The following is a 71,068-nucleotide window of genomic DNA, read 5'->3' on the forward strand; positions in this document are numbered from 1 at the left end:
GCTCCCACAAGGGCAGCGGAAGCCAAGCAGGGACTCTAAGTCAGCTTCACGCATCACTGACAGAACCAACCCTGTTCCAATTGCTGAAGTCTTAAGAGCATCAATGACCTAGAAATTGACAGTGTGGGGAGAATGGAAGGAAAGGAAACTAACAAACTAGTACACAGAAAACCTGATTTCCAAATACCAGGGGAAAGGGAGAGAAAGGAGGTAGAGGGGAAAGAAATTTGGCCCCTTTGAATCTGCAAACGCGATCTTGGCTCAGAGCCATGGAGGATGCATAGCAGCCCCACTGCGAGGCAAGCCATGTTCCTGACTCCAGCCCTGCAGTTAAGAGGAAGGCGCCAAGCCTCCAACACAACGAGGTGGGGAGGCTGCTCCTTTTTGGGCAGGATCCTACTGTGGACACAGAACAGACAGCAGCTGCCCACAGTGTGGAAACAAACTGTAAAGCAGTCACGTCTCTTAAGGCTGCAGCATCCAATAAAATGTAATTTAAATCAAGCCTCGCATCTGTTCTCAATCCCATTCAGTCTCTGCTTTCCATCAGCCTTCGGACAATCTCTGCAATTATGCTGGTTAACCCTTATAGCCCCAGACACTTTCCAAGCTTCTAGGTATACAACTGTGTCCTCCCCTCACAAATTGCTCTCAGAGGGAATGAATGCTCTAGTAAAGGAGTGTGACGGTGAGACAGTCAGACTCCTGTCTATAGGCTATGCGCTGCTACACACACCAGTGGGTAGTGTTCATTTCAGAGGGCTCTCTCTGTGTGCCCTTCTATCCCATACCACCTGCTGTAGACCAGATCACATTGCAAGGATACAGTGGGCAGCATGAACGAAACAGTGGCCAACAGATCATTTGTACACATATCAAGTTCTCAAACCCAAGCCATGTTGGGAAGGTGGGAGGAGGCAGAAGAGCTCAGGGAGCAGCAGACTTGGTCACTGGCTCTCAGACCATTCATAGCGCACATGGTTTGCATTCCAAGCATTTGCTCGAGTTATAAAAGTACAGCAACCTCCCAAATGAAGCAAACTTGTTTCTCTTTTCCCCTTCTCTCAAAACTACCCCAGCCCTATGCCTGCACTTTCAAGGCAGTCAGTGTTATAATGGTGCCCTCTGGCGTCCCCGTCACAAATTGCCATTTAATGCCACTGGAAACCAAACCCAGAAGAAAGGGGAGACTTGAGTAACCATATGGATGCATTTACCTAGAAGACTGGGAAAATGAGGTGTCATTGAAAATCCAACCCCAAACGAAGGCATCCTGAAACAAGTGGCTTCATCTGAGGGCAGCTAGGACAGTGGACAGTTTGGGGAGGATTTTCACAATTTTCACATTGCCTTCTGAAAGTTTGAGCTCTCCTGAAATGTGACTGCTTAAGAAGACAAAGAATGCAACTTGAAAATAAATATATTCACAGCCTGTAGTCACATTCTCCTTACACCTCCACAAGCTTGGGAGTGCCCAAGACACTCAATGAGTCTTTAACATGTCACAATGTGGGGGCTTCCTGGTGGCACAGTGGTTGAGAGTCCGCCTGCCGATGCAGGGGACACGGGTTCGTGCCCCGGTCCGGGAAGATCCCGCGTGCCGCGGAGCGGCTGGGCTCGTGAGCCATGGCCGCTGAGCCTGCGCGTCCGGAGCCTGTGCTCCGCAACGGGAGAGGCCACAACAGTGAGAGGCCCACGTACCGCAAAAAAAAAAAAAAGTCACAACGTGGAAGTATCTGCAACATGAACACAGTATACTCCAAACAGAAAGACATTCTTTGATCAAAGTGTCCTCCAGATCTCCACGTGGACTTGCTTATTTTCCTGGATCAACCCCTTTTTCATTCTTCTTCCTCTAGCACAAAAATTCTTTAAAATACACCAATGTTTGAGGAAACAGAGATAAATATATAAACTTTCCACAGCCTAAGTCTGTATACTTGCAAGCATGTTGGTTAGAGGCACACTAGAGGTAGAGGCAGTGAATGTAATTAAAAAGGGTCTACTTGGTAGTTTTTAATGCATAAACATAATAAGACCCAAAGATAAATAATTCTGTGCTGATATTCACAAATTTATAGCTTAAATTTTATCAGTTTTAAGTAAAAAAGGTCATGTTTGCTTTCAGACCTAAGTGTATATAAAGTAATAAAATGAAGATTCCATCCCTCTCCAAATGCCAGCCAGATACTTTTAGGCGGAGTATTAGTATAAAAGAAAAGAATTTAAGGCAATCCAGTAGCTAAGATATTTCCAACTAAAGCTCTGTCCTTCAGAGCATGCTCTATTTCCTTCTCTTCAATCTTCAGAGACACCTGCAAAGAGAAAAGCACTTTTCATGGTGGAGAACTCACAAAAGCAGTTTTTATTACACAAACTTCTACCGTATTAAACTTTTCTCACAAGAGGCAAGCAAGTTAAACACTGCTTTTGCAATAGCCCGAAAAAAAAAAAAATCTCATTCATACTACAGCCCTATCTTCACACACCTTAAACCTTACCTAACAAAAAAATTGTTTATCTATTTGTGGTCATTTTTAAATCTTTACTTTAGCAAAAGATAAGCTCGCCAAAGCAGGACAGTTAAAAGCAATGTCACAAAGAAGCAGTTCGTTGTACCTTTGCGAAACGCGTTTCCTTGTTTTTCTTTAATCCGAAAATGCCTCTGGCCTCCAAGAGCCCTGAAAGTGACAAACACTCTGACTGGTCCACAGCTGCCACCTGCTGTTTGCGACAGACGTTACTATAGGCTTCATATAACTGAGAGGAAACAAGGGAGAACAAATGTTGCTTAAAAGTCATGTCTTTTTTTTTGCGGTACGCGGGCCTCTCACTGCTGTGGCCTCTCCGGCCATGGAGCACAGGCTCCGGACGCGCAGGCCCAGAGGCCATGGCTCACGGGCCCAGCCGCTCCGCGGCACGTGGGATCTTCCCGGACCGGGGCACAAACTCGTGTCCCCTGCATCGGCAGGCGGACTCTCAACCACTGTGCCACCAGGGAAGCCCAAAAGTCATATCTCTTGTAACCCTGTAATCTTTAAAAGAATGTGAATCTGGGTTTGCAAAACAGTTATCTGAATACCCTAATTCTCTCCCTTTACAATGAAATCCTTGAAAAGGCATTTTGGAGATACTGCCAAAAACCTATACTGTAATGCAAGAAAGGGGCTTTATATATTTCATAGGGAGAGGCAGAAATAAAGGGGAGAAGATTAATGGTAAAGTCTCAACCACAACCCAAGGGAAATAAAGTCAGCTGCCTTTTACATGATACCAGTACTTATTCTTACTGTTAAAATCCATTTTTAATTCACATCAGCTGGAGCGTGATAGGCCTTTTGGAAAATATCTGCTCTGCAAAGCAGATTCTCATCTCCACCCCAGCTCCATCTGCTGAGATTCCCAACTAACCTTCCCCAGAGTGACCTCTTTGGTTTTCAGCTGCCTGGTCAAGAGCAGCAAAGAGCAGACCAAGATCTTCTGCTGAAGAGGGAAGGAATCTTGTGCTCCTTCTTGGCTCAAAGTCATTCTGTTTCCATCAACTTCCGAAATGACTTGTGATATGTGAATAACACCAACCCGCTTGGGAACCAGTGACTCAGAGGGTGATTTACCTATAAATTAAATAAATCAAGCTTAATTAGATTTTTAAAATATTGTGGGTATTGAGACAGATGATATTAAGTTTTAACAGAAGGAAATTCAAGAGCAAAGCAGAAGTTCCAATTCTGTAACTAGAAGCCAAAGGATGAGACAAAATGTGATCCTTAGAAAGATGCCAAAGTGTGACATGACTTGGAAAGTACAGTTATCCTTCTTCTGGGCAGAACGGTGAGCTATTTTATCCTGTAGAGTGCAATTTAATGTCAGAGACAAAATCCACCTCATGAAAGAATAAGGACCAGACAGAGAACCAATGTACTCAGCCTTGCTTGGAAGATTCCTAATATCTCAAAGGCAAAGGATAGAACCTTGAAACAAAGATGGCTGGGTCTGGTCTTTTTTTTTTTTTAATTCATTTATTTATTTTTGGCTGCGTTGGGTCTTTGTTGCTGCGTGCAGGATTTTTCTCGTTGCAGCGAGCACGGGCTACTCTTTATTGTGGGGCGGGCGTCTCTCATTGCGGTGGCTTCTCTTGTTGCAGAGCACAGGCTCTAGGCACACGGGTTTCCAGAGTTGTGGCTCGTGGGCTCTAGGGTACAGGCTCAGTAGTTGTGGTGCACGGGCTTAGTTGCTCCGTGGCATGTGGGATCCTTCCTGGGCCAGGGCTCAAACCTGTGTCCCCTGCATTGGCAGGCAGATGCTTAACCACTGTGCCACCAGGGAAGTCCCTGGTCATTTTTAAAGGCTCAAAAAATTACCTAATATTTCAAATCAAATGAGTGGCTAGGGGACTGCCCTGGCGGTCCAGTGGTTAAGACTTCACCTTCCAATGCAGGGGGTGCGTGTTCGATCCCTGGTTGGGGAACTAAGATCCCACATGCCTCATGGCCAAAAAACCAAAACATAAAACAGAAGCAATATTGTAACAAATTCCATAAAGACTTTAAAAATGGTCCACATCAAAAAAAGTGTGGCTAAACGTGGACAATCCTACCTAAGTCCTCTAGATAGCCTCCCCAAATGACCTTTGAGGTTGGGTTCATTTGCCCAAGCTGATCTCCAGGAGAGCAACACTTGAGAAAATGTCACTGGATATCTTAGCAGATAGCACCATCTCAGAGTCTGGAGGTTGGGAAACTGCCAACAAGCTTCAGAGGATTGTGGCCTCATTGTTTGGACGCAGGAATTGCAAGACAGAGGAGCGATTTGCTCTGTAACAACCTTTGCCTAAAGTTACTTCCTGAGACCAAGTCAGTTGTCTCACAAGAGTTTGCTTCTATTTCATGATCACAGATGGGATGCTACCGAGGACTAATCATCATGGAGAAACTGGAGATCAGCGATCAAACAAGCAGAATCTTAAAGTTGAGAGGAATTTAGAGGTCTAGTCTCGCTCCCTACCAACAGCTGAGTCTCTTCAAAACAATCCCAAAAAGTGGTCACTGGGCTTCCCTGGTGGCGCAGTGGTTGAGAGTCCGCCTGCTGATGCAGGGGACGCGGGTTCATGCCCCGGTCCAGGAAGATCCCACATGCTGCGGAGCAGCTGGGCCCGTGAGCCATGGCCACTGAGCCTGCGCGTCTGGAGCCCGTGCTCCGCAATGGGAGAGGCCACAGCAGTGAGAGGCCCGCGTACAGCAAAAAAAAAAAAGTGGTCACCTATCCAGCTTGTGTCAGTATCTTCAACACTGGTGTACCCACACTGTGTCAAAGAAGCCCAGTTAGTGCTATTTATTGGAGAGTGTCTTCTTATATTTATTTCAAGTCAGTCTCCCTATAGCTTTCTAGAGCCATTAAAAGCTAACCACACCGGGGCTTCCCTGGTGGCGCAGTGGTTGAGAGTCCGCCTGCCGATGCAGGGGACACAGGTCTAGGAGGATCCCACATGCGTGGAGCACCTGGGCCCATGAGCCATGGCCGCTGGGCCTGTGCGTCCAGAGCCTGTAAAAAGCTAACCACACCTACCAGAGGTCAAAAGACAGGAATTAGATTAATAATTTATGACGGGAATTCACAACCCCTTTTAGTTGTATGTGTGTAGGCGGTGCTCACAGGGTCCACTGATAAGCCTAAATGTTATTGGTAAGGGAAAAAAGGGAATAATGTGAAAAGTTGAAGAGAAACCAGTATCTAGTCTATGCACTGGCAAATATTACCTGCTATCAGTCTAAGCACTAAGTGTGGCTAATTCTGAAATACTTTTATTAATTTTCTTTCAACAAGTTGATGAAAAAAAGAGTTTTCTGTGGAACTATCGTGCTAGAAACAATTTTAGTAACACTCAACCAGTGCAGGAGTGAAGGAAGAAACAATCAAATCAGACTGTCCTGTTTCTAAAGATTAAGAGTGGATATTAAACACAAGATATGTAGTTCATGGACATTTTACCTCTGCCATAGCTAAGAGAACAAGGTTGAAGGAAAGGAAAATTAATTTTGTCATTTTTGTAAACGGCTGCAGTTTACCGTAGCAATACTATCTTTGTACCTCCACCCTCCTAGACTTGTTTAAAGGCTTGTGATATCTCAAGTTGAACTCAATTCTTTCCCGTCTGACTCTCTTACTTCCCAGGCTTTGCTTTCACCTATGTCGAGACCTAAAGTGCACTCAACGTAAGTACCCAGAGAGAAGCTGATCCAACCTTACTGTCTAGTTTTCATTCCTAGAGCTTGGAAAGAAAACTGACTCTGTCCCAACCATTCATGTAACACCCTGGAGAACTCATTTCCAGTAACACATGGATTATAGCACTGGCAGGCAAGATGGAAATAAAGTGGATGAAATTGATGAAAAACACGACATCCGTACACAAATGGGTGAGTGTGGATTTAACTATGCTCATTTCAGCTCTCTATCTCTTTCCTCAGAGAAGTTAAGCTTCAAATTATAAAGGAAGACAAAAAGGAGATAAACTACTCACATTCAGACAGTGGTTTGAGGATAGTCTGGCTTTTGACATCCGACTCTACAATTTCAATAGCCCTCCTGTAAAAAAAAATATTTCTAAAATTAATTTAGGCTGAGCCAAACCAAACACCACACCAAACCACCAAAGCTCAAAAACAGGCACATTAACAAAAAGCAACATGTCTTATAACTTTAAAGCCCCCAGACAAAACTGGGTTATGTCTCAGCTCCAGGGGACTTAATTGCCTTGAAATAATTCATGGACCAGGGAATCTGAGAAACTTCAACACTACATGGTTTCCTATTACAGAGGCCAAGTAACTCATCGTACACTGAGCCAATGATAACATTCTGAACAAGGAAAACCTGTCATGGATGGGAGAGAAGACACGTAGTGTGGGTGCTTGACTAAGAGAGCCAGTACCGCCCATACACACCAGACCTAAGAGGAGGGTCCTCAGTTATCTCCACACAGGATATGTGTAGGCTAGAACCACACTGGCCTACTTGACTCTTGCTCATAGTGGCAGTCTTTACCCAAGTAGTTCGCTGACTAGGGGAAACTTTCAAATCCAGAATGACACCATCTAGCAATAGGAAGAGCTTACTCTCCCACTGCTCTCTCCAAAGTACTTTGCCCACAGGAAGCCATAAGCCAGACCTGGATCTTCTGCATCGCAGTAGGGGGAAGTTGGACCAGCGGGCCAACACAGCAAGTATCATTTTAATGGACCAAGTGTCCCTACTGGGAAGGAAGAAATTTCATCAGTCAGCACAGAGGCTTTCCCCAGCAGGAGGGGCCGGGGGATGGGAAGGGAGAGAGAGGTCTGGAGTACAATTGTGGGGGACCACCAACTGGAGGAAGGGGTGCTCACAAAAGCAAAGGAAGGGGAAAAAAAGTCTAAAGGCAAAGATGGTTCAGGTCCATAAATAAACCTGCTTGAGATCAGCTAATGGAAAAGTAAACTGGAGTCTTTTTTAATACAAATGTAATTAACCAATCTATAATCACCACAGGGAGTGCCAGCAACATCTCATTTGTTTCTCCCTCTGTAGGTAATGGACTGATAATGTTTTAGACATTAACACGGTGGAAATGCAGAGCTCCCCACTGAGAAACAAGTCCTTCTTTCTGAGCATAAAAAGTGGCAGAATGGAGCCTCTTAAGCCACATTCACTTGAGTTACATGAGACAATTAACAGCATTTCTTTTTTTTAATAAAAGCAGCCAACAGTGCCATAACTCACCTGCAAACATCTAGCGCTTTGCGAACATCTCCCGAAACAGCAGAGACTTTGCGGGCACAGAACTGAATGGCAGCATTGTCCAGGACCTGATCTTTAGATGCCTTTGAACAAGACATAGAAGAATGACAGTTTGAACTATAAGACTTCCCCTCTGCAATTTAGGTCCCAGACTTGATTGACCAACCTTTAGGGTCTAAGACGCCTTTTCTGCTTAGAAGTAAATGGGGATTTCATACATTTAAGCATTTTGTAGGAATGTGGTAGAGGTTCACAAAGGGAAAAAAAAGCACTTGAAACTTAAATTAGCAAAACTAAACTAAACTAAAATCTATTTGGTCATTTCCAGTACAGAAAGTGTTTTCATAGGTCCTATTTTATAAATTTATTTATTTATTTAGGGCTGTGTTGGGTCTTCGTTGCTGCTAGCGGGCTTTCTCTAGTTGCGGTGAGCGGGGGCTACTCTTCGTTGCGGTGGGCGGGCTTCTCACTGAGGTGGATTCTCTTGTTGTGGAGCACAGGCTCTAGGCACTCAGGCTTCAGTAGTTGCAGCACGTGGGCTCAGCAGCTGTGGCTCACGGGCTGTAGAGCGCGGGCTCAGTAGTTGTGGCGCTTGGGCTTAGTTGCTCCGCAGCATGTGGGATCTTCCCAGACCAGGGCTCGAACCCGTGTTCCCTGCATTGGCAGGCAGATTCTTAACCACTGCGCCACCAGGGAAGTCCCCATAGGTCCTATTTTAAAAGGCCATTAGAGAAGCATTTGGGTGACTCCTCTAACTCTTTTTATTCCAACACTAAGGCATCTAAAATGGAGCCAAGAGTAGAAATTCATATAAAAATGAATGGGCTATAGGAACTCCCTGTTTAGTAATGCAATCAAAGCAAAATATTTTTGAACCATCTTCACAGGTGATACAAGGAACACTCAGCTTGGTACAATGCTTGGCACTCACCTGATTAAGTCGATCCTGCAGGATAGTGGCTATCTGATTTTTGGTATAAGGTGGGAAGTTCAACAGCCGTGGCTTACATTTTTCTCTAGCTTGAAGCCTTGGCAGAATTCTGTCTGTGAGATCCAGGGTATTAGCAATACCTGAGGAGGAGATAAATGACACTAAGCATCATTGGTCAAATCATCGTAAAAGGAAAACCAAACCCTCTGAAAGCTGAATAAGGGACTTCCCTGGTGGTCCAGTGGTTAAGACTCCACGCTCCCAATGCAGGGGGCCCGGGTTTGATCCCTGGTCAGGGACCTAGATCCTGCACGCTGCAACTAAGACCCAGCGCAGCCAAATAAATAAATATTAAAAAAACAAAAAAACACCCACCAAAAAACTGAATAAAATTTCCAGTTATAATCCAGCATTCCAACAGTTGCTTCGCACTTTCCCTCACCCCCCACCCTCAATACCCATTAGATAAGATGTGTATAATCATCGAAGAATGCTCTTTTTGAGTTAGATTTAGAATTGTTCAATTATAAGCAGGATCAGATACTCCCAAAATCAATTGTCTCTGAAATGCAGCATTATGTCATTTCTATCCAGAGTTAACAAAGTTGACTTGACTTAGATTAAGGTTCCTATTATTTTATAGTAACTTTCTTATTTTGGTAAGAGAGCAGAAAGCTGGTGTAAGATCAAATAATAGTTGATAAGGGAATTCCCTGGTGGTCCAGTGGTTAGGACTCGGCATTTTCACTGCTGGGGCCCAGGTTAAATCCCTGGTCGGGGAACTAAGATCCCGCAAGCTGCATGGCACAGCCAAAAAACAAAACAAAACAAAATATGTGATGAATAAACTGAAGAGATTAGAAAAAGGTCTTTAGAACCACCATGTAACATCAACAACAGAGCACTAACCAATCAGCACCAACCGAGAATTGCTTAGCCATGGCCATTCAAACACTGTGTACAGTACATCCTGCCCTCTGCTGTCCAGCTGATCCATCTCGTCCAACACCAACACACTACAAAAAAAGAGAAACAATTAGTATCCATGTTCACCTTAACTCTCCAATCTGTTTGATCTGGACTGACACTAGGTCACATTCCTACAGCTAAGACCAGTTTGAAGGGCTTCCCTGGTGGCGCAGTGGTTGAGAGTCCGCCTGCTGACGCAGGGGACACAGGTTCGTGCCCCGGTCCGGGAAGATCCCACATGCCGTGGAGCGGCTGGGCCCGTGAGCCATGGCCGCTGAGCCTGCGCTCCGCAACGGGAGAGGCCACAGCAGTGAGAGGCCTGCGTAACGCAAAAAAAAAAAAAAAAAAGACCAGTTTGAAGATCATAATCTGTCCCACCTCCAGTCACTGTTATGATGATACCCCCCATCAACACCAGAAAGTAACATACAGGTTTTTAAGTAATTAGTTTAAAAACATTTTCCCCCAATTTAAAATTAGAAGGCTTTTGTTTTTTCTTTTCTTCTTTCCCTTTAAGCTTATGTAACTACCCCTCAGAGAGAAAATATAGGAAATGTTCTTTTTATGAGCAAACTGATACATTCAAGAGACGAGAATGTGAGTTTGTGGGCAATGGATCCTGCAGATTTTCACAGAGCAACATGCAGCAGAGCAATGCTTACATCATGGGGCCCTTCTCCGCAGTCATATGGTTTTCCAGTTTCCTCATTATGTCCTTCCCAGCTGGCCTGGATACTTCTTCCTGACAAATCTCCTGAGCAATGGCTGGGAATACAGCCTGGGCACTCCTCAAGGACATGCAATTCAGCATGATAGTTTTAAAGCTTTTCAGTTCCTTCTAGAAAAATGCAAACATGCGAGTTATTTTGGCCTCAGATAAAGGTTTGATGGAACGTGAAGTGTCTTTGAAGAGTTAACAGCATACAAGAGAATAAGGTCCACTTTCATTTGGAAAGATTTAGACAGTGAAATTTAAAATGTCTTACTGTGGGGAAAACTGCAGTGCCCTAAGCACTTCTACTTTTTCTTAAGCCTTGATAACCAAGTGTCATTTTGGCAAGAGCATCATAATTCGACTCTCAATGTACCTTGAGGTCCTGCAGAATTCGGCTTAAGCAGGCAGTTTTTCCAGTTCCAGGAGCACCAGAAAGATAAAGACTTCCAGCTTTCTTCCCACAGATGTGCTCCCTCAGGAAATTCCTGATGACATCCATCTCCTTTTCCCTGGCAGGCAGCTGATCTGGGACAGCTGTAGTCAGGACCTGCTTTGCTTGCTGGTAGCAAGTGCCTGTGCCAGACATGAAAGGACAATTAGACACAACAGAGGTGACTGAGAAGACCCACCAGGTTTCACTTGGAATCACCAGCCATGTTTATGAGGCTGCACTAACAGTTGCCATGTAAGAACCAACCTTCTTGCTTGAGAAGTCTCAGACATGCAGATTCTTTCTCCAGTGGACATCTCTGCTCAGAATTTGTTGCGATGTCTTGACCTTTTGGAACTGAGGAACATATTTTGTTTTGGTGAAGTCTGGCTTGTTCTCTTTTGCTAGGAGACTCCGTTGTCAGCTGATTGTCAAATACCAATCTGCGCCCCTTAGATGTACGTGAGCGAGGGGGACCATTTTCTTTCTTGCTTTGCTTTGGTGGAGAACAGGGAGGTAAACGGGGAGTGTTACACAGGTTGTCGTCACCTGAAACATTAAAATCAAAATGTGGTCATTCATAGCAGTGGATAGTAAAAGGACTTGGAAAGATCTCTGCATCCCCCCCAAAAAGGGGGATGAATTTCTATCATGGTCAGAACCACCAAAATAAAATGCCTCTCATCCAGAAGCAAATAGTGGCCACCAGATGGCACCACTGAGTCTTACTATTTGGTAGAGGTTTTAATGGGATGAAATTCTAGGATTGCTCTAAAACAGGGTTTCCCAACCTTGGCACCATTGATATCTTGGACCAAGTAATTTTTCATTGTGGGGGACTGTCCTGTGCACTGTAGAATACTGAGCAGCATTCCCAGCCTTTATTCACTATATCAGTATCACCCCCTCAGTTATGACAACTAAAAATGTCTCCAGATCCTACCAGATCACCCCTCATTAAAAACAGATGATCTAAAACAAGAAAGGAAAAAACAAACAAAAAATAATTTAAAAAAAAAAGGAAAGAAAAATAAAGGATTACCAACCACTGCTCTAAAATAAGAATTGTCACCTGTTTTTCTTAACATCACAACTAACGAGGCAAGTTTCAAAATACTATATAATTAACTGCAAGGTTGTTTAAAACACTGACAGAACCAAGTTCAGTATTAAGGAACTGAAGATCAGACCTATTAAGTAGTTCAGAAAGTGATCTCAATAAGTAGCTTAACTCTGAAGTTCAGTAAGCACTTAGCAACCACTCTGAAAATAACCAAAGGGAACAGAGTGGTCTTAACTGAACTCAGAAAGCTGTTTCAAAGGCATCTTATTATTGAGAAAGAGAGGTCGAGAGCTACCAGTCAAAAAGTTGTACTCAAATAATGGATAGCTTACCCAGACGTTTTCTGGGGCTAAGAGGCAGAATTTTTGCACAAGGAGAACGGGGTATGGCCTGGACATTTGTCAGTTCTAGTTTGGTGTCACTGGAGTTTTTAGCTTTGTCCAATGTCCGAGGCTGTTTCTTTTTTGGAAAACTGATTGTAGCCTGTGACTGGGAGCGGGTTTGAGGCATGACGGCAACACAGCTGCGTACAAAAAAGAGAACAGGACAGCCAGTCAACATGTAAAAGTGAAGCAAAAACAACTAACATGTAACTTATACCGAAGATCGAAATTCATTTCATAAGTAGATTATGTTGTAACAATATTTTAGCATTTGATTTTGCTTCATATCCGAATCTATGCAACAATAGCGAACACCACCTACTACGAGTAAAAGGCTGTCACAAACATTTTAGGTATTAACTCCTTTAAGTTTTACAACCATCTTAGAGGTAGGTACTATTATCCTTGTCTTAATGATAAAAAAACAAAGGCAGAGAAGCCCAACGTCACAGCAAAGCAGGATATAAGACCAGGCATTCTGGCTCCAGAGCCCAAATTTTTAACCACTCGAGACGTACAATAACAAGTTGATCTTAATTGGCGTCCATAGTACTTCTACCCGCCTGGCTCCAGGCACGGGGTACATCGTTAATACCAGCTTAGCCCAGCAGCCTCCCACATTTACAGGCTTCCTCAAGCCCTCACTCCGCACTCAATCCCCGCTCTACCCAACTCTCGGCCCCACAGAGCCCCAGATGTTCGGGGAACGTCTCCTTCCTGCCGCACTCAACACAACTGCCAGAGCACTCCGAGGGCGCACGTCTCCCTTCCCTCCCCCGACCTTCTCACCCTCCCGCGATCTGAGCTCTCCTCCTCTTACGGAACCCGCGGTCCTCGCCCTAGCCCCTCACCCAACTCCGCCGCCCCCCAGGACTCGGGCCTCCTCTCCTTTCCACCTCACAGTGCTGCGTCACCTCAGTGCCGGCGCCTTCTCACGTCTCCCACAGAAAACTAAAGGGACTGTCCACGACAGGATCCTGGACAAACACCGCACCGTCAGCCGGAAAACCCAGACGCGCTCGCGCCAAATCTGCACAGCCGCAGCTTTCCCGCCTCCCGCCAAAGCCCGGCCACGTTTCTGATTGGGTGTCGCCAGAGCGCCGCACGCCTTGGCCCCAGACCCCTCCTTCACAACCAATCAAGCGGGAAGGCGCACAACCAATAACAGAGCCTCAGGTCTCAGCGCCACCATGAGGCCACGCCCACCGAGCCGTAGGGGCAGTCTACATCCGGGGCCTCGGCGGAAAGATGCGCGCTTGCGCCGGGGCCGACTGAGTGAGGCCCGGCGGGAGCTGTAGTCTTTACCGCTCGCGACTGTATTCCCACGCCCTTCCTTCAATACCTTCTCACTGCTGCACATACCCATTTTTTCCTTACCCTAATGGGCTATATTTTCAGAGAGCTACTACATAATACCTGCCATTATTTGGGCGGTTCTGGGTGCGAGGTATGATGCTAGGCGCTTTACATATCTAATGCCCAACACTGCAAGACACAAAGCAAATGTGCCGAGGGTTAGTTAGAGGTCACAGAGTTTTGGTGTCCTCGAAGGGCCTAGGTCCATTTCCTGACACCAAAAGCAATGTTTCTTTGTAAAGTTATACATACATACATAAATACACTGCATTTCATCACAGTATCTCCCTGATTTGTGTTTCAAGGGTGAGAAAAAGGGCCAGGCCTTTGCTTTTATTTTGTTAAAGATAAGAATACGATATTCTGTGCACCTTCCTATCATTAATCCCATTAATCCACACAATGTGGGGAGTGGAGAGAATCATGGCCCCTTAATTTTAAAATATATTTTTATGGCTAAATACAAGGGTTTCAGGGCCAGAGAAGATCACTACAGATGGAGTGGCAATCTGAACTTTTAATGAAAAATATAAATTAAAGCAGTAATTTACAGGCCAGCTTCCAATGCTAACAACCCAGGTTCCACTAAAAACCCAAATCCAATTCTAGGTGATGGTAAGCATGTATCTGTCATCCTTCAATATCAAATGAAATAGAGCAAGCCGAGAAATAGGGAAACAATAATACAATCAACTTAATTGTAGTTCATTCATATAGGAGATAAAAACCAATATTGAGTGCTTGTGTGTGCCAGGGGCTGAGCTCTGGTATTTTACCTATATCACCTTATTAATTCTCACAGGCAACCCCATGAAGTTGGAATTATTTCCATTTCACAAATGAGAAGACTGAAATAGAGAGGTTGAGTAAATCTGCCCAAGGTCACACAACTAGTAAGTGGAAGAACTGGAATTCAAACTCAGGAAGTCTAACAGGAGATCAAACTCCTGACCACTTAAACATACCGAGGGGGAATAGACAGATGCAGGTTTTAGAGGGAGAGATGGCGAAGGAGCACATCTGGGGAAGGCTTTCTAGGAGCTGAAAATTACAAGAGTGAAGAGCGTAGGCTGCCACGAATGGAGAAGGTGTTACCACAGAATGGAGACTTTTTTACCAGCTGGTATTTCTGATCTCTTAACAGGGGAACAGAACCTAGAAAGAAGCAACTTTCATTGTCCATATTTATTTTTATAACCTGGACACCTAAAACTTGTCCTTCATAACCAGAAATGGTAGTAACAAGTGCCCAGCCAGCTTTTAAGGGATGGTGGTGAACAACTACCTCAGTTACAGTGGGACAGAGGGGGCAGAGGAAGCCATGAGTACTTAACGCGCATATTGGAGCCTATGAAAGCATTCACCAGGAAATATAGCACCGGTCCAAGAAAAGCCTACAAGAATAAGTGACTATTGTGGAAGCAGGCAGAGAATCACAGAACGTCCAGATTGAAAGTTCTCTAAAAGGTTACCTAGTTGAAGTTTTCTCTTTTCACTACTCCAGTAACATGATGAGCATACCATCATACTGTTTCTCGCTTCTGTGCCTTGTCCTTGCCGTTTCCTATGTCTGGAATGCCAGTCACCATCCTCCTGCCCTGGCTAATTACCATAAAGCCTTTAATGCCCCGCACAGGTTTCCCTTGGTGGCTGTCCTGAAGTCTCCTGCTAGACTCTGAGCTCCTTGGAGGCAAAGACCATGTCCTATTCGTCTTCATATTGTCAGTGCCTGGCACAGAGTAAAATATGCAATCAACGCTTGCTCAATGAGTGGAAAGGACATTCCTGCCAAGTGGATATCCATCTTTTGCTTGAACATTTTTTTGTAGTCAGACAGCATACAGTCCTTTAAATCTCACACCCCTAAACCTAGGAGTGGAGAATCCATTCAATTATGTGTAAAAACAATCCAGACTGGGCTCCAGTGACGTCAAAGACGAAGCATTTCCCCACAGTTATCCTCTGGGGTGGTTAGGATCCTGAGGTTGACATTTTAGTTCTCTTACCTCTGTCTGCAGAGTAATAGGAAGTCAGAGACAGGTAGCTTCCTTGCAGTAAGTTGCAGTTAGTGGCTGGGCTGGGCCAGAAAATACTTAAAGAGGCACATTCACCATAAGCGGCTATGTCTTGGTAATAATTAAAGTGGGCAAACTAGTGTCCTTATCACTTGCTAATCCATACACAGTGACATGGGGGAAGGGACCAAACGACACAGGAAGAACCTGTCCGGCATCCTTACGTGTGTCTGTGTGCGTGCGCGTGTGCACTGGCGGGCACGTGCACACGTACACAGACTAGCAATACCATCCCAATAGGACGGAGAAAGCTTATAGGGTTAGGAAGTTGAGAGTCATCTAGGCAAACTCTATTTGAGGGCTATTCAAAGTCACAGGAGGAACAATTAAATCAATAAATAGGTAGTTTATTAATCATATTAATAACAATGATGGGTCAAAGAATCAGGAATTCAGCCAACCTGGCAAATATGGATGAAAATGAAAGGAGGCCCTTTTTTCCCCTCGCTCCCGCACCCTCATAGGTTTTTATATCAAACTGTGTGAGAGTGGCTCATACACACACCTATTACGAACCAGTACGGGAAATAATTTCAAGACCTTTGCTAGTGATGAAAGTGTAGATTAAGCTCATTAAATCTTAGTGGTGATTACGTCAGCTGACCACAGTAAGCAGAGAATGTCTGGTTCAATTCTGACACCTATAGTCAAAGTTCAAGAAAGTCAGCTAAGATTTCAACTTAAGCAGTGAAGAAAAAAAGGCAACACCCACATAAAGACAGACACAGTCTGCGTGTTCTGCCCTCACCTTTTCTTCACACTTCAGTGTGAGAATCTACCACACAGACAGGTGGAAAGAAGCATTAGGGATATAAGGAAAGGACACAAGGCCAGGGGGTCTCCTGAGTTCCCTGGAATCATGGGCAAAGGGGAGTTAGGTGGCAAATATAAATAATGACCAACTCTATCAGAATCACCCAGTCAGCCTGGCTAACTGGAACTGTGACTTTCAAAACACAGCGGGAGGGGAGGAGAGAAAACTCCGAGGAAGCTGCAGGTGCTTCTGCCCAAGTTAGTATTTCTACTTCCTCGGAGGATCTGGAGTCAAACCAGTACGCTAACCGGAGGCAACAGATTTTCTCTCTTCTATGCCACCGCTTGTGGTGGTATTCCAGACAAGACTACACAGTTTTCAGGTTTTTTGCTTTTGTTTTTTTAAGCAAGGTTTAATTAAACTGCACGGCATCCAGAAGAAAGAAATGTACCAAAGAATCCAACCTGAGACCGGATTATACACTGTAGAAGGGGGTAAAGAAATCAATGCTAATTGGGAGAGGGAGCCCTGTAATCAGAAACAAATCCAAAATAAATCATACAATAAATTATTTTTTAGAAGAAAAGAAGCCAATCCACATGCAGACAAAGATGGACGCACACATACATACACACACTCTTCATGCACGTCACTCTAGTCTTTTATTCAGTGTTGACGATGCCTCCCATGCTGGTCGCCGTGGAAAAGGACAAGGGTTAGACGTGAGAAGAGAAGGCTCGGCCCCTCTGCCACCAGTGGAATGAGATTTAAGACCATTAGAGAGGGAACCCACTAAGATGTCAGACAAGAGGAGAAAGAAGGAAACAGCAGTTATCAAGGAAGATTTTAATTGCTTCAAAGAGGGAGAGAGGAAGAAAGCACAGAAATCTAACACAAGTAAAGGCACAATGAATGTGGAGTTGAATGGAACCAAACCCTTCCTTTGGTTAAAATTATCCTTTTTTTTTCTGTATGTGTTTTGAAGGTGGTTGTAGTTTTGCTTCACTTTGCTTTTAAGAGACGAGTCTCGAAGGCAGAGTTGTAATGCCTCCCATTCCCTAAAGTAGGGTGGCTCACAGAAAGCCACCTTGACCACGTACAGCCAGGGACTGAGATTCAACAGGGAAAGAAAGACTACAACTGGAATGTGAGGAATCTGATTTACAGTTGATTGTAGGTTGGGTTTCCAGAAGAACAGACAGCTCAGTGTAGTGCCATCAAAGGGCCTCAGATGCCCTCTACTCCACCCCCAGAGCTTTGCAGAAGGGAAGGACCCTGGAGTCACACTTCACCCCCACTCCCATAAGCACTCAGCCTACAGATTATTTCAAGTGATCAGGAGAATTAAAACACACCCCAACCCTGAGTTGCTCTGTAGCAAGTCTATTTACAATTTTATCTCACCTCTCCCTGGAGGTAAATTTAGGTTTCAAGAGGGGAAGCTATGGGGTGAGGGGATGCCCCCAGGGCAATGGTCAGTGGCTAGTCTCCTTGCCTTTGCCAGTTCAGAGGGCTGGGATGAATTTTTGGAGACAGGAGCCTCATGTCTGTTGGGTGGGATAGCCCCTAAGTGCTCTCACTCTGCGGGCCCAGCTGGGAAAACGCTGGGCCTCTGCAGCTGGAGGAAACCCCCACGATAGAGCAAACCACACCTGGAGCACCAGAGTGCTGCGATCCAGGTCTGGGGACCAGAGGAGACGGGGAGAGGGGCATCTAGCGCATTTAAAAACCTGCAGACCACTGGCCTGCTTCCCAGAAAGGGTGGTAAGAAACAACTATGAAGTTTTTCCCACCCGAGAAAAACATCATAAAACCAAACCCACACGAGGGCTTTTAACACAGCTTCTTGATGCCTAGTTGGGCAATGTCTCTTCCTTCTGGGAAGGGATAAGGGGGTTAACGGGACTGGGCAACAGCCTCAACATGAGACCACCCAATCTTCCACTGAAGAGATGACATTCCCACAAGCAGATGAAAAGAGCAGTTTAAAAGGTGAGAAGTTTTAGTGCTCTTGTAGCCAGCCCACCTCAAACCTATATTACAAGCTTTTTACAGCATACAAAATAGATCAATAACTATGAGGCTCACATTCCCATTCATCAATAGTAAATATACATGATAATAAATCTGTTATTAACACAGGGACCAAACAGGGTATAAGGCAAAGACATTTAAATAGGTACTGTGTCGTCAACATGCTCTGAAGAAGAAAATCCATCTGACTAGATCTAGTCCCAGGCCTTTTTCCACGAGGCCAAGAAAATGATAATACAGTCAATGCCCACGTGACACAGTCCAAATGCTGGGGAATGTGAGGGGCAGCAGGTCGTACGGGAGGAAGATAGTAGCCCCAGTGAGAAGCTGGGGTTTGGCTTTTACATGTGATGCTCATTTCGATGCTCTATGTTTGAGGAGTGAGGGGAAAAGAGATACGCTTTGATAACATTGTACAAAAGGCATCAACTCCCATTTCAAAAATAAATGGGAAGACTTCACAGTCCAAGTTCAGTAACTGGGGTCAGCATCTACCCTGGAACTCTGCTGCAGTATCAAGTCTTGTACTTTCTCCTTTCCCCTCCACTAGCATCCTCTCTCTAAGCTCCACTGGCTTCAGGATGCTGGGGGGATACTGCTGGGAGGTAACTGCTAACAGATTTGAAAATAAGAATGATAAATAAAGAATGATTAGAAAAAGCGTGGTCACAGACCTAATCACGGTTCGCCCCAACAGTCAATATGGTCCAGGGGATGGCAAAGGATCGCAGACCCCAGATAAATAACCCAAGTTGAGAGCTCTCTCATCTAGCACTGGGAGGACTTGGGTTTCACTGGGCACCATGTACAGATCCTTCGTCTGTGATCCAACAGATAGGAAAGGTCCCTAGGGCAGTTTAAGCCTGTGATGTAACTGATGAAAGCTCCTTTGCTCTCACTTCAAGCTTTGAGCAGCCTCTGCACTTGACAAGAGCTTTAGCAAACCAAACCAGCTGGACGTGGAGTCCAGGAGCTCCATCATGCTGTTGGAGAAGGGGAAGTCCCTGTACCACGATCCAAGCTCAGTTCCTACCTAGACTGGGAACCTCCATTTTCTCTGTGCTCTTTAACTGGGACCTGGAAGACGAAACAACATACTGCTGGCTGCCAGGGAAGACCAACTGGACTGAGGCACACCGCACCAAAGTCCTTGTGCTTTTGGCAGAGGAATCTTTGACTGCCCCCATAAGCTTCCTCACCCTTCTCTACTCTGCTGTGCTAACCCCTGCAGTCTTGGGGTTGAGTGGTGCAGAAGGGAACAGGACGAGCCTGCTCACTCAGACGGGCTATGCACTTCACAACGAGTGGGCCTCAGTTAAAGCCATTCACAGCCCGCAGAGCTGGTCCCTTCCACAAGGTGCTTCACCCTTCCCTTCTTCGTCATCCTGGAGCACCCATCAAGGGCTGAAGTTTCTGAACAGGGATGAAAGGGCCAGTGGCCTTCAGAGCCAAGCAGAGAAGACTGAGGCAGCCTCAAGGTCAAGGTTAAGGCCAAGGCCAAGGTCCTATCTTCCTATCTCTCACTAGAGGTTCTGGGGGTTTCTGAATCCATAATGAATGAATGAAAGGGACTTTTCTCTTGAGGGGATAGGTGGTGAGAGGAGGAAAAACATCCCTCAGCCTCAGCACCTGAAGAAATGGAGCAGGGAGCCCCAGAGGGCTCACATGGCTCCTGGTCCCTGTGACGCAGAGGAACTGACTAGCTCTAAAAGGACCCCCCAGTTTACTTCACCCTCTCTTTTTATTAGATGTTTAGTTCAACTGATTAGTATTTAGTGTTTATATCCAACCTATTTCTGGGTATAAGCGTGGGGTGGGGTGAGGGCAAAGCCAAAATACCCCTAAAAATAAAGCAGACCCACTTCCTTGCCCATGCTCTAAACTTGACCTTTAAAACAGATCACTTCTCTGCAAACTCCTTTCCCATTTCACTAAAAATGCCCACCCCCAGAAGTCCTGGCCATGCCAGCCTCCTAAAATGATGAAATATAATATACCCACCAAGCTCCCCCCACAGTGGGCAGGAGAAGGTAGGAGTACCATTCTCCACCCCGCCCCGACAATGAGTTCATTCATCACAACAAGGCACCTTTCCCCAGAGGAAAGCAGGAGACATGGAATCTTTTTCCTCATCTGGCCAGCAGGGCTTGCAAGAGGAGGGATGGATGCAGGGTTTGAGACCCTACTGTCAATATAAAGAGTCCGGTCACCAAGTCCAGAGACGAGATGCATAGATGGAGGTGAGCTGGGTGGACGCGTGGAGTCTCGACGTTGGTTGCACTGGAGAAACACGTTAGGAGCTGTCATGCAGGTTTCAGGGAGAATGGAAGGGACCATCCGAGAAGAGGAGAGGGTCCATCCTTTTCCTGAGGAACAGGACCAAGCCAGGCTTCACCTGAGAATGGGTGGCAGAGGTGGGGCTCCACGGGCAGCTGAAAAAAATAAATAAAAACCACATACGCAAGGTCACCCACCAGACCCTGAATAACTCAAACATTCCTAAAATGAGAGACAGACAGGCTCTTCAAGCTAACCTTTAAAATCTGGGACAAGGCTTCGTTGTCTGTTTAAGAAAATGCAGACAAGGAGAAGCAAATTTTAAGCTAAGCAAAGCACGCACCAATTCTACAGCCTATGCAATTGTGGAAGACCCTCCATGATTCTCTTCTCTCACCTCGGTTTGTTTTGCTGGGATATATTCTCTGAAAGTGTTTATACTCTTCTGGAGCAGGAAAGTCTTCTACTGGATGGAAAGAATACTTTGACTCAAAATCATCTGCAAAAGGAACAATATTAATTCATATCACCCTTCCTCGTGCTCCCACACACCTCTCTGCCACTTCTGACTCTCCCCATACTAGTCTCCCGGGCTTCCTGATGTACCATGAGGGCCTGCCTTGCCCACTGAAGCAAGGTTCGTGAGGGCAGCAACAGCATTACTCTCTGCACCTGGTACGCACAGTGTGTTCAAAGGCTCTTTACGTTAAGGAATGAGTCTTTGAACTGGTTCTTTAAATCTTTCCACCCCAAACCAGGCACATACCAGGAAAGGAGCCCAGCTGTTTGCATGGCAGGAGAAGGAAATATAGTTCTGTCTTTCAGTAACATAGTCATGTTAGAGACTATCACCATGGGAAACCAACTGAACTAAATCCACAAATTGGCAGAAATTAATCTAAAATGGGACTATATGCCACCAGCTAGGGAACGATCTGACCAGAAAATTCCCTTTTGGCCCAGGCTCCCCTCATTGAGCTCTGCAACACAGTCGGGATGGCCATGTCATGGCTCCCACTCCCACTTTCCATGGCCCCTCTACAAGAAGGCTCAAATGTTCTATGGGTGTGGCTCGATCACATTCCAAAGGGCATATCCTCCAAGCAAAAATACTGGTCCACTTAACAGGAACAGACTAGAGCAGGGCCAGAGAAGAGTCAGTCATTAAAGAATCTTTCAGGCTACAAGGGACTGTGCAGACCCTTCCAGACTTCCTCAACAGAGGGTCTAACAATACCTGATGGACAATCTTTACTTGGTGCTCCATCCCAGACCTAATGAATTAGAATCTCTTAGGTGGAGTCTAAGATTCATTTATAACCTTGGAAAAGTTAATCCGATACACTCTTGAGCTAGTCAGTCTCCTGGTTTCATAGATAAGGGAAGTGAGGTCCAAAAAAATGAAGTGACTTCTTCAAAGTAACACAACTAGTCAGTGGCTTTGGATTACTAGATAAAAGTTGGGTACACAGTGTTGTTTTGTTTTCAAAGGTCCAGAAAGGAGCTCTTCTTCCTAGGAGGATACGTAATTCCTGTCTCAATAATCCTGAAGAGGATACAGTCTCTGACCTAAAAGCTAACCACAAATAATGAGCCTTGGGGAGCAAGAGATTGGCTTTAGAGTTAGCACAATACCTGCTGATCTTACTTCCATCTATTCCAAAGGAATCGTGCCTAGAATTTGCCTACGGAAAGGGATGTCCATGGATGGACCCAGAAGTCTGAGGGAAGGTCAGGAGAGGAACTGCAGTGAACAGAGGACACCAAGTGACCACTCCCACTCTGCAGCGGCCACTGGAATTAGTGAAGTCACCACAGGAACTATGAGACTAAAACAGCTAGCTACTCACCCAAGAAAGATCGGATAGTGGTAATAGAATCTCTGTGGCCATTCCTCAGGGGTGGTGGAGGCGGCGGGGGGGGCCCAGCTGGCGTCCTTGAGGGTGGAGGTGGGGGCCTTCCTCGGCTCAGGGGTTCTGACCCAAAGGAGCTGCAATTAAAGTTCAAAGCAGTTAGGTTTGGATGTAGAGACGGCGATGGACGGAGGGATTTGAGAGACATGGGCCAAAAGAGTGCTCGGTGCTTTCCCAAAGAACCAGACCCTGTGAACCACTGGGCAGCATGTTAAATATCATATTTACCCTCCCCTCATCCCTATTTCTTTAACAACATCACCATTCTTCTCGATACCAAAGTTCAGAATAAATTTATGACCCTTTTTCATTTCCCAAGACAAGTCAGTCAAGAATTCCACTTATCCTCGATGATTTTTTTCTCTGCTTTCGCATGCCTTCCTCCACAATTCTAAGTCAGGGCTTTCTCATTCTTATCTTGTTCTACTGCAAAAAGCCTCTCAAATGTTTTCCTTGCTTCTAATCTCTTAGCCTTTCAATCCATTCTGCATACCACCAACTCACTAATCTCCCCAAAATACTAGCTCAAAGTTTTCCAAGGGCTTTGCATTTCCCATATCATAAAGTTTCAAATCCTTAGCTTCCACACTGACTGGGTCTCACCCAATCATTTTCCTTTTTTACACAGTAACCCACCACATCAGTCAGCCTGATTGCACCTTCTTTTCTTCCTTGATCCCTACACTGGATTAGGTACCACTCTTCTGTACTGCTCTATCGACTCTGTCTCTCTCTACCACTACTATGTTTTTTACACGTGCTTCTTCCCGAGGGTACTGTATATTTCTTAAAGTCAGAGCAGTGTCCATTCATCTGAGTTCCCAAGCTCAGCACATGGTAGGTCTTCAATCAATACGTGCTAAATAAACCAAATTACATATGCTTTACTCTTGTGACTCCCCCACAATACTCAGAAATACCACCCCTCATCCCTTACTATCAAATCCTACTTTTCTTTAAGGTTCAACTCAAGTCCCATCTTCTCAAGGCTTTTCCAAAGCAATCCACACTAATCTGATTCCCTCCTTTGCTCTCCCACAGCATTTACAGGCTATGTCACTTATTCTAACACTTAGTAGTACAGACTAAAATGGGTGATTTTCAAATTATCTATAATAATTTCATCTGCAGAAGTTATATATTTCCAATGATAGGCTCATTGCTCAAAAAAAATAGGGAACACCTCTTTTGGAATTGCCTCCAAACCCAGGTTGTCAGACAGATCCATAAATATTATCATATGATGGTCACTTCTCATTTCTGAGGTTGCACCACCAACAAAAAAATTCATACCTATGTCTGACTCTGATTTTTGGCCATTTTCGAAAATCACATTCACCCTTAAAAGACAAAATTTGCCACCAAGCATAAGGTAAGGTCAAAAGCATGTTGGGGGGACTTCCCTGCTGGTGCAGTGGTTAAGAATCTGCCTGCCAATGCAGGGGACACAGGTTCGAGCCCTGGTCCGGGGAGAGATCCCACATGCCGCGGAGCAACTAAGCCCGGGTGCCACAACTATGAGCCTGCGCTCTAGAGCCCGCGAGCCACAACTATGGAGCCCGCGTGCCTAGAGCCTGTGCTCTGCAACAAGAGAAGCCACTGCAATAAGAAGCCCGTGCACCGCAACGAAGAGTAGCCCTCGTTCGCTGCAACTAGAGAAAGCCCACGCACAGCAACGAAGACCCAATGCAACCAAAAATAAAATAAATAAAAAAATTAAAAAAAAGAGCATGTTGGGGGACTTCCCTGGTGGCATAGTGGTTAAGAATCCACCTGCCAATGCAGGGGACACAGGTTCAATCCCTGGTCCAGGAAGATCCCACATGCTGCGGAGCAACTAAGCCCATGTGCCACAACTACTGAGCCTATGCTCTAGAGCCCGCGAGCCACAACTACTGAGCTCACGCACCACAACTACTGAAGTCCACACGCCTAGAGCCTGTGCTCCACAACAACAGAAGCCACTGTGATGAGAAGCCCAAGCACCGCAACGAAGAGTAGCCGCTGCTCGCCGCAACTAAGAGAAATCCTGCGTGCAGCAATGAAGACCCAATGCAGCCAATAAATGAATAAAAAGCATGCTGGACATCACTGGAATAGGTTCGAATGTGTTTAAGTTAGATTATTTCTATGCTTTGCACTAACAATAATAGTAACTACCATTTATTTGATATCCATCATGTTCCAGGCACTGTCCTGGGCACTTTATATGTATTAAATCTTTAAAAATTCTTGTAGCCACCCCTGCACAAGTATGAGGCATTATCCCCATTTCATAAATGAGGAAACTGGGACTCAAGCTATTTGTCTAAGGTCACAGATCTAACAGACCCAGCATACGTCTGCTCTTCCACAGTAAGAAAATTGCTACACAATGCTTTTCACAACAACCTCAAGTATTAAATATCTCCCGAACAAATGTATAACCCAGTGAGATGGAAATGTGTCTTTTGGTACCTGGGCCATGTTACCAAACAGTACATGGAGACTACTTGGCTTAACAGACAACACTGTCTTAGTAATAAGAGTGTATATCATCCTTCCTGAATTACTGTCAGAATTTCTATAGAGTAACCATAGTTAAGAATGAAACAGTAATGGCATGATTTTGTTATTGTTTTTGTTTTTTTTTAAATATTTATTTGGCTGCACCGGGTCTTTAGTTGCACATGAGGGATCTTCGTTGTGGTGTGTGGGATCTTATAGTTGTGGCATGCAGACTCTTAGTTGTGCCATGAGGGATCTATTTCCCTGACCAGGGATAGAATCTGAGCCCCCTGCACTGGGAGCGTGGAGTCCTAACCGCTGGACTACCAGGGCAGACCCTGGGATGATGCTTATAGACAAGAAGTCTGGCACTGTAGGCCCAGTAAATGTTAGTTTTAGCTTCCCATAAAACACACTCAGAATGTCAACTCTCCCTCACTCTCCAAGGTCTGTACAAGTATGGATGGGGCCATTAGAGGCCATAATTAAAGAGAAATCTCCTTAACTCCTCCCAGCAGATCTCTGAACCCTGTTTTCATTCCAAATCTGCCCAAACCGAAGCTCTTTCAGGTCATCCTCAAAGTATTTTCCTAAGACTCAGATTTCTCAGGGCCCTGAGAGTCTGCATCTACTGCGAGGGCAGGGTCAGGGAGAGTAAGGTAGATGGTCGGTCAGGCTCAAAAGGACACCAGCTAGACTCTGAGCAGGAGGCAGTGATGAGGGCCAACCTGGATGGGCAAAACGGAGCAGGACCAAGAGCTACCTGCTTGGCTCCCTCAGCACCCTCTCTCAGGGCCGGTCACCCTGACCAGACTCTGCCATCTCTAAGAAGTTTCTGAGCTCTTTGTCACATCCAGTTTCAAGACTTTCAAGCGACAGAGCCAGAACCCGAGGACCCCAAGAAACAAGCAGCGTGCAAAAGAAACCCTAGGATAGGAAGACTGACTTTTGTAATCCAAGATAAACCCGTATTAAAGAAAGCATGATGTTATTTTTATTTTAACTGAAGTATAGTTGATTTACAGTGTTGTGCTACTTTCTGCTATATAGCAAAGTGATTCAGTTATATTCTTTTTTTATATTGTTTTCCATTATGGTTTATCATAAGATATTGAATATAGTTCACTGTGCTATACAGTAGGACCTTGTTGTTTATTCATTCTATATATAATCACTTACATCTGCTAAATCTAACCTCCCACTCCATTCTCGATTCTTTTAAAAAGAAAAAAATTCCCTTAAAAAAATAGTGTTTTAGGGACCTCCCTGGTGGTCCAGTGGTTAAGACTCCGTGCTCCCAATGCAGGGGGACTGGGTTTGATCTCTGGTCAAGGAACTAGATCCCTCATGCCGCAACTAAGACCCGGCACAGCCAAAATAAAATAAATAAATAAATAAATACATATTTTTTTAAATAGTGTTTTACTCTGCAAAGGAAAAATTCAGAAAACAAATGCTATGGACAATAAGGGACTTTTTGGTCTCTGAGCACCCCGGGGAGGGTAAAAGACTACATACTCATTCAAATGTAAATAATTCATAAAGAAACAAAAGTAAATTATCCCATGTTATCACACCATATGGCTTATTAATAGAGATAAGTCCATGAAAACTGCCTAGAAGTCCTTTGCATAAAACCACTATATTCGTCAGCACACCACAGTCTATAAAGCACTTTTACACATCCTTTTATTTATAACCATCTCTGAAAAGTACTGTGAACACCATTTTACAGATGAGGAAACAAACTCAGAGAATCAGAGTGATCTGCCCAATGTCACAAAACAAGTGGAGCCAGTACTTGAAAGATCTCTGACTAAAATATCTCAATTTTTTTTCAGAGTGTCACTCTTGAGAACTGCTGCCCTGCTTACTGATACAGAAAGCAGGCTGAGGCCGATGTCAGGCCTCGAAGTTGGTGATGGCTAGTAGACAGAAGAACAAGGCTCATAACTTCACATTTTTCTAAAGAAATCACAAAAAAAGAACTGAGAAGTGGGAAGCAAGAAGTCTGCAGACATTTAAAACAACTCAGTTCAACCCACAGAAATTACATTTTTCTCTGCTTCTATTCCTGGTTGGCTTCAGAAAGATATGGGCTCTGCTCAGATAAAGGGGCATTTTAAAAAATCCCTAAGTTAAAAAAAATTTTTCTTTTTAACCTAAACTTTGTAGAGTCAAAGGTCACGTAAGGACTATATCCTTATGGCTGAAGCCAGGGAGATACAGGGTCGGCCAGGTACCAGGCTCCTGTGTGACCGCCTGATGCTACTGCCAGCTCCTAGAATACACGTCTCTGTACCTAATCAAGCAGCAGTACCAGTTAATGGGCCTTTAATACATACTTCCTGATGACACACCTGCTTAATCGATGATCTCATCTATACCTGCAGGGACTGTTTAAAATCAAAGTTCAAAAGCCATTTGTGGGGCTTCCCTGGTGGCGCGGTGGTTGGGAGTCCGCCTGCCGATGCGGGGGACGTGGGTTCGTGCCCCGGTCCGGGAGGATCCCACATGCCGCGGAGCGGCTGCGTCCGGGGCCTGTGCTCCGCGGCGGGAGAGGCCGCAGCGGTGAGAGGCCCGCGTACCGGAAACGTGGAGGCTGCGGCTCAAAGCCCAATGAAACAAGAGAATACAGGAGCCAAAATTCCTAGGTCTGAGAAGGCCCCAGCATGGTCTCGTTCCCTCTCTACTTTCAGTCAGGCTATTTTGTAAGATGACACAATCTCTCCCACCTTTTTGAAGGTTCCTTAATCCCCATCTTACCCAGTTCAGGACCATGGTCCCTTGTTACAAGCACTCCCTTACACACACCCTTAACTCCCTTGCCCTGCTCTCCATTACAGTCGCACATGCCTAAAAACCGCTAACCTGGTTAAATACAACTCTGCTCCAACTCAGTACCTGCAGAAGCACAGCTGAACACACACCGCGCTGATGAATCTCACTTGAAATGTGTGGCCCCTAAGCTCGAGCGGGGCTTCTGTGATGCTGGTCATCCTAGCACACTTCTCTCCTCCACTCATTCTCCTGCATGCCCAGATGGCCATTTTGTGCCCTCTTTCCTCTCTCCTCAAATCTCCCTCTATTTCCTTACCCTCATTCACAGCATATGTTCTTGCTTTCAACTTCACCCAGAATATAGAAGCAAAAGAAAAAAAAAGGGCTTCCCTGGTGGCACAGTGGTTAAGAATCTGCCTGCCAATGCAGGGGACACGAGTTCAAGCCCCAGGCTGGGAAGATTCCACATGCTGCGAAGCAACTAAGCCCATGCGCCACAACTACTGAGCCTGCGCTCTAGAGCCTGCGAGCCACAACTACTGAGCCTGTGTGCCACAACTACTGAAGCCCACGTGCCTAGAGCCCGTGCTCCGCAACAAGAGAAGCCACTGCAATGAGAAGCCCGCACACCACAAGGAACAGTAGACCCCGCTCCATGCAACTAGAGAAAAGCCCGCGCGCAGCAATGAAGACCCAACACAGCCATAAATAAATAAATAAATACATTTATTTTTTAAAAGTTTTAGAAGAAACTTTCCACATGCTCCTACCACTACACCCACCTACCTACTTGCTTGTTTGCCTATATGCTCTGCCTTCCCTCCTGTTACCACAAAGAACTGTGCTCTTCTCTAAGGCCAGCCCTTGACCTGTAGATCAGGTTCCATTCCTTCCTGCCTCCCCAAGGACACTATCCAGGCAATTTCCTCCTCTCTACTGGATCATTCCATCAGCGCACAAACAGATGTTGAAATATCTCCCGTCTTGGGTGGGGTGGGGCGGGGGGGAACCAACCCTCAATCTCTCATCCTCCTCCAGCAACCATTCCACATACCTGTACCTCCCACTCCCCTTTACAGCAAACTCCCTAGTTTCTCTATTGCTATCTTCATCAAGTCCTCTCCTATTCCGGCATGCTTGAACCCACCCCAATTAGACTTTCACCCTCACGCTCCCTCCAGCACTCCACTGAAACTACTTAGAAGGGTAGTTTGGGGGTCCCCAAAATGACTCCCACGTTGCTGAGACCAATGTCATTCTCAGTGTTCAACTTACCTGACCCACCTGCAGCACAGGCCACAGCTGCTCACTCACTCTATCCTGGACTTTCTCCATTACTCTCTTGGCATTCCTCCTTTCTTCCTCACTAGAGGCTCTTTCTCAGTTTTCTCTGCTTAGTACTCTTATCACTCTCACCTGTCAACGTAGGAAGGCCTCAGGTCTCGGACCTCTCCTCTTCTCTATACTCACGCCCCAGGTGATCTCACCCCAGCATGTGGTTCTCAATATCCTTCAAGTTTCTCTCTCTAGCCCAGACCACTCCCCTGAACTTCAGAGTCTGAGAGTCAATCGACAATTGGTTATTTCCTCTTGGATGTCTAACAGGCACCTCAAACTTGACATCCAAAACTGAACACCCACCTTCCCCCAAACCTGCTGTGATCCTATCCATCTACTCAGATTATTGCACTAGCCCCCTAAGTGGTCTCCTTTGGTCCCTTTGCCCTCCTGCGGTGGGTTCTCAACAACAGAGCCAGTTGCCTTTCCAAAAGGTAAATCAAAGCTACTTCTGTGCTCCAAGCCCCCGTGCCGCACCAGTGGCTCCCCATCTCACACAGAGTAAAACCCAAAGTTTTCACAAAGTCCTCCAGTGTCCTCCCGTGGTATCTGGCTTTCTGACCTCCACATCCTGCCGCTCTCCCCCTCACACATCCTGGTCTTGCCACAATGGTCTCCTTGCTGTCCCCAGTCTCAGGGTCTTTGCATTTGCTGCCCTCAATGCCTGCGTAGCGTACTCCCTCACTTCCTTCAGGTATTTGCCACACTGTCACTTTATCAGTAAGGCCTTCCCTGACCCCACCTCTACCCTCAACCCTATAATTTAAAATACTACCTCATCCCCACTCCAGTATATCCCATTCCCTTTCTCTGCTTTGTATTTTTCTAAAGCATCTATATACTATGTATTTATATATATATATATATATATATATTTTTTTTCTAATTAATTTGTTAACTGTCCAGGAGAACAGGATTTTTTGTCTTTTTTATTTACTGCTGTTTTCCTAACAACAGAGTCTGACACGTAAAGAGGCACTCAATAAACCTGTTGAATGAGTATTCACTTCAATCACTGAAGGAGAGCTTTGGGGAAAAGGGTGAAGAGGAAGGATAAACTCAATCTCAGTATGGTAGGAAAAATCAGGTGCTTCCAGGCACTTACCTGCTCCCCGACTGGGAGGGTCTCGGGCTGGGGGAGGTGGCCTATTACTCTGTAAAGAAGGGGAGGCTGAGGTGGGTGGAGGAGGCGCTAGGCCTCTGACAGGCCCTGGTGTCTTCCTATGCAAAGAATTGTGTCTCTGTGGCAGCTCAGGGGCTGACTCGTTAGTGGGACTGGAGGGTCCATTGGGGACCCCGGGAGGCTGGCGGTAAGGCGGAGGCGGAGGAGCTGGAGACTGGCCACCTGGTCCTGTTCTGACATTCACAGGGGAAGGAGGCGGCTTGACTGGGGGTGGAGCGGGAGGTCCCTCTCGACCAAGGTGAAGCCGCTGTCCAGGTGTGGGTGGCAGGGGCTTCTCTCTGTTGTAGGCTGCGGCTTTGCTGCCGTGCACAGGCAGAGGCGTAGGGGGGGCGTTGGCACGCCGCCCCGGGGGAGGCGGAGGAGGGGCGGAGGAGCTGTGCTTCATGCCCGTATTGCTGGTGGTATTAGGCCGAGAGAGGTCCGGTAGCGAGGGTCTCTGCGTCCGGGGCAGTTCTGGGAGTGAGGCTCGGTTGCTGTCTGTATCATCCTGAGGGCGCCCGCTGGCTGTAGACCCCGGAGGCCTTGGGGCAGCAGCTCGAGAACTGGGGACTTGTAGGGCTGGCTTGCCAGCTAGGTTCTCTACAAATACACCAGACAGCACTGGGTCAACAGAGCTGGACCTATGTTGCTGGGTATCTCCACGTCACCCCGCCTCCTTAGTGCAACCTGCATGGCAGCAGGGCAAATACCTGTATGATTCTGGGTTTTAACCTGGTTTCAGGCTCAGGGCCCATTAACAAACACTACTGATGCAAGTTGAATGCATTCTTATTTACCCTGAGCTTCTGCTTTATTCTACTTTATAACCCCTGCCCTGCCCCCACTCCTTCTTCCCATCTCTACCACACTCCTCAACCCCAGAGGGCCCACCTGGGACCAGTGAGAAACGAACGCGCTTGGGAAATATCCTAAGAAAGTACTTATCACATACCTGAACCGTCCTTGGCTCCCACAGGGCGGAGCTTGGGCACTCCTCCTTGGAAGAGACCTCCCTTGGGCTGCAGGGCAGCTGCTCCAGAGCCATAACCACCACTGCTTCCTTTGGGTTCTGGAAAGCACACCATTAGGATTTTCATTTCATATGCTCTGAGGCTGGTGACCAAGTCAATCCTGAGGAGAAACCCCTCCTCTACCTGGGCTTTAATTTGCAAACAAACCGATATTGCTTTTGCCTTTCCACTGAAATAGAAAGCTGGGCTTCTCTGCTCCACAGCTTCATGTAGGTGTGGGGATGAAACTCTGTGCTGTGATGAAAGAGAGAAAACAAAAGGAACGAGGAGCCAATCTTCCTTTATTTAGGGCAGAGTGGTAACCAGGATGAAGACCTGTTCAACAGAGTTCTCTAGGCTTTCCTCTCCAAGTCCCAGATGGCGAGGGGGCTTAATGGCTCAGGGACCCAGAGGCCTTTCAGAATGAACACTTGTAGCAATTATAAAATCATCGTTGGCTTCAGCTTACAGGTTTTTAGGACTGTGGTGGTCTTGTTAGAGAAAAGCCAAGGATATGCCCTAACGAGCACTAGTTATAGTAGGAGATGGGAGGCTTAAGACCCCGAGAATGCTTCTCAAAGGTCAAAAAGCAATTTCTAAGGTATTCAAATGAACAGATGAGAAGACAGCCAAAGAACATGCCAAAACAAAACTCTCCCACTCACGACCCAACAATAAAAATGACAGCCAAGCCTAGTCCCCGAGTCAATCCTGGGATCCCGGTGGTTCATTAGGAGATGAAGCTTAGACTCACTCTCGAGGAGGGGAGCGCTGCGATCATTAACGTTGGTCACCTTCTTCAGCCGGGTCCCTTTGCAGATGTCCTGTAAGAGAGCACCTCGACCCCGCTGCTCATCTCTACTCAGCTTGGGCAGCTCAGTGTTGGCCTGAAGGAAGAGGGAAACATAAGTTCACCCTCGATATCCCCTTTATCACAAGCTCGGGATAAATGCCTTAAGCCAAACTGGATTCCACGAGATGCCTGTCTAACCTAATAAGATACATGTGCCAAACGACAGTATCAATGTCCATTATCCTCCTCCTTAGAGCTTTCTCTCATGCTGTACCTTCTGTGAAGGATATAGGTCTTCCTCCTGTTTAGAAGCTTCTGACAGGAGGCCTACACCAATACTTACTGAGCACCTGTGTGCTAGGCTTGTGTGCCGGACACTTTATTTGTATCATCACCACCAAGGCAAACGTTTATTGAGCCCCCACTATATCCCAGGCATTGTGCTAATAATAAGCACATTACTTTCATTATCTTGTTTAAATCCTGAAATACTCCTATGACCAACAACAACAGGAGCATAGGGACAGACAGCTAGATAAATGGAACAAAACAGGAAGTCCATAAAGCAGGCCCAGGTCTATATAGAAATAATAAAAGTATATTTCTTCAGTGCAGAAAGGATAGATTATTAAATACAAGGTGTTAATAACAAGTGGTTAATTTTTTTGGCCATGCCAGGCGGCATGTAGGATCTTAGTTCCCCAACCAGGGATCGCACACACACCCCCTGCAGCGGAAGCGTGGAGTCTTAACCACTGGACCCCCAGGGAAGTCCGACAAGTGGTTAATTTTTAGAAAAAAATAATAAAGTTAAATACCTACCTTAGCACTTTACTCTCAAATAAATTCTAGCTGAATTATAGAATTTAAGTGTAAAAAAATAAAACCACAGAAGTACTATATGCAAAAATATAGGTAATGGGAAGGACTTTCTAATCAAGACAATCAAAATACAGGAAAAGATCGACAGATTTGCTTATTTCAAATTATTTACTTAGGAATATAATAAGCAGATGACACACTGGAAGAAAAATTGCCGGTGACAAATGTTAACATATGATAGAAACAAAGGTAGTGGCCCAAATCTATAGAGCATTAACATATAAAGATGACTTAGGAATCAGTAGGATAATAAGCAAAAGATATGAACAACACTGCATAAAAGAAGTCAAAAGAGCCAACAAATATGGAAAAAAAACAACTATAATAAAAAAAAATGTAGTGCAAAACTATCACTATCTACCTATGATACTGGTAAAGGTTAAAATTACAAAGAGACTGCTAGCTTTGTGAAGGCAGGGACCACTGCCTGTACAGTGCCTGGCACACTGAAGATGTTCAAAACAATGTGTAGAATAAAAAGCTGCCCCATGGTGATCTTAAGGATCCAGGAAAACAGGTACTCTTTTCTGCTACCTGTGGTAGAATAGATTGGTATGATTTTTCTAGAAAGTAATTTATGTATCAAACACCTTGTGAAAGTCTAGCACAAGAATTCTACTTCCAGAAATTAACTTTAAGAAAATAATTGGGGCTTCCCTGGTGGCGCAGTGGTTGGGGGTCCGCCTGCCGATGCGGGGGGCGCGGGTTCGTGCCCCGGTCTGGGAGGATTCCGCGTGCCGCGGAGCGGCTGGGCCCGTGGGCCGTGGCTGCTGGGTCTGCGCGTCCGGAGCCTGTGCTCCGCGACGGGAGAGGCCACGGCAGTGAGAGGCCCGCATACCGCAAAAAAAAAAAAAAAAAAAAAAAAAAAAAAAAAAAAAAAAAGAAAATAATTGGAGACGTGCACAAAGACGATAATAATAGCAAAAAACAGTTTATAATAGCATAAAGCGGAAGTATCTAAAAGTTCAACCGAAAAGAACAACAATGGTATAATCATACAGTGGGATGCCAGTTAAGCTCTTAAAGGATGTAGAAGTAAGCATCTTTTCATGGAAATAAGTATCTGACACAATCAAGCAAAAAATATTATAGAACAATACATATAGCATGATTCCAGTTTTCTACAGGAGTCATAACAGGACCTATCTCATAGGGTAGTTTTGAGAATTAAATGATAACACTTTTTAAGAGCTTAGCACAGTGCCTGGGGTATAGTAAGAGTTCAATAAGTAGCAGCTAGCTTATGTTGTGAAGAATAAAAAGGTACACACATACAGAAAATTTCTAGAAGGATATACACTGATACTAGCAAAAGTTAATCTGGGGTAATAATTATTTATGTTTATCTGTATTTTCTAGTTTTCCTACAATAAACATACAAAATGTTAACAAAGGTTAATTATAGATTAACATTTTCTATGTTTATTGGTGTTCTCTAGTTTTTTCTGGATTTTTAGTAAAGAATTTTTTAATGATATCACTAAACATTTAATGACATGGCAAGCCATTCATGATGTATTAATGAGGAAGAAGAGCCAATCAGAAATCAGTATGTATATAAAGCACAGCCTTTTTTTAAAAAAAAGGTAGATGGGCTTCCCTGGTGGCGCAGTGGTCAGGAACCCGCCTGCCAATGCAGGGGTCACGGGTTCGAGTCCTGGTCTGGGAAGATCCCACATGCTGCGGAGCAGCTAAGCCCGTGTGCCACACTACTGAGACTGCATTCTAGAGCCCGCGAGCCACAACTACTGAGCCCACGCGCCACAGTTACTGAAGCCCACGTGCGTAGAGCCCGTGCTCCACAACAAGAGAAGCCACCAAAATGAGAAGCCTGCGCACCGCAACGAAGAGTAGCCCTCACTCGCCGTAACTAGAGAAAGCCCGTGTGCAGCAACAAAGACCCAACGCAGCCAAAAATAAATAAATAAATAATTTTTAAAAAGGTAGACAGATACAAAAGGAAGAAGGAGGGAGGGGAAGGCTAGACACAAAACTGTTATGAATGGTTGGATTATGGGTAACTGCTCCTTTTTGCTTAACCACAGTTCATAAATTTCTTGAACATACTACTTTTGTAAAGAGAAAAATATTACTAAGCATGTCCAAAATTGAGCTCATATCCTCCTCCACAAACCTGTTTCTCTTGTAAATAGCACCAGCATTCAATCAATCCCCCAGGGCTTCCCTGGTGGCACAGTGGTTGAGAGTCCACCTGCCGACACAGGGGATACGGGTTCGTGCCCCGGTCTGGGAAGATCCCACATGCCGCGGAGCGGCTAGGCCCGTGAGCCATGGCCACTGAGCCTGCGCGTCCGGAGCCTGTGCTCCGCAACGGGAGAGGCCACGACAGTGAGAGGCCCGCGTACCACAAAAAATAAATAAATAAATAAAAATTAAAAAATCAATCCCCCAACTAGAGTCATTCAAATCTCCTTCCTCTTCTTCACTCTTCCATCTGTCATCAGACTCTTAAGATTTTACTTTGTCATTGTCTCTTGTCTCCACTCTCCATCCTCACTGCTTTAGTCCAGACTCTCATTTTCAATTGCCACAGGCTTCTGTCTCCAGTCTCAACCTCCCTGTCTGTAGTCTCAACTCCCAACCTACCGTCCACACTGTGAAGAGTAACTTTCCTAATATAAACCCAAGCAGGTTCCTCCTGCTGCTGAAGAGACTTCAGCATCTCCCCATCATGACCAAGAGAAAACTCCAAACCCCCCACCTACACCTCCAGCCTCAGCTCCCACCACACCCCAAAAATTACAGGAAAAAACCCAGAAGTTGGCAGACCTGAACTGTTGTCCTAGTTCTGAAACAAATTAGCTAGGTTAAGTCACCTTTCCTCTTTCAGGGCACAATTTCTCATCTGTTAAACACCCAACACACCCAACACACCCAACACACACACACACACACACACACACACACACACACACACACACGAGATGAAGCACCCAGGTTCCTTCCTTCTTTCTCATGTGACTCCAGGTATCACAACTCAGATATAGTAAAAGTGGCTGTGTCCTTGGTTCAGAAGCCACATTGCTTTTTTTTCTTCCCATTACTGAACCTTTAGTCTTCTTCCTAATTCCATTAACTCCTTTCTTTCTTGATATGGGGCATGGGGGCATTTAGACCTGATGGACTTGACTTTAAAGTGAACTGATTTGGAGGAGAAGAGAAGGAAATGAAATGGCAGCAAGAAACAACAACTAGGAATTGCCATCCCTTTTCTCAAAGATGCAGAAAAAGGACACATTGACCTTTATACTACAATAGTTTTAGGGAAGACACACTAGTTCCTACTCTGATGCCACCTGCCCAAATCTCCATTTAGACTGAACCCGGATAAAAAAACCAAGACAAGCCATTATGGTCCTAAGAGGACTTCTCAGGAATCAGAACGAATTGAGGAAGACAGACTTTACTTATTTATTCTCCATCTTCCTACACCCCATGTCTTTGAGTACACTATGTCTCATACCAGGAAGCCCTAAGTATCCATTCAGGTCTTGAGATAGCCAGGTGGATGGACTACCTACCTGATTAGAAGTGGGAGGTGGAGGAGGACCAGGGGGTGGTGGAGGGGGAGGAGGAATTGGCATCCTTGCCCTGTTTGCAGTTGGCACTGCTCTCTTTCCTTTTTAATCTGCAGCTTTAGGTCACTCATATACCTGCAAGTGAAACAGAAATAAATTCATGAGAACAACTTTGCCATGAGACACACTGAGTACCAGGAGAACCAGAGGACTGAGCATGACACCAGAGAGAAACTAGGTACTCATCTCCTAGTCACACTGTGATCTAGTCCAGGGCTCGGTAAATCTTTTCTGTAAAAGGCCAGATAAAAAAATACTTTAGGCTTTGTAAACCACATATGGTCTCTGTCGCACATTATCCTTCTGTTTTGTTTTGACAACCTTTTAAATTAATAAACTTTATTTCTTAGAGCAGTTTTACGTTCACAACAAAACTGAGCAGAAAGTACAGAGTTCCCCTAAAACCCCTGTCCCCCACCACACACAAAGAGTCCCCCACTATCTATATCCTGCAGTGATACATTTGTCACAATTGATGAACCTACACTGACACCTCGTTATCACCCGAAATCCATAGTTTACATTAGGGTTCACTCTTGGTGTTGTACGTTCCATGGGTTTGGACAAATGTATAATGACAACTCTCCACCAATGTCGTATCATATAGAATCGTTTCACTGTCCTAAAAATCTCTTATGCTGTATCTGTTCATCTCTCCCTGCCCCCCACCCCTGAACCCCTGGCAACCACTGAGTTTGTTGGGTTTTTTTTTGGGGGGGGTACATGGGCCTCTCACTGTTGTGGCCTCTCCCGTTGCGGAGCACAAGCTCCAGACGTGCAGGCTCAGCGGCCATGGCTCACGGGCCCAGCCGCTCCGCGGCATGTGGGATCTTCCCGGACCAGTGCACGAACCCGTGTCCCCTGCATCGGAAGGCGGACTCTCAACCACTGTGCCACCAGGGAAGCCCAACCACTGAGCTTTTTAATGTCTTCATAGTTTTGCCTTTTCCAGAATGCTGTATAGTTGGAATCATACAGTACCCCTTTCTGATTGGCTTCTTTCACTTGGTAATATGCATTTAAGTTTCCTGCATGTCTTTTCATGGCTTGATAGCTCATTTCTTTTTAGCACTGAATAACATTCCACTGTCTGGATGTACCACAGTTTGTTTGCCCATTCACCTCCTAAAGGACATCTGGGATGCTTCCAAGTTTTAGCAATTATGAATAACGCTGATATAAACATCCTTGTGCAGGTTTTTGTGAGGACATAAGTTTTTGACTCATTTGGGTAAAACATCAAGGAGCATGACTGATGGATCATATGGTAAGAGTATGTTCTGTAATAAACTGCCAAAATACCTTCCGCAATGGCTGTACCAATTCACATTCTCACCAGCAATGAATGAGAGTTCCTATTGCTCCACATCCTCGCCAGCCTTCTGGATTTCGGTCATTCCAATGTGTGTAGCAGTATCCTGCTGTTTTAATTTGCAATTCCTAAATGACATATGATGTTGGAATATCTTCATATGCTGACTTGCCATCTATATATCTTCTTTTTTTGAAATTAATTAATTTATTTATTTTGGCTGCACTGAGGCACACAGGCTTAGTTGCGGCACGTGGGATCTTAATTCCCCGAACAGGGATCAAACCCGGGCCCTCTGCATTGGGAGCGCAGAGTCTTAACCACTGGACCACCAGGGAAGTCCCTATGTATCTTCTTTGGTGAGGTGCATGTTCAGGTCTTTTGCCCACTTTTTAATCGGGTTGTTTGTTTTCTCATTGTTGAGTTTTAAGAGTTCTTTGTACATTTTAGATAACAGTCCTTTATCAGATGTATCTTTTGCAAATATTTTCTCTTACTCTGTAGCTTGTGTTCTCATTCTCTTGAATTTTACATTTAAAAAATGTAAAAACCGTGGGGCTTCCCTGGTGGTACAGTGGTTGAGAGTCCGCCTGCCGATGCAGGGGACACGGGTTCGTGCCCCGGTCCAGGAAAGAAGCCAGTGTGCCTACAGCCCAAACTCCACAACAAAGCCACCGCAATGAGAAGCCCACACACTGCAACAAAGAGCAACTCCTGCTCACCACGACTAGAGTAAGCCCATGTGCAGTAACAAAGACCCAATGCAGCCAAAAATAAATGAATAAAATAAAAATAAATAAATAAACTTATTAAGGAAAGTTGTAAAAACCATTCTTAGTCATTGGGCCATACAAAACAGACCATGAACCAGATCTGACTCATGGGCCACAGTTTACTGACCCCTGGTATAGTCACATCACTGGAATCTGATAAGAGCGTAAATACCACATGAGAATTTATCCAGTTATCAGTGGCTTAATATTTAACACTCAAAAAGTATACAGCTGTCTCCTTATTACAGTCTGTAAGTGATCCTCATTTCACAAATGAGACTAAAGCCAGGGAACTTTAGTCTTCATAAGACACTGAAGTAGGGGGCAAAGATAAAACTAAAACTCAAGAACAATACCTCCCAAAAGTCACCCCAAGGAAATCCTACTTCTTGAACCCTCAAAAGTCAAAGCCAAATAATTGCAGAGGTTTGGTTCTAAACTCTTTACATGGGTGATCAAAATCTCTCCGTGAATAAAGAAGTAACCACTTAAACACTTCTCTCAATGCCCTGAGAATGATAAAAGGGCAAATATTCCAAAGGTTCTATAAAACCAAGAACCTTTGTAGGTAGTAAATTTGATCAAAAACATGACTGTTAACATCTTCAAAATCCCAACTCCTTACAGTGGAATGCCACTCTAGGCTGGCTGCCCAACAGAGCTTTTTGCTCCAATCACAAAGAACTGGACAGTACTTTGGCTAAGTGGTTCCCACAGGGAATGATGTCTGAACTCACTTCAAGGAACGAGCAGCTGACTCCCCTCTAAGGGAAATGCCTTCTCATTTCTGGTTTCAAAATTAAGTCTAGGGCTTCCCTGGTGGCGCAGTGGTTGAGAGTCTGCCTGCCGATGCAGGGGACACACTTTCTTTGCCAGGAATCTAACATACTAGGCTTGAAAAATTGATCAAAATAGTAAATCCTCATAAGCAGAACATCTATCTCGGGGCGTGGGGGGTGTTAAAGTGAAAGAAACACGTGGAGAAGAAGAAAAAACCTTTCTTCTATTAAATTTTCTGGGTTCACTATGACCATTCCACTCAAGTCCCCATAGCAGTCATAAAGCTAGCAGCCCAAGAATAAGGAAAATAGTAGTTTATTCAGAAACAAACATTTTCAACTAATTCCAGTCACCTCAGTTCCCACCTTTTCTGGGTTTCCAGTTCTACCTACTTTGGCCATTGCCACAGTTGAAATGGTCTCCCAGAATGACCCGGAAAAGAGATTCAGACAAGTCCCTAGTTCTTTCCAGATCCACAGTTGATCCAATCTACATGCTACGGAGTAAGAAATGACCTAAAGGGACAAACTTAAGTCTGACAGTTAGAGTCATTTATTAGGCAAAGCAGTAGTTCTCTAGCAAGGCAAATCTTTTTTTAAAGTCACCCACTGCAGAAGGCCACTAATACATTATGCAGTTAAAGATGCCTTCTTAAAACAGGCTCAGGGGCTTCCCTGGTGGCGCAGTGGTTGAGAGTCTGCCTGCCGATGCAGGGGACATGGGTTCATGCCCCGGTCCGGGAAGATCCCACATGCCGCGGAGCAGCTGGACCCGTGAGCCATGGCGGCTGGGCCTGCGCGTCCGGAGCCTGTGCTCCGCAACGGGAGAGGCCACAACAGTGAGAGGCCCGCGTACCACAAAGAAAAAGAAAAAAAAGAAAATCACTTTTGGGAGTTCCCTGGTGTCCTAGTGATTAGGATATTCTGGGCTTTCACTGCTGTGGCCCGGCTTCAATCCCTGATCAGGGAACTGAGATCCTGCAAGCCATGCAGCATGGCCAAAAAAAAAAAAAAAAAAAAAAAAATCACTAGCAGCACCATGGTTGACTACCAGCAGTGGCTTTCAACTTTTCTTCTGTCTCCACAAAGACTGCAGGCATGACACCCTCCTACCAGGGACACTGAGCATACAATGATACACTACAGTAGAGTATTATCACTCCCATTTTACAGGTGAGGACTCTGAAGCTCGAGGAGTGGGGTTACATGTATGCACACTAGGGAAAGAGGCAGACTGACTGAGCTAAGCGCGACCCCCCAGATCACTCAGGAGTAAACTGCAGTTAGGACTCAAACTCAGGTCTCCTGATCCCTTTCTATTTCACCAATCACCATGAAAAAAATCTCCACTGCAAGTTGGTTGGGTTTAGCAATTTTCTACTATTTTTCCTAAATGAAAACTTAACCCACTCCAAATTCCTATCTTAGGGATGGAATACAAACAGATCTCTATATTTTCCAAGAGCAAACCAATTTATATAATTTTTTTTTTTTTTGCGGTACGCGGGGCTCTCACTGTTGTGGCCTCTCCCATTGCAGAGCACAGGCTCTGTACGCGCAGGCCCAGTGGCCATGGCTCATGGGCCCAGCCGCTCCGCGGCATGTGGGATCTTCCCGGACTGGGGCACGAACCCGCGTTCCCCTGCACTGGTAGGCGGACTCTCAACCACTGCGCCACCAGGGAAGCCCAATTTATATAAATTTAAATTAACACAACTTTCCTTGCCCTGAAGATTCCCTAAAGAAGCTTTATTCAAACCAATTCAGGATCGACACTACAAGCACTAACCCAATGCAGAGGGTCTGCTTTGAGAACTGCTTTCAGTTGAGAACAAATGAAGTGGGCTTCCTTGGTGGCACAGTAGTTAAGAATCCACCTGCCAATGCAGGGGACACGGGTTCAAGCCCTGGTCCGGGAAGATCCCACATGCCGCAGAGCAACAAAGCCCGTGCGCCACAACTACTGAGCCCATGTGCCACAACTACTGAAGCCCACGCACCTAGAGCCCATACTCTGCAACAAGAGAAGCCACCACAATGAGAAGCCCGCGCACTGCAATGAAGAGTAGCCCCCGATCGCCGCAACTAGAAGCCCATGCACAGTAACGAAGACCCAACACAGCCAAAAATAAAAATAAATAAAATAAATAAATTTATTTTTTAAAAAAAGAATCTAACATTCCTGAAGTTAAACCTGAGATTAAATTAAAAAAAGGAAAAAAGAGGGTTCATCACGGAATTAAGTCTTTCCTTTCTGATCTATTAAATTAGAACTACAAACCTCACCATCTGTGTTCTTCAGAGTCCCTGATTTTCAGAAAAATTCTCATTCCCTTCTTAAGCCTTTCCACTTAAAAACCATGATAGCTTTTCACATCCTCAGGAGTCAGTTTCTCTGAAATAAAGATCAGAGAGCATTATTTCAAGTCTTCTTAATATCAAATTTATCACAGAATTCAGAGGTAAGTCTCCATAAAACTCAAGCAATGCACTTTTAAAAAGTGCTTTCTTCTATTCCTCAGAAGACAAAACCTATTTTTCTATTCAATTTCCAAATATTCGTACACTTTAGGAGCAGGAAACCTCCTGAGGACAAAGACAGAAACTACTTCCTTTTACATTTGATAAATGAAGAATCCAATTTAGTTGTTGCTTTTTATCAAATATTTTAAAAGATCTAAGAGGTATTCCAGTTACCACTACAATTTGAGGGCTTTACTCAAATGGTATTCTGCTGTTATAAAACTCAGGTTTCAATACCAAGTTATTTTTACAAAGAAAAAAATTTTTATTTTAAATCTAAATCTTAACGACATCCACTTTCATGCTGAGTGACCTCAGGTAACAGCACTCTCCTTTGATCTCAGCTTTGATTACAGAGTAAATTACAGTTTTTGTACCAAAGTACCCAACAAAATCCCACAGGGGAAAAAAAAAAACAAAAAAAACACCTGACCTTGAACATTTTTAAGTAGGCTGTCTCCCTCAGCAAAGTCTCAAGGGCCTTAGTTCTACCTTACAAGACTCAGTCATATGGATAGGAATTTGGGATGTCAACAAGAAAATTATCTCTCCTTTGTTAAATACATGTTCAATTCTTTAATATCCTATTAAACTACTTTGTAATATAAAGGAACAGAGAGACAGCTAAAAGAGACATTTCAAGATTCTCACTGAAAGACCATTTAGCTCTGTCTACTCTGTCTCCAGATAATCTAAAGAGAAGACAGTTGTGTCTTCAAAAGGAAAAGGTTCCAAATGTTCCCCCAATGCAATTCTTCTGATCCCATAGTTCAAAACAAACAAACAAACAAACAAAACACCTCTCTAACAGTATGAGAGATGGAACATAAATACTCAGCAGAAAGAGAAAAATCAGTTGCTCTAGGACAAAGAAAAGTCACATAACAGACAATGGGGTTTTTGTCTGGTGTATTTTCATACCAGGTAGATAGAGGTGGCAAGATTTTCCAAGCAAGGACGTTAAAAACTCACTGATGGGACTTCCCTGGTGGTCCAGTGGGTAAGACTCTAAGCTCCCAATCCAAGGGGCCTGGGTTCAATCCCTGGTCGGGGAACTAGATCCCATATGCATGCCGCAACTAGGAGTCCGCATGCCGCAACTCAGAAGTCCGAACGCCACAACTAAAGAAGTCCACATGACGCAACGAAGGTCCCATGTGCTGCAGCTAAGACCCGGCGCAGCCAAAATAAATATAAATAAGTAAATATTTTTTTAAAAAGGTTTTACGGATATTAAAAAAAAGAACCATTGATGAATCAGCTGTCAAGACCATCCAATAAAATAACCAACCCTAGAAACATTCCCATCAAACAAGTGCAAAATGAGCAAGCCCACTTTGCATATTTCTCAACCATGTTACTGACAGAATCAATAGCAAGAAACCAAGGGTAACTGCAACAATGAAAATAAGTAGAAAATGATTAGGTAGGTTTTTTTTGGCCACACTGTGCGGCATGCAGGATCTTAGTTCCCTGACCAGGGATCAAAGCCAGGCCCTTGGCAGTGAGAGTGCAGAGTCCTAACCACTGGACCACCAAGGAATTCCCTGAATGGGTAGGTTTTTGTTCAAACTGGATTCCAAATTCAACAGCAATCACCCCATTCTGATAAGCATTTCATTTAACAACTATTCCTTAAATAACCCTATAATGGCCCTGGTACCAGTTTAGACATTACCCTGAACTAAGAAACTTTAGAGGAACATTTCGTGTATCTGTGTCCATTTTACCCAATGAGCTCTTAAGCACAGACAGCACCGTATCCTTCTATAGTTCTTTCCTATTATTTTACAGCACAGAGTAGGGGCTCATCTGTCACTTGTTGAACTGAACCAAATTTAAAAGTAGCATTGTCTGAAAGAGCAAGCAAGCCTGAGTTGAGGGAAAAAAGCAGTGAAGGATGGATCAACGTGCCAGAAATGGAAAAGACAAGAAAAGAGGTAAGGAAGAAACACAAGGCTATATACACATGTGTAGTTCAGTGTCCCAAAAAATCTTAACTTGCTTAACTTGCTGAGTTTATTCATTCATTAATCCATCTATCATATGATAAACATTTATTGAGCACCCACTAGGTGCCAAAGCATTGTTCTATAACAATGGTTCCAAAGCGGGGTGATTTTGTCCCCCAGGAGACAGTTGGCAATGTCTGGAGATATTCTGACTGTCATGACTAGGAGGTGCTACTGGCATCTAGGAGACAGAAAACAAGGATGCTGCTAAACACTCTATAGTGCACAGGGCAACCTCCCACAACAAAGAATTTTCCCGTCCAAAAATGTCAATAATGCTGAGGTTGATAAACCCTGTTCTAGAGGCTGAACTAGACAAATTTTTACAATCTTGGGGCCTATATTCTAGAGGAAAAGATAAACAAGGAAACAAATACAGTCTCAACATTTCCATTACTGACAAAAAGAATGAAAAAAAGAGAATCATAAAGGGAGAGTGCAGGAGTAGGGTATAGTGTTCTTTTAGATGAGGAGAGGGGTGGGGGCTGGGGGCTGGCTCTCCAAAGAAGTCTCTCCATGAACAGCCAAGCCCTAGAAACATCTGGGGAAAGAGCATTCCAAAAAGAATTCACAAACATCAAAGGGAAAACCGCCTGAGATAGTAATGAGCTTGATGTGTTAGAGAACTAGTGAAAAAGCCAGAGTAACTAAACAGGGTGAGGTGAAGTGTGAGAGGAGATGAAATCTAAGGCCTCTATATAGGCCATCCTCCAAATCCAAAAGTAGTATCCTTCTCCATCCAATATGCCTATTATACCAAAGAAGTCTAAACAAACCAACAGCTTCACACCCAAAGTAAACAAGTTCCATCAGTTATCTCGTTCACTAATCTCACAGACTGTACACCTCATCTCTCGTTGGCTTGAGTACAGCTAGTGACCTAGGTACTAACTGAAAGCCTTCCAGGGTTAAAAGTCCCCTGATGGCAGTCTGCTTACCTGTCCACCTGCCCTTCAACCTTGCTCCTGAAAAGCAGTACAGTATGGGGAAGGAGGGGCTCACTACCACAGTGGCATAATGGCATCCAGTTCCTAAGTCACAGAACCCCACATGGGAGAACAGCCAGGAGCTACTGCCTACGAGCATTCACATGCCACTGCAGGAGACTAACGAAGAGCAGGAGCCAAACAGGTTCCTATAATTACGGAGGAACTGATGTCAACACTGAACTATGAACACGCCTCCACGTGTTCTAGGACAGAATACAGCAGAGAGTTTCCACTAAAGCACTTTTGGTTTCTCTAAAATACAAGGAAACAGACTAGAGTAACATTCTTGTTATTCATATTTTACCAACCTCCCCGCCCAAAAAAGCTTTATATAGTCTGAAAATAATCTACAGCCCTCGTCTCTCAATGGAAAAGGTGCTCCCTCCCCCTTGAAATTCAATTCAGTCAAACCTGGTGAAACAGATTTCTATCATATGTAGAAATGGAATTAATTAAAATTCCAAGGTTACTCCATGAAGGGAAAAAAATCACTTTTCCAACTGCACGCATATTCCATCATGGAAATTCAACTCTGCAGTAAATCTGATTGATCCAACAAGTAATTTTTTTAAAAATCACAAAGGGACTTCCCTGGTGGCGCAGTGGTTAAGAATCCGCCTGCCAATGCAGGGGACACGGGTTCGAGCCCTGGTCCGGGAAGATCCCACATGTTGCAGAGCAACTGGACCTGTGAGCCACAACTAGTGAGCCTGCGCTCTAGAGCCCACGTGCCACAACTACTGAAGCCTGCGCGCCTAGAGCCCGTGCTCCACAACAAGAGAAGCCACCGCAATGAGAAGCCCGCGCACCGCAACAGAGTGGCCCCCACTCGCCGCAAGCAGAGAAAGCCCACGCGCAGCAACAAAGACCCAACGCAACCAAAAATAAATAATAAGTAAACTAATTTTTAAAAAAATTAACACGCACACCATGATAATTTAAACTGAGAATCCTAGACTTCTGCAACTAAACCTGGATGTTTCACTCTTTACCTCAATGATTTTTCACTGTTACAAGCAGAACACAACCCTAGAAAAGGATAGAGGCAAAAGAAAGATATATAGCTATATGATGAAATCCTTTCAAATATAATTTTCCTAATAAGAGCATAAGTATACATCCCCAAATGCAGCTTTTCCCCCTAACATGACTCTTTCCTCTTGTCTCAGATTATTTTTCAAAAGCCCGAAAAACATAAACTCAGAAGCCTACATATTCATAGACGACTTGATGTGGTAAATATGAGGTGCCACAGGTTATGATTCCCAGTTACAGGGCAACCCAGCAGCCAAGTCCTCTCATCTAAAATGATCTCAAATCAATGGGAAGCCTCCTCTCGTGTGCTATAAAATAACCACATCTGTGAAAAGCTGCTTCAGTAAAAAGACGGCTGGAGATAACTAATGCAAGCGCAACTGTAAACGTAACAGCTGGGAATCGTCCTCAACAGAGATCAGGGAATGACCTCACCAAACATCCCCAGCCCCTACCACACACACCCCTCAAAGCAAAGAGAAAATCCTACTATCCTGAAAGCACTGAAGTATCGGGAAGGTGGGGGAACATATGTAGAAAATAGTCAACTGCAGTAAATCAGTAATAGTTCAAAGTGCTGTAGTGCTTCAAAACATAGCCAGTGATTCATAGTCAATGAGACAATAACACTTTATTTTTATTTTTTGGCCGTGCGGCTTGCAAGATCTCAGTTCCCCGAGCACGGACTGAACCCAGGCCATGGCAGTGAAAGCCTGGAATCCTAACCACTAAGCCACCAGGGAACTCCCGAGACAATAACACTTTAGATTTAGCACTGTTTTTGTGACTTCATTCAGCAAAACTGTTTCAATGAAACCTGTAAAATTCTACTAGAGCTGTTTTGATAGAGCTGTTCATCTTAGAATGTAAATCTATGTCAGAGCCGACATGGCTTCCTCAGGCTGCATTTTAGCTAATAACAGCAAGACTTCCAACACCTGAGTACTAGGGTACTACACTTGGCCTCTACAACATAGCTAAGACAGGTACTATTTAGCTCCTGATCGCCAAGCGACTCACAGCAACCAAGGAGCAGCAGCAAACACCTCATCTCCAGGTGTTTTACATACCAACAATAAAAGATAACAACTGTTTTTCCTTCTAAGGCCTAGGGATCTACAACACAAAAAGAAGAGAATGTGCCCTCTCATATTGTCAAAGTTAAAAACAAACTTCAGGGCTTCCCTGGTGGCGCAGTGGTTGAGAGTCCACCTGCCGATGCAGGGGACACGGGTTCATGCCTTGGTCCGGGAGGATCCCCCGTGTGCCGTGGAGCAGCTGGGCCCGTGAGCCATGGCTGCTGGGCCTGCGCGTCAATTTTCCATTTCAAATACAAAAAAATAGATTCCTGGATTTGGACAGTGAAATGATGCAGAGTAGCTCAATATTCATAACTAATATTTCCTCCCCACCCACACATCCCAGGAACCAGTGGGTTCACAAATGTTGGCTAAAAAAATGGAGTCATACAAGGCCAAAGTTATTACCATTAGCCAGCATTTAACTACAGAAGAGAGGAGTTAATCAGATGAAGGACACACATTCTAATTTAGAAATCCAGACCAAAGCTAGACAGACTAAAACGTAGTCGGAATACAAAAGCAACTTAGGATAGCAATAAATGGTTTAGAAGATCCTTCTAAAACAGAGCTTCCAAACTTGTCTGAAGGTAAGACACATCGTAGGGCATATGTTTAAAAATCAAGCACAAAAAAGATTGCTGGGCCCTAATCCAGACCTACTAAAATCAGAAATTTTGCAGGAGAGAGATCTGGGAATCTGTATTTTCAATGAGCACCTTAAGTATTCTTGGTGTTAGGGAAGTCTGGAACACAGGGTTCTAAAGGAGCATTAGCAATCAACTGCTATCTGAATGGGTTTCAGTAAGGAAAAGGTGATGAATACGTTGCTTAAACATGAATATGGGGCTTCCCTGGTGGCGCAGTAGTTGACAGTCTGCCTGCCGATGCAGGGGACACGCATTCGAGCCCCGGTCCGGGAAGATCCCACATGCCGCGGAGCGGCAGGGCCCGTGAGCCATGGCCGCTGAGCCTGCGCGTCCGGAGCCTGTGCTCCGCAATGGGAGAGTCCCGCGTACCGCAAAAAAAAAAAAAAAAAAATGAAAATGTCAGTACATTTATCACACATAAACACCATCAAAATTACAGCAAAGGGATTTTTTAAGGCATAAACTTCAAAAAAGAAAAAAAAACGGGAAAGGAGACAACAACATAAAGAGAGACGTCAACAAAATTTTGGAAGCTGGAAAGCAGATGCACTAGTGATAAATAACTTCACAGAAAGGAAAAAGCTAAATGCTCGCAGCAGTAAGAAGCAAGCAGGTTCCTACCACAGAATCTCAGAAAAGGCTCAGAAATTGGAGGCACCTAATACCTCTGGATAAAGGAGTGTAGGAGGGGCTAAAACAGAATTGGTTGAAAGTCTGTATAAGAAATAAGATTCTTCCATCCTCTCTGCCCCCTCCCCCATGATGCCTGGCAGAAGATGAGAGAAGTTGAACCAGAGGGCCTCTTGAACCAAGGGACCAGTCATAGCTAAGGGCAGCAGAGCCATAATGAAAACAGAGGGATCAAGCGAAAGTCTAACTTGTACTCAACAATGAGACCTCTTCCCCCATCCCCAGCTCTCTTCTCCCACTTGGCTCCAAAAACACCTGCTGCTGGGCTTATATTCTCCAGGCAGAAGACTGGAGCAGCCCTCTCTGAGGAAAGTGACCAGTGCCAATTCACCCTAAAATGGTGCCCACCACTTGATGAGCCAGGGCTCCACACTCAGCTTTTTAGTGCCTCATCCTTAAAAATGAACAGACACAGCCAAGAATTATCAGACATTTCAAGAAAACCTCTAACATGAAAGACAGGAATCAAAGCAAACAAAACACAATTCCTGACAACATGCAAAAATATTTATATATAAAATTCCAAAAAAATTTCCTGAAATTAAAAAAACTGATAGCAAGGACTTCCCTGGTGGTGCAGTGGTTAAGAATCCACCTGCCAATGCAAGGGACACGGGTTTGAGCCCTGGTCCGGGAAGATCCCACATGTTGTGGACCCACTAAGCCCACATGCCACAACTACTAAGCCTGCAAGCCACAAGTACTGAGCCCGCGTGCTACAACTACTGAAGCCCGTGCACCTAGAGCCCGTGCTTCACAAGAGAAGCCACCACAATGAGAAGCCCACACACCACAGCCAAGAGAAGCCCCCACTCGCCACCGCAACGAGAGAAAGCCCGCATGCAGCAACAAAGACCCAACGCAGCCAATAAATAAATAAATTTGTTTTAAATTGATAGCAAAAAAAAAATTGATAGCAAATATTAAAAATACAATAGAAGAGTTGGAAGAAAAAACTAAGGTTATCTGAAAATTGAATGAGAAAAAAAAAATTCACAAGGGAAAAAAAATTACAGGGCCATTCTAGGAGTTTCACCATCTGGATTCCCCAAAAGGGGTTCCCAGAAAGAGAGAAGAGAGAAATAATTATCAGAGAGAGAATACATTATAAAAGATGTTAATACAAGAAAACTTCCCAAGACAGATGGAAATAAGTTGCAGACTGAAAACGCCCACTGAAGGTCAGCCATGATGATTTTTTTTTTTTTTTTGGCCGCACCACCAGGCTCGTGGGATCTTAGTTCCCTGGCCAGGGATCAAACCTGGGCCCCCAGCAGTGGAAGCGTGGAGTTCTAACCACTGGACCACCAGGGAATTCCCAAGCACGATGAATTCCAATAACCATCCCAACGCACATCACTGCATTTCAGAATACCAGGGATAAAGACAAGACCCTAAATGGGACTTCCCTGGCAATCCAGTGATTAAGACTCTGCACTTCCACTGCAGTGTCTTCCAGGGGGTGCAGGTAAAGACAAGACCCTAAAATCTCTCAGAGGAAAAACAGATCCCACACAAAGAATCTAGAATCGGAATAGCATCAAACTTCACAATATGATTTTTGAAAGTTAGAAAACGACAAAGGCTTAAAATTTCCAAAGAAATATGATCCCCAACATAATATTTTATATCTAATCACACTACCAACCAGCGTGAGGGTAGAAAAGAGATGATTCAGACATGCAAGACCTCAAAAAATGCACCCCCTCCTATAGACGTTTTTTCATAAAGCCTCTGAAAGAGACTCCACTAATGTGTTCGAGTGTACTGAAAAGAGAAACTTTCATCCGAGTTTAGGGATGAATTAATGATTGACACTCAGAAAATCAAGCAAAAAAAAAAAAACAACAAAAGAAAAAAGGCAATTATTATACTTAGGGGAAAAAAGTATGAAGAAGGAAATATAGTACACAGTCAATATACTGGATGCTTTTTTTTTTTTCCTTCTTTTGATAACACTCACCTCTACTCCCTTCTGGACTCATGGGAGAGGAGGGAGGCTGGAGGTCTGGGAACTACTTTTCCTAGAATCCCCTGTCAATGAGGCTGTGGTTTAAATTCCACCGACACAACTCATTCACTCAAGATCTGGAAGATGGAAGGAAGGTAGATGCTACTACTGACCTTCCAGGAGCAATGAGCAGGTGTGTGGCCTCCAACAGATGACAGACATGTGGTCTGCAGCAGTTTTCAATATTCTGTAAATTGCTTGCTTTGGTGTTTAAGGCAGCCAAGATTATTAATGGTTGCAGTTTCTTACAATCCGCACAAGTGGCTTTCCCTGACCTATGCTCCCCTGGCCTTCCAATGATTTGGTAATCTGTGAAATCTCAAAAATGGTTGGTTTTTCTATTTGAATCCTGATATATAATACAAAATATTGATTTAATCAAGATTGTGATATATCTCTATTAGGCAGATAGCAGGAAGGGTTGAGCGTGAAAAGCAACGTAAGAATGCAAAATTCAGTGTCCACAGTAGAAATTCAATAGATAATATCTAAGAATTGAAAAACCAAGACATAACAGTGTGAGTATACTATGTAGAAACACGAAGGTAATATACATCAGGAAAAAAATACCAGAAGTATTCAAAGTGATTGAGGACAAATAAGGAGAAATGGAGCAGCTTTTTAAATTGTAAGACTTATAGTACTATATGACTCTTTAAACGATGTATTCTTACTCTATTTTTTTAATTTAATTACTAAAAATCAAAAAAAATCTAACGCCGTATAAGCAAAACCAAGCTTCAGACTGACCAAAATTTCAAAAAAATGAGGTCAGTACTGGATCTGTTACCAATGCAGTTAAAGAGAGTAGAAAATCCCAAACAAACCAAAATAACCCGTGTCTCACTCACTGTAATGGAAGCAGGCTGCCTAATGCAACCTGAATCTCTGGCACAGCCTGGGTGTAACCAAACAATGTTCACCACCCCAGAGCTCACTGCACCACAGGTCAAATATGGGAGGAACTTCCAGGCCACTATGAGAATTCGTGACCAAAATTTAACTGCAAAGGTAAGCACAAAAATAGAGGGATAAATCTTAAAATCAATTACCTTAGCCCCCTTTTTAAAAGGTCTTCTCCTCAATTTAATGCAACTAATTGAAAAACAAAAATAACCATCTGTTGTCAAAATATCTTTAGAAGTTCTAAGAAACTGTTAATGAGATTAAAAGACTGTTACCAGGTAGGCTGAAACCTAGTCACTGATGACAAAAAACAGCTCTTCTCACTCTAGGTTGGCCATCTCATAGTACTAGCCCTCGACTTCTGTGTGCCTTCCTTCATTTGCACACCCCAAATATAAAAGTAGAAAGCTTAGACACAGAACAGTCAGAAGTAAGGAAAATCAGTGATGACAGTCTCCATTAAGAAAAGGCCTGGGCTTCCCTGGTGGCGCAGTGGTTGGGAGTCTGCCTGCCAATTCAGGGGACAAGGGTTCAAGCCCTGGTCTGGGAAGATCCCACATGCCGTGGAGCAACTAAGCCCGTGTGCCACAACTACTGAGCCTGTGCTCTAGAGCCCGCGAGCCACAACTACTGAGCCCACGTGCCACAACTACTGAGGCCCGCGTGCCTAGAGCCTGTGCTCCGCAACAAGAGAAGCCACCACAATGAGAAGCCCGCACACAACAGAGTAGCCCCCGCTCGCCACAACTAGAGAAAGCCCGCATGCAGCAACGAAGACCCAACGCAGCCAAAAATAAATTAATATTTTTTTAAAAAGGCCTGAAAGAAAATTTAAGCAGATGCTCCATAAAATGTTGATCCAGACTCCACATGGAGAGAAGTGTCATGCCTCATTTCAAAGATAATATATTAAGTCCCAACTCACCACAGATAATCTTATAACAAAGCTATGACTTTCATTGAAGAGTCTCTTTCTCTCACTCTAACACCCTTAAGCCATCAGATACACATATGCTCCTTGCTCAAATGCTAGAAAAACTTGCACATTTTCATTCCTTGATCACTAGTGATGATGTGCTAAACCAAGAGTCTACTTTGAGCTATGAAAACAGGGCAAGCTGATCCAATCACACAAGAAAGGTACTAAATCAAACAGGACCACCTGGGCTTTGGGGAAGAGTACTGTGATTCCTGAACAAACGTCAATATAAAATATACAGCAGATAAAAATGTTTTCATATATTCAGTTATAATGGCCCTTGAGCTACTAATTCATTTGCATGTCCAATAAGTCGTAGGCATTATGTTAAGACATATGGCCTAGATGATGGGTATGACAAATTATATTCAGTAGTTCACAATAAGAACATCTGTGTTCTCTCTCCAGCCCCATGAGGCTTACAAAAAAAAACAGTCAATAGTCTCCAGAACTGAAGAGGTTTTCTGTTTCCTAAATAAGCAGGTCTGGCAAACTAACAATCTCATCATCCCCCATATAAAAACTGCTCCCCAACAATCTCCAAACCAGTTCTCAAGAGCCCAAAACTTTAAGTCCTAATCCAGCCACACAAGTTTAATTTGCAGGACCTAAAAGAAATCAAGATTAAAAGAATAGACTTTACCCAGGAAAGTTTTTAGAAAACACGTTCCACCATACAGGCATCATACTCCTTTATGATATTGATGGTTTCAGCATTAACACTGGTCAACTACTACATGTGGAAAGAAGTGGCAGGAAAAAATGTCTATTGTAAAGGCTGAGCTCAAAATTTACTATGCCATTTATCTTTATCTTTGGAGAGCTCACACTCTCTGAAGCCTTGCCTCCTATCTCTCTGCTTCTCACTCCCTAAGCTCCAGACACACTGGAACTTCCTTCAATTCTTCAAAATAGCCAAGCTCTTTCCCTCCTCAGGACCTTCATCTATGCCATTTCCTCCCCTCATCCTTTAGGTTTCAGCCTTAGAAGTCAATTCCTCAGGGACCTTCCCTGAGTGCCTGCCTTCCCAATGAACCAGGGTTAGGCTTCTCATTAGCTCTCTCCACAGCACTTATAGCAAGAGTAATTAATTATTTGTTTAATGGATGTTTCCCCCATTAGACCATAATCGCATGAGTGCAAGCTCTGAGTCAGTTTTGTTCACTGCTGTATCTCCAGCACCTACCACAGTGCTTGGCACACAGCAGGAGCTCAAAAATTGTCACATAAGTGAATGACAGGGCCCCAAAAAAGCAGCTTCAGCAATTCTACTTATAATTTACCCTACAGATACAGTCACACATGCAAAGGACCAAATATATATAGTTATTCACCGGAGCATAGTTTGTAACAGCAAAAGACTGGAAACATTAAATATCTACCAGTATAGGGTAGGTGCCCACTCTCTCTACTGCTCATGTGGAATGATGGTCAAAATAAGTTTCTTACAAACTGCAGATAGAATTAGCACCGTGCTACACTCGTTTAAAAAAATGCAAGAAGGGCTTCCCTGGTGGCGCAGTGGTTGAGAGTCCGCCTGCCGATGCAGGGGACACGGGTTCGTGCCCCGGTCCGGGAAGATCCCACATGCCGCGGAGCGGCTGGGCCCGTGAACCATGGCCGGTGAGCCTGCGCGTCCGGAGCCTGTGCTCAGCCACCGGAGTGGCCACAACAGTGAGAGGCCCGAGTACCGCAAAAAAAAAAAAAAAGCAAGTAATGTATGTATTTGCTTTACATGTACACAGTTATCTCTGCAAAGGATCTCAAGAAACTGATAATATTAGCTGACTCTGGAGAGACGAACTGGAATGAAGAGTAGACAAGGGTGGAGGGCAGACTATTGACTGTAAACCTTTTTTTTTACCTTTCAAATTCTGGGCCACGTGAGTGTATTATCTATTTAAAAGAATGATATTTGTCAGGACTTCCTTGGTGGTCCAGTGGCTAAGACTCCACGCTCCTAATGCAGGGGACCCAGGTTCAATCCCTGGTCAGGGAACTAGATCCAACATGCATGCCGCAACCAACAGTTCGAATGCCGCAACTAAAGAGCCCACACGCAGCAACGAAGATCCCGTGTGCTGCAACGAAGACCTGGCGCAGCCAAATAAATAAGTAAAGTATTTTTTTAAAATAATATTTGTTAAAGACAGTCCTGTCCTTATAAGACAGTGATAGCTAGAGTTTAAATTAATCTCATACCTGGATATTTGATGACAAACACCCTGCCTACATCTGAGCACAGGGAAGGTAGAAGGGGAAAGAAGGAAAACTCACTATCTACAAATCTTAGACAGCGTGTCCCATAGTAGACTGTACCACTTTAGAAAATGCCTTTTTTTCTTTTTTAAACAACCAGTTGTTCCAATCTGGACTTATGGAGAATGTTTCACAGTCAGAGGGATTATTGGGAGGAAAAAAAAAGGGATTATTGGATTCAGCATTTCTATAAGCACAGAAAGCACAGAAAGATGAATCTGTACTGAAGAATTATCATAAATACCAACTAAAAACAAATTACTTTCACTCAGGGGCCTCAGTCTAAATGGACTTAATATGAATCCATGAAGTTTAAGAAACTAAAAATTTTTTGAAAACCAATAATTAAAATGGGGAGGACATCTACACACGTTCCTTGGATATACAGATGTGCCAAATTTCCAAGACACTCTTCAGGAAAGAAAGACCTGAGACTAGGCTGAACACAACTCCAATAATCATATTTGTTGCCACAATCAAAGCCCTGGACCAGAGTCAAAACCTTTGGATCTGAACCTGCATATCAGGAACAGAATACTCTGGACTAACGATGGCAAGAGAAAGGTGAATCCAAGGCCACCAAGAAGAGGATTTGTTTTGGGGTTATCTCCAATGTTACAAGGGCCACTGTCACACACTGCAAGAAATGATCTTCATAATCCATTCCAAGACCTAATGGAGACACAGTTATCTTCAAATAATTATCCCCTGAAAAACAAAAGGGTAGGGACTTCCCTGGTGGCGCAGTGGCTAAGACTCCGTGCTCCCAATACAGGGGGCCCGAGTTCGATCCCTGGCCAGGGAACTAGATCCCACATGCCGTGGAGCAACTAATAGTTCGCATGCCACAACTAAGGAGCCCACATGCAGCAACTAAGACCCGGAAAAACCAAATAAATAAATAAATATTTTTTAAAAAGGGGGTATTCACTAAGTAGAACACACTGAAAAGGACATTTACTAAGTAGCATTAAGTACTTAGTGTAGGGCTTCTCTGGTGGCGCAGTGGTTGAGAATCTGCCTGCTAATGCAGGGGACATGGGTTCGAGCCCTGGTCTGGAAGGATCCCACATGCTGCGGAGCAACTGGGCCCGTGAGCCATGGCCGCTGAGCCTGCACGTCTGGAGCCTGTGCTCCGCAACAAGAGGGGCCGCGATAGTGAGAGGCCCGTGCACCGCAATGAAGAGTGGCCCCCACTTGCCACAACTGGAGAGAGCCCTCGCACAGAAACGAAGACCCAACAGAGCAAAAATAAATAAATTAATAAACTCCTACCCCCAACATCTTCAAAAAATAAATAAATAAAGTATTCAGTGTAGTCATACTAATTTTGCCAAGCCTAAATGGCAAGTTAGAAGCCAATTCCTGGCTCCCCTATTTGATAACCCATTTGCCTCCACAGGCATGGTAAGCCGAAATATTAAGAGATCTAAGACTGACACAGACATTAGCAAATGTATCACCTTCTTTCCCTACTAACATTGTTTTTCTCAATAAAGTTCTATTCAGCATTTTAAAATACCCCTCGATAATAATACCAAGAAGTGCCTGTGAGTTTAGCCTGTGGCTCCCCAGGCTCAAAGGCTTGGGAGTGAGAGCGGGGCGAAAAAAAGAGTGGGAAACGCTCTTTCTCTCTTCCTCAATGCCTTGGACTTTCAAAGCTAGGCAAAGGCAATGATTCTGCATTTAATCACCAGATGAATAAGCAACAGATTTGAATTTAGGAGAAACATAAAGGCATGTAAGAACATTCAGTAAAGAGTACCGCCTCCATTTCCTTGCAGAGCAGCTCTCAGGATCTGCCAATGAACCTCACTCTGACATGAAACACCCCATCCACTCTAATCCGGGCCACATCCCTCCAGAGACAGTCAACCGGAACTCTGCCAACTTCTGCTCGGGAGCTGTGTAAAGAACAGTAGCAACAAGAGCCTACTTTGAGAAGGAGATCAACAATCACACTCAGGAAGAAAAGAAGTTATTTGGCAAAGGGAAGCATGTTGCCAAAATGTTAGTCACAGCTTCAAGGTCCTGGTTTGTGTTTCTGCAACTATTCTTTGCTTTGACAGAGTCCATTCTCTGGCCCAGCAAACCCAGCTCAGCTTCTGTCCACCCTCCCCATTTGAAGCAGTCAAAAATCCTTTCAATTTGGTGGTATCAAACTGTGACACAGACAAGATGTCCACCAGAGACTGAAAAGGAGGAAAAAAATGTGCAATTTGCCATTTTCCACTTCGGACTGGCTCCAGTAGAGCAATGGAAACACATGACAGGATAGGAAAAATGGAAAACCATTATGTGAAAGAAGCAGGCTATACCAAAAGTCTGCCCAGAGCTCTGAGCCTCCACAACTTATTTCAATACCTTAAAAACAAACCAAAAAGACACACTGTAGGTTGAAATGACAGCAAAATATTAAGCACGTTTTTACCCCCAAATAAGTGTACAGATGGGTTACATCCTGATAAACCTATTGTAAGTTGAAAATACTGTTAATTCGAAAAGACATTTAATACGCCTAACCTACTGAACGTCATAGCTTAGCCTAGCCTACCTTAAATGCGCTCAGAACACTTACATTAGCCTAGAGTAGGGCAAAATCATCTAACACAAAGCCTATTTTATAATAAAGTGTTGAATATCTCACGTCATTTACTGAATACTGTACTGAAACTGAAAGACAGAATGGTTGTATGGGCACAGAAAGGTTGTAAGTGTATCAGTTGGTGTGGCTGACTGGGAGCTGCAGCTGTCTGCCTCTGCCCAGCATCACAAGAGAGTATGGTGCCAAATCAGGGAAAGATCAAAATTAAAAATTAGAAGTACAGCTTCCACTGAATGCATATCACTCACACACCATTATGAAGTTGAAAAATCTTTAATGGAACCACGGTAAGTCAGGGACCACCTGTATACACTTCATACCTGCAGTTCTTCCTGGGGCTGGGTTGCTGAAACAGCCTGAATCAGCAGGCCCACGGTTTTCAAAATTACTTCAAAACAATAAGAACACAGGTTCAAGTCCACCAGGTTACTCTCCCCATCAAAGAGCCCAAGAAGTCAAGAAAGAACATCTGACAATTTTCTCTTCAAAAGAAATAGGACTTGTGCTTTCCCTTCTTAAAAGCCATCAGTAAAACCAGAAAACTTACAGTTCTCAACACCTTCCACTTTCCTCTGCATTTCACCTTTGTGCTGACATCACCTAACTAATCAGTACCAACTAAGGTAAACACTACTCTGATATCAAGTGTGAGTTAGAATCTGCCCCTTCTTAAGCAAATCCACATCAGACTTCAGAAACGCCAAGACCTTCAGGAACACTTCTAAGCTAAACAAATTCACCTAAGGGCAAAGTTTATAGAGTATTATGCCCAAAGAAAACGCTAGAACAGTCAAGATGCTAAAGGATTAAGAATAAAGAAGCTAAAATTGTCCACAAACACACTGCTTCCCCAACAACTGGCAAAAAGGGCCAAAGTGACTGGACCAAAGCAAAAGGCTCAACTGTCTACAACACTATTTTCCAGTGAATTCTCAAAGACAATAAAATAGAAATAAAATACTGCATTCTTCCACATTCTCCATCAACTAACCTTATTTATTCCCAATTCTAACTTCCCCATCTCGGTCTTGATGGCAGCCAATACAATGTAACACAACAACATGAAATTTTTGGCTACTAAAAGTTGACAGAGAAAAGTTTAAAAATTGGACATGTATCAAATCAAAACCAACTCTTCCCTGGCATAAAAAAAAAAAAATGTGCAAGGCTGAGAGGAAGAAACTGGGAAAGACATGTCTTCTAAATATCAATATCTCAATCCAATTTTCAGGGATCACTTCTTTGCAACCACTTTAAAGATCCCATTTGGTTAACACAATCTTTTAGAAGCAGAGAGGGATCAAACCTACATTTCCAAGAGAAAAAAATGAGACAGTTTAATGATTTGCCTCAAAGTTACTTAGTAAATCCTTAGGAGTCCTTGTTCCCTGAGGTTCTGTTCTGGTTTGTAAAAGGAGAAAAAAAGTCACCCAAAACATACCATAAGTCATTCAGAAACAAACATAGGGCAAAAATAACACGATGAAAAGGGAGGTGGATCCTGGAGGTGCCCAGAACTAGACTTCACATCAGTCCAACCCGAACCTTCAATTGCAGGTTCCTCCCATGCGAACCCCAACGTTTCTCAATCCAACCTTTAACTCAAATCTGATTCCTTCTCAACTAATATTCTCTAGATTCCCTCTAGAGTAAGCAATTTCCTCAGTTATCCCTTCAACCATTGGTTTTCACTCATCAACTCCCAAAATGTCACGGCGACCTCCTCACCCGGAGCATCCTGTTAATTACCTGTTCCCAACAGGTCCTCCCTCCCCATCTCCCTTTTTGCGCACGGTTACCTCGTTCCTCACCCTGAGTCGCCGTCTTACTCACCTTACCCAACCCTTCAGGATCCCTTATTTCCCGTCTCTCAATAACCTTCCTCACCTTTTCACAGTCGGCGCTCGCCCCACACCAATTCCCGACCACTCCTCCCTACTTAGATTCCCCACGCCCCCTCTTCTCCAGGTTCTTCAGGCCCAGCCCCCACTCGCCCTCCCCTCAGGTCCCGCCCCCAGGACCCCTCTCTCCCACAGGCCCCTCCTCCAAAGTCCCCCTCTCTCTTCAAGCCCCGCCCAATCGCCCCTCCCCCGGCTCTCCCTCCCATTCAGGTCCTCAGGTCATTTCAGCGACGGACCCACCCCCCCCGGCCTCTTCCCGACCTGGGCACAGCGGCTACGGGAGCGAATCCTCCGCCACCTCCGCTCCGGCTCCGTCTCGTCCTGCTCGCCCCCCGGCAAGCTCCCTTTCTCGCCGCCGCCGCCCCTTTTGCCAACCCGGAAATGGATCTGCTCCCACCGTCCCCAGCGTCCGCGAACAAAATGGAGGAGGGGGAAAAGGAGGAGGGAGCAGAGCGCGAAGAGAAGCTACACGCATGCGCCCCTGGAAAGCCCGCCCCCTGCCAGGGCACGTAAAGGCGGAAGTGGGCGGGTGGCCGCCATCTGGAGAAGGTCGCAGGAATTTGGTTTAGCAGCTAAAAGCTGGGATCGCAACTTTGGCTGCGATTAGAATCACCTGGTAAGACTTGACTAAATAGTGATACCTGAGTTCCATCCCCAGAGATTCTGATTTAATTGGTCTTGTGTATGGCTAGGCATCGGAACTTTTAAAATTGCGAAAGTGATTCTAACATGTTGCGGAGGTGGAGAAGAATCACTGAGCTGAACATCTTTTTGAATATCTTTTTCATCTTTTTTGCGCGCACACACCCCATAAATATCCTTTCCTAATTTCGAGTTAACGAAGAACCCGCCCCAGTCAACCTTGCAAGGGCTCAGTAGTCAAACTCTGGTTGTCACGGGAACAGAGGCAGGCCTTGTTAACAAGTTATCCTTAACGTCATCTTAGCTGCCTGACTCGAACACCTGTGAACATCCGTCTCCTCTTTACCGGGCCTGGGCTTCCTCAGTTTCCAGAGCTGGGGGTTGGTGCTGCGGACTTCCAGCTGCCTGGATCAGGGAAGGGAATCCTGTGCCCTCCCTGGTGGGGCTGCTGTTAACTCGGTCCCAGCTGAGTAAGGATCCCTCCCTAGTCCACCCACAAAAATGCTTTTCCGTTGCAGTCAACCCCATTGTCTTATATCTTCACAATGTCCTTTGGGTCTCTCCATCATCCTTATTTACGCTGAATCCGAAGTAAGGGGATAGAATTGGGACTTAGTTCTCACTACTTACTGCGTGCCTTTGGGCCGCAGCTACCCTATCTGTAAAATGGGTCTACATAATAGTGCCTGTCCCAACTGTTTCATAGGGTTGTTGGAAGGCCCAAATGAGGTGATGAATAGGAAAGCACGTGATAAAGTGCTTTCATCAGGTCCCCAACTCTTAAATGCTTTAATGGAAAATTGAGGAATTTTCAGGGCAAACAAAGTAAGTGAAGGCAGGGGACATAAAGAGAGACAAGTGGAACACTGAAGCAGGCTTTTGCTCTGAGGACACTTGCCTAACTAGATGAATTTGAGCTTTTTCCAGGTCTTGTGGGAAAAGAAAACACCCCAGTACCTCCTCAACAGGGGAGTTTAACAGGACATTCTCCTTCATAAAGATGGGACCCCAAAGGACTACATCCTCATGGTTAGGGTGAACCAGAAATAAACCTGTCCCCTCCTCCCTTGGATGTAGGGTTAATAGAGATAGATTCTAGGCTCAGATGATAATAGATTTTTCACACAGAATGTTCAGTAAGACAGTGAAAGTCATGTGGATAATTCTTGGTTGTGCAGAATGGTCCCTTCCATTGCCAAAATATAGCATCCCTAACTCCTGCCTACCAAATGCCAGTAGCACGAACTTATCATTGGGATAAACAAAAAAAAACCACAGGGAATTCCCTGACGGTCCAATGGTTAGGACTCCATGCTCTCACTGCTGAGGGCCCAGGTTCGATCCCTGGTCAGGGAAATAAGATCCCACAAGCCTTGCAGTGGGGCAAAAAACAAAAAAAGCTACCACGAATTTCCAACATGCATCCATGAAGAACCACTGCCCCATGCTACACTGTCAAGTTGCCAGGGGCCAATTTGTGAAGGACTTTTTTATTTCTCATGAAAAGTTAGATTTTTATCTCTAGGGCAAGAGGGAAACCACTAGAAAGTTTGAGCCGAGAACTGCCATGACCCACTTTGCCTTCTAGAAAGATCCCTCTGACTGACTGCAGCATAGAGGATGGATTAGAGGGGGCCAGGTTAAAGGCAAAAGTGTTGTGGACATCTAAGTGAGAGATGATGGATGCCTGCACTGAGTGGCCGCTGGGTATGACTGGGCACAAAGACTTTGGAGGCAGTGCTGTCGGGAGAGCCCAAGGCCTAGAGTCTTAGTTCTCCCCGCTACTGAATAGGGTGAGACTTTGGGCAAGGTACTCAACCTCTCCCAGCCTCAGGCTCCCCATCTGCAAAGTGGAGAAAAGACTAAATGGAATGCACCTGAACCGTGTACACACTTGGAAAGCATTCATGAGTCATAGTATATTCACTATGTCACATTCGTTGCTGTCTGCAGGCTCGCTCTAGTTTCAGTGAGTGGGGGCTACTCTTCGTTGCAGTGTGCGGGCTTCTCATTGCAGTGGCTTCTCTTGTTGCAGAGCACGGGCTCTAGGCGCACGGGCTTCAGTAGTTGTGGCTCACAGGCTCAGTAGTTGTGGCACACGGGCTTAATTGGTCCGAGACATGTGGGATCTTCCCGGACCAGGGCTCGAACTTGTGTCGCCTGCATTGGCAGGCAGATTCTTAACCACTGTGTCAGAAGGGAAGTCCCGGACTATACACTTTAAATAGTGGTTGCAAATTATATCTCAGTAAAACTGCTACTCCCCCTGAATGCAAAACACTATATTGTTTTGAGATATATACATATGTAATGAAAGTTTACAGAAACTCATGGAAATGATACCACACTCAGGAAAGTGGTGGCCTCTGGGGAGAAAGGAAGAGCCTGTGACTGGGGGCAGGTACTAGGAGCCTCAGCTGTAAGGTAAGATTTCATTTAAGCTGAGTGGTGGAGACATGGGTGTTCATTATATTAGTCTTTAAACTTTTTGTATGATTGAAATATTACACAACACATTTAAAAATAACTTTTTAACAAGAGTGAATGGTTAGGATACACAGGATATTTGCCAGATGCAAAAATCACCGCATAGTAACTGCAAAGAGAAAAAACAAAGCGTCTTTGCAAAGAGAAAAAACAAAGTGTCTTTTTAATGGAGAAATCTGGCAGTGCCTCCTTAACCACAGAGTCAAACTCAGCCACCACTAATATGGGCCAGCCTGACACTGTTCGCCTCCTGGCATAATGCTATTAACAGCAGCACCTATAAAGTATTCTTCCCTAGAATATTTAAGCTCTGGAAAACTACTGGAGCTATACGGTCCAAGCTGGGAGCCGTTAGTCACTTGTAGCTATTGATCAATTAAAATGTCATTATTCTGCACAGACATAAAGAAAGAACAGACTTGTGGTTGCCAAGGGAGTTGGAGGTGGGGGAGGGACGGACCGGGAGTTTGGGGTTAGTAGGTGCAAACTATTGTATAGAGAATAGATAAGCAACAAGGTCCTACTGTATAGCACAGGGAACTATATTAACTCTCCTGGGATAAATCAGAATGGAAAAGAATGTAAGAAAAGAACGTAGGGCTTCCCTGGTGGCGTAGTGGTTAAGAGTCAGCCTGCCAATGCAGGGGACACGGGTTCGAGCCCTGGTCCAGGAAGATCCCACATGCCGCGGAGCTACTAAGCCGGTGTGTCACAACTACTGAGCCCACGTGCCACAACTACTAAAGCCCGCGCGCCTAGAGCCCGTGCTCTGCAACAAGAGAAGCCACCGCAATGAGAAGCCCGCGCACCACAACGAAGAGTAACCCCCGCTCGCCGAAACTGGAGAGAGCCCGCGCACAGCAACGAAGACCCAACGCAGCCAAAAAAGAAAATAAATATATAAATTTATTTTTAAAAAAGAACATATATATGTGTATAACTGAGTTACTTTGCTGCACAGCAGAAATTAACACAACATTGTAAACCAACTTTACTTCAATAAAAAGTAAATTTTAAAAAAGGGCTTCCCTGGTGGCGCAGTGATTGAGAGTCCGCCTGCCGATGCAGGGGACACGGGTTCGTGCCCTGGTCCGGGAAGATCCCACATGTCGCGGAGCAGCTGGGCCCATGAGCCGTGACCGCTGAGCCTGCGCGTCCGGACCCTGTGCTCCGCAACAATATGCTGTGGGTATAACATGCATACCAGATTTCAGTGACTTAATACAAAAAAAAGAATGTAAAATGTCTCAATATTTTTATATTGATTACATGTTGAAATGATATTATTTTGGATATATTGAGTTAAAGTATTAAATTAACTTACTTGTTTCTTCTTACTTCTTTAATGTGACTGCTAGAAAAATTTTAATTACAGATATGGCTCACATTATATTTGTATTGGACACTCCTCTCTAGACAGAACTAATAGCTTATACTCTATAGAGGGGACGGGGATGCAAGTAAACAAGAGCATGGGGAAACAATCAGACAAGTCAAGAATTTACAAGACATCTGTCCTAGACTTTGAAAAGTCAATGTCATCGAAAAGAAAAGAAGCTGTTGTAGATTAAGAGGCTAAAGAGAAATAACAGCCGAATGCAACGCATGGACCTTGATTAGATCCGGATTTTTTTTTTTTTCTGTACGCGGGCCTCTCACTGCTGTGACCTCTCCCGTTGCGGAGCACAGGCTCCAGACGCGCAGGCTCAGCGGCCATGGCTCATGGGCCCAGCCACTCCGTGGCATGCGGGATCCTCCCGGACCGGGGCACGAACCCGCGTCCCCTGCATTGGCAGACGGACTCTCAACCACTGCGCCACCAGGGAAGTCCAGATCCGGATTTTTAAAAGTTTTCTTAAAGATTTTTTTGAGACAACCTGGGAAAATTAAATATAGACTGAATGTTAGCAGATATCATGGAACAACTGTTGATTTTCTTAGGTGTGATAATGGTGTGGTAGACAGGGAACGTCCTTATTCTTAGGAGATTTCTGCTGAGGCTTTTAGGAATGAAATGATATTAACGTTTGCAACTTACTTTCAAGTAGGTTGGCAAAAGAAAAATTGTGTGTGTGTGTGTGTGTGTGTGTGTGTGTGTGTACAGAGAGAACAAAAGCAAATTTAGCAAAATGTTAATCATAGAGTCTAAAAAGATCTAAGTATTCATTGTACTAATCTTTCAACTTTTCTGTGTTTGAAATCTTTCATGATGAAAAGTTGGGGGAACAAGGCAAAGTAAAAAAGGAATGAATGGGACATGAGGAGGTAGAGACAACCCTTTCAGGAAGTTTGGCCTAGAACTGGAAGTGAGGGGGTACAGAAGCTAGAGCGGGTATGTCAGGTGAAGGAAAGCATTTGTAGGGAGTTCCCTGGTTGCCTAGTGGTTAGGGTTCCGGGCTTTCACTGCCGTGGCCTGAGTCCAATCCCTGGTCAGGCAACTGAGATCCCACACACACAAAAAAGAGTTTGTAAAAATGGAGAGTTGAGAGGGGTTTAAACGCTTAATGGGAAAGAGCCAGTAGAAAGGCAGAGAATGAAAGATATGGGTTATTCTGGTCAAAGTTCTCATGCCTGGAGATAGACCCTCTGAGAGATTCAAGATTCTACCCCGCTCTCCCCGTCCCAGGCCTCCTCCCTATTCCCAAGCGTGGGGAGACGTAATCTTGGTGGCGACACCTAGTGGATGCAAAGGGCACTGCTTAAATTCTTCACTGTGCACCAGATCCAGAGAGCATCTTATTATATCTTATTTATTACACGCTAAATTATTTCCACCTTTTTTTCACTGCTAAGCCAGCCTAGGAGGTGAAACATTATTAAGTAAGCTCATCCTCTCCCCATACAGCCCACAGGGCTCTCTGACCACCTCGTGTCATGAGGGGCAGCTCTCAGTGCTGAGCAATGCTCCCATGTCCACACTTTGCCCATCAAACCCTTTGCCTGCTTCAAGGACTGGGTCATCTCTTCCAAGAAGTATTCTCTCTCTGTTTTGTGTGTGTGTGTGTGTGTGTGTGTGTGTGTTTGTGTGTGTGTGTGTGTGTGTGTACTTTTTGGCCACACCCCACAGTATGTGGGATCTTAGTGCCCAGACCAGGGATTGAACCCACACCCCCTGCATTGGAAGCATGGAGTCTTTTTTTTATTTTGGTTGCATTGGGTCTTCATTGCTGTGCACGGGCTTTCTCTAGTTGTGGTGAGCAGGGGTTACTCTTTGTTGCGGTGCGTGGACTTCTCATTGTGATGGCTTCTCTTGTTGTGGAGCACGGGCTCTAGGCACGCGGGCTTCAGTAATTGTGGCTCACGGGCTTTAGAGTGCAGGCTCAGTAGTTGTGGCGCACGGGCTTTGTTGCTCTGCGGCGTGTGGGATCTTCCAGGACCAGGGCTCGAACCCGTGTCCCCTGCATTGGCTGGTGGGTTCTTAACCACTGCACAACCAGGGAAGGCCCTGGAAGCACGGAGTCTTAACCACTGGGCCGCCAGGGAAGTCCCCCAAGGAGTTTTCTCTTATTGTCCCCCACCCCCCTATCCCCAGACGAGTAGTGAGTCTCCTTGGCTTAACTCCTAGAGCATTTATCATCCTGTGTCTTGTCCCCTTCTTACAGCTCCTATTTCAAACAACCTAATTTACTCATTCAGCAAATATGTATCGAGTGTCTTCTTGGTGCCAAGTACTGTTCTAGGTTCTGAAGAGAAACACATGGAGCTAACATTCTGGGGGCTGGAGGAGCAAATACACAAAGAAGAGTAGATGATGTCAGGTAGCGATGAGAGCCTTGAAGAAAACACAGGAGGATTAGGGGAGAGAGAGTGGGGGGGGTGCGGGGGTGGGATCAGAATAGTCAGGAAAGGCTCAGGGAAGAGCAAAGGTAAAATCCCTGAGACAAGAATGAGTGTTATGTGTTTTAGGAGCAGTAAGGCAGTCAACGTGGCTGGAGTGGGATGAGTGAGAGAAGGGAGAGGAGGTGAGGTCAGAGAGAGAGCATTTTGATTTTTCACCTAAGTGTTATCAAAAACAGAGGAGCGTTATAATAATTGGAATTGTTTTAGTTAAACTGTAACATTACAGTGAAATGTATGAATCTCAATGCACACACACACACACACACACACACACACACACACACACACGTGTAACCACATCCAGGTCAAGATACAGAACATTATGTTCATAGCAGCACTATTCACAGTAGCCAAGACATAGAAGCAACCTAAATGTCCATCAACAGATGAATGGATAAAGAAGATGTGGTCCATATATACAGTGGAATATTACTCAGCCATAAAAAAGAATGAAATAATGCCATTTGCAGCAACATGGATGGACCTGAGATTATCATACTAAGTGAAGTAAGTTAGACAGAGAAAGACAAATATCATATGATATCACTTATATGTGGAATCTAAAAAAAATGTTACAAAGCAACTTATTTACAAAACAAAAATAGACTCACAGACATAGAAAACAAACTTATGGCTACCAAGGGGGAAAGTGGGGGAGAAATAAAGTAGGAGTTTGGGATTAACAGATATACACTACTATATATAAAATAGATAAACGAGGACCTACGGTATAGCACAAGGAACTATATTCAATATCTTTAATAACCTATAATGGAAAAGAATATATATATATACACATACATATATGTATATATGTATGTGTATATACATAACTGAATCACTTTGCTGTACACCTGAAACTAAACACAACATTGTAAATCAACTATACTTCAATGAAAAAAAAAGATACAGAACTTTTTTTTAAACCAGGGAATTCCCCCGGGCATATTTTTAAAATTAATTTATTTATTTGGCTGCGTCGGGTCTTAGTTGCGGCACGCGGGCTCTCTAGTTGTGGCACGAGGGCTTAGTTGCCCCGCAGCATATGTGGGATCTTAGTTCCCTCACCAGGGATCGAAACCTCATCCCCTGCATTGGAAGGCGAATTCTTAACCACTGGACCACCAGGGAAGTCCCTGACACAGAACATTATTATCACTACACAGGGCTTCTTCACACCCCTTCAATACTCTCTCCCACCTCATGAGTAACCACTATTTTCACTCCAATCCCCATAATTTTGCCTGTTTTTTAACTTCTCTAAACAGAATTATATAGTGTGTAGTTTATATGTCTGGCTTTGCTTACTCAATATTATGTCTATGAGATTCATTTACACAGGTAGTAGTCATTTGTTCCTTTTATTGCTATGTAATATTCCATTATAAGAATATACTACAAGTGATTTGTCCATTCACCTGTTGAAGGATACTTGGGTTTTTTCTAACTTCTTTATCATGAATATACACCTAGGAATGGAAATGCTAGGTCACAGGTACGGTGTACATTTAGTTTTAGTAGATACGACCAAAGAGTTTTCCAAACTGGTTGTACCAATTTAGACTCCCGCCAGCAATGTATAGAAGTGCCAGTTGCTCCGCATTCTCACTGACACCTGGTATCGCTGCTCTTTAAGTTTAGCCATACATTATCTGATTCAGGTTTGTAAAAGAGCACCCTGGCTGCAGTGTGGAGACCCAACTGGTGGGGTTAAGAGCAGGTTGGAGAGAGGAAGCCGAGAGCCCAGGTAGGAGGCTAGTGCAGTCGTCCAGGGAAGACGTCAAAGTGTCTGGACTGGGTGGTAATAGAGAAATCGTAGAGAAGTGGACTGATCAGGTTGTGTTCTGGAGTTGTAACCGCCGGGCCGGGCCGATGAGATGAGTGAGGGATGAGGGAAAGAGGCATCGAGGGTGAGTCTTAGAGTTTTGCCTGGAAAACTTGGGTGGATAAGAGGACCTTTTTTTTTTTTTGGTACGCGGGCCTCTCACTGTTGTGGCGTCTCCCGTTGCGGAGCACAGGCTCCGGACGCGCAGGCTCAGTGGCCATGGCCCATGGGCCCAGTCGCTCCGCGGAATGCGGGATCCTCCCGGACCGGGAAACGAACCCGCGTCCCCCTCATCGGCAGGCGGACTCGCAATCACTGCGCCACCAGGGAAGCCCGAGAGGGCCATTTTCTGAGATGCAGAAGACTGAGGGAATAACTGATGCAGGATGAGGGAAGGTCAAGGGCTCACGTGTAGCTGTTTGAGTATACGATGTCTCCTGGAGCTCAGGCTCTCATTAGAGCCTAACACGAGGCTCTAGATTCTCCACATCTTAGTATAACTGGTAGGTACTGGTTGTGTGCAGAGTGCATGCTGTCTGGGTAGTGGCTAGAGCAGCGGTCCCCAACCTATTTGGCACCCGGGATCGGTTTCGTGGAAGACAATTTTTCCACGGATGGCGGGGGGGGGATGGTTTAGGCGGTAATGCGAGCAATGGGGAGAGGCAGATGAAGCTTCGCTTGCTCATCCGCCGCTCACCTCCTGCTGTGCGGCCCGGTTCCTAACAGGCCACGGACCACTACCGGGTCGCCGCCTGGGGGTTGGGGACCCCTGGGCTAGAGAACGTGCATGCTGTCTATAGCGGACACATCTGGGTTAGGGGCCCCGTTCTGCCCCCTCGCTCGCCGTGTAACTTGGACATTATGCTGGGACTGCCCAGCTTCCAGCTTCCACCTCACAGTGTTAGAATTAAACGCGATCACATATCCATGGCACCTGGAACGTGGAAGAATGAAAACATTCACTCTTGCAAGTCCCAGGCACTAGGTGGCATTTCTCCCAAGGTTAGCGCCTTTTCCTCTCACCCACATTTTCAGTCACTCCGGAACAGCCTGGTTGAGGTAGCCCAGAGCCCCAAGAGGTGGTTCCCTCTCCCCTCCCTCGGCCTTTCCTTCCCCAGGCTCAAAGAAACAGAATGGAGAACAGCAGGCGGGTTGATTCAGAATTTTATCAGCTTTTACTCCACCAGGAGGTTTCTGCAATGACAACCGAGCCTGTACAGTACACACGTTTCACTCTGGAAAAGCTGTGGGGCACAGGAAGGCATCCGGGAGGCCCCTGGGCAGCAGCAGGGCAGGCGTCAAGGCTAGGGGTGGGCAGCAGCAGAGACTGGACCAGCGGGCCCTAGGGTTTGGGGAAGATGATGAGAGCTGGAGTGACAAGGCTGCTGAGAGGGGTCAGGAGGAAGGGCGGCTGCAGGGAGAGAAGGGCACATCAGCAGTAGCAGGGAGGAGTAGATAGACAGAGGTCCCTGTCTGTGAGGGATGGAGGGGGTGGGACACAGGCAGGAGCAAGACAGACCGCTGTATAAAAGGGACTGTACAACATAACCTATGATACACTGTTTACATATGATACAAGGCTCTTTCCCTCTTTGAGTTTTAAAAAATAAATTTACAACTCCCGAGCTTTTGGTAAAAAATAACACCGCAGCTGCCGGGAGCCCTGCACCCCTCAGCCCTGGAGGCCCGTGATGGGAGACAGAGGGGAGACAGACAGGTAATAAAGGCATCGCCAGAGCCCAGTTTTGCCTTTCCAGTCTCTGCCGTTTCGTTCCCCACGTTGGGGGGCTGCCTGCCCCAGGTACAGGGGTCCACCCCACCCCAGCTCTGATGGGAAGGACCAAGGGGGAGTCAAGACAGGGAGGAGGATGAGACCATGTGTTGGTATCCCACAGAAGAGCCAGAAGGGAGGTGACAACTCCCTGCTTAGCAGTGAGACACCCGAACAGCAGGAGTATGGACAGCGGGCACCCCCAACCCCACCGACCCTGCCACACCTCACCCCACTGCAATGCAGACGGAGGGTCCAATAGGCAGCTTAGGCCAGTGTTTCCCTGAGCATCTTTTACCCTCGCATGGGAGCCCACCCAGGGACCTGTGGGAGGCCTGAGGGGGGAAATCCTAAGGGCTGATGGGTAACCCTCCAGTCTGCTGCTTCTCCTTGCCCTCCCGAGCAGCTTCACCCACAAGCCTGGACATACAGGGCATCAGAGGAGCTGGGCAGAGAGTGGTGGGGCGGCGAAAGCACCCCACACCGTCCCAGCGGCAGAGTAGACAAGGGTAGCACCAAACAGAAGGACCCCCTCCCCGGCACACACAACACCCTCCCTCAACTACCAGATGCACTCCTGCTCCTTCAAAGGGGGCGCACATACCCACACACACACGCACGCACACACCCACACGGACACAAGGTAAATATAATATTCGGGGGTCCATCTAGGGGTCCCAGCGTGACCATGGAGAAGCCTGGCAGGCGGTGGAGAGGAAGGACGCCAATCCCTCCCGTAACGCTGCTCTGCGAGATGGGAAGGGGGCAGCTTTCCTGCCTGCTTGGGAAGAGGAGGCTGGGAACTGCATCTCTGGAACAGACCTCTATGGGAGGGGCTGGGGAAGGAGCTCTCTGCCCACTTTCCCTGGGAGGGCGGGCACCAGCAGAGTGTGGTTTGGGCTTGAAGGAGCAAGGCGGAGAGGACTTCAGCAGGACGAACAGGCTTGTGAGTCCAGGGCTAAGTCCACCCAACTCTTTCCTGCTCCCGGGGACAGAGGTCAGACGTGGGTTGGGACGTCGTGCAAAGTGCTTGAGTGCCAGGCGCCCAAGGACCCTGGTGAAGGGCCAGCCAGAAGCTCCGTTCTCACTGACTATTGGCCTCCAGCTTGTAGGAGAGCTCGAAAAGGAGGTTCTGGTTGTCGATGACCTGGAACTGGCGCACGTAGGCCTTGGTCTGCAGGTGATGCGGGGAGGCCTCCATTTCAAGGCCTGGGGGTGTGAAGACAGGGAGGCAGTCAGGGTGCTGGCCACCCTTCTTCCCCTACACACATACCA

At 45.1% G+C, this 71,068-nt stretch overlaps 3 protein-coding genes across 5 annotated transcripts in view; all 3 read right to left on the reverse strand.

Annotated features, from left to right (window-relative positions):
- Positions 1-1,699: 1,699 nt before the first annotated feature.
- On the reverse strand, positions 1,700-20,876 carry CDC6 (cell division cycle 6). Of its 3 annotated transcripts, none has more exons than XM_024742676.1 (12): positions 20,573-20,876; positions 12,214-12,404; positions 11,086-11,367; positions 10,762-10,961; positions 10,336-10,511; positions 9,614-9,720; positions 8,705-8,844; positions 7,756-7,856; positions 6,521-6,585; positions 3,412-3,614; positions 2,620-2,760; positions 1,700-2,315 (listed from the first exon to the last, which is right to left on the reverse strand). In XM_024742676.1, the coding sequence occupies exons 1-12, from the start codon at positions 20,818-20,820 to the stop codon at positions 2,226-2,228; spliced, it is 1,944 nt and encodes a 647-aa protein (XP_024598444.1). In that variant the 5' UTR covers positions 20,821-20,876; the 3' UTR covers positions 1,700-2,225. The 3 variants fall into 3 exon arrangements, with proteins under 3 accessions (XP_024598444.1, XP_024598455.1, XP_024598450.1); XM_024742687.1 differs by lacking the exon at positions 20,573-20,876 and adding an exon at positions 13,116-13,389; XM_024742682.1 differs by lacking the exon at positions 20,573-20,876 and adding an exon at positions 13,179-13,388.
- Positions 20,875-59,630, reverse strand: WIPF2 (WAS/WASL interacting protein family member 2). Its single transcript, XM_024744261.1, has 9 exons — positions 59,490-59,630; positions 36,669-36,800; positions 32,206-32,338; positions 31,394-31,510; positions 30,232-31,041; positions 29,217-29,225; positions 22,611-22,736; positions 21,158-21,259; positions 20,875-20,915 (listed from the first exon to the last, which is right to left on the reverse strand). The coding sequence occupies exons 2-9, from the start codon at positions 36,729-36,731 to the stop codon at positions 20,875-20,877; spliced, it is 1,401 nt and encodes a 466-aa protein (XP_024600029.1). The 5' UTR covers positions 36,732-36,800; positions 59,490-59,630.
- Positions 59,631-70,877: 11,247 nt separating this feature from the next.
- Positions 70,878-71,068, reverse strand: part of RAPGEFL1 (Rap guanine nucleotide exchange factor like 1) — a 7,947-nt gene continuing 7,756 nt past the window's right edge. The window contains exon 14 of the mRNA XM_024745376.1: positions 70,878-71,002. Within this exon, the coding sequence (XP_024601144.1) occupies positions 70,878-71,002 (125 nt within the window). The remainder of the gene's footprint in view (positions 71,003-71,068) is intronic.

This window comes from Neophocaena asiaeorientalis, unplaced genomic scaffold (assembly GCF_003031525.2).
Source record: "Neophocaena asiaeorientalis asiaeorientalis breed wild unplaced genomic scaffold, Neophocaena_asiaeorientalis_V1.1 scaffold1, whole genome shotgun sequence".
Lineage (NCBI taxonomy): Eukaryota > Metazoa > Chordata > Mammalia > Artiodactyla > Phocoenidae > Neophocaena > Neophocaena asiaeorientalis.

Excerpts from the sequence above, each read along its gene's own strand:
- CDC6 (XM_024742676.1), bottom strand. The coding sequence starts at position 20,820 with ATGGTCCCTTCCATTCTCCCTGAAACCTGCATGACAGCTCCTAACGTG. Across the intron at positions 10,962-11,085 it reads GAGACTTCTCAAGCAAGAAG|GCACTTGCTACCAGCAAGCA; the intron begins GTTGGTTCTTAC and ends TGTCTGGCACAG. Across the intron at positions 6,586-7,755 it reads AAAGCGCTAGATGTTTGCAG|GAGGGCTATTGAAATTGTAG; the intron begins GTGAGTTATGGC and ends TTTTTTTTACAG.
- WIPF2 (XM_024744261.1), bottom strand. The coding sequence starts at position 36,731 with ATGCCAATTCCTCCTCCCCCTCCACCACCCCCTGGTCCTCCTCCACCT. Across the intron at positions 32,339-36,668 it reads CACCTCCCACTTCTAATCAG|GCCAACACTGAGCTGCCCAA; the intron begins GTAGGTAGTCCA and ends CTCTTCCTTCAG. Across the intron at positions 21,260-22,610 it reads CACTATCCGATCTTTCTTGG|ATGATTTTGAGTCAAAGTAT; the intron begins GTGAGTAGCTAG and ends TTCCTTTTGCAG.